This window comes from Oryza brachyantha, chromosome 6 (genome assembly GCF_000231095.2).
Source record: "Oryza brachyantha chromosome 6, ObraRS2, whole genome shotgun sequence".
NCBI classification, from domain to species: domain Eukaryota; kingdom Viridiplantae; phylum Streptophyta; class Magnoliopsida; order Poales; family Poaceae; genus Oryza; species Oryza brachyantha.
In genome coordinates, this window is record NC_023168.2 from 6,865,528 (window position 1) to 6,937,616 (window position 72,089).

Sequence of the window (72,089 nt, forward strand, 5' to 3'; positions counted from 1 at the left end):
TATTTATATTAAATTTTTAAATAAGACGAATGGTCAAACGTTGCAACCAAAAAAGTGAAACATCTTATGTTATGAAAAACATTGAACGTTCCATCTAGGGGTGGATAGAAAACTCGTGCCTCGTTAGCTCGCTCGACTCGTGATAAGCTTGGCTCGACTTATGTTACGAGGGAATCAGGATCTTATGCCTTTAAAATCACGTGACTTTATTATTGTCATGTAGATCCAATGAACTCTAGATACATGTGTTAGTGTAAATGCATGACACCACACTTTTAATAAAGACAGGTTCTCAATCCGTTGTTTAAACCATTTTGTATTCTAGTGACGGAGGGACCCAATAGTCTTTTCCTAATAATTCGTGAGTGAAGAAATTGAACAGTGTGAGCCCAATAAGTTTGATAGGCGGTTGCTTCTCCAATGAAGTTCATTGGAGAACTATTGAAGGTCTCTACGAGTGACTCCGCAACAAACACAATAGTAGTTAGCATGTTAAGAAAACCATGTTTCTCCTAATATGCAACACAATTAAATTGCACTGTCCAAGAGAACCGCTGGCTTCTAGACTGAACCATCAAGGAGTAGCTAAGCACACAATTACAGGTCAAGTTAGCCCAAGTTCTTTTTAATTAAGAGTGACATCACTAGGTCTGGACGGAAAACTCGAAGATCGGTAGCTCACTCGACTCGTGACCGACTCGGCTCGGCTCGACTCAGCTCGTTAGCATAATGAGCCGAGCCAGTATTTTAGCTCGTTAGCGTATCGAGCCAACTCGAGCCGGCTCGCAAGCCAAACGAGCTTGCAAAAATTAGCCCACATGAAACAGCCCACAGGCAATGTTCACGGCCCAAACAGCCCAAACAAAACCTAACTCCCGCACACACATTGCACACAGCAGCCACCGCACACGCGCACGCACGAACAAGCCCACTCCGCCGCCGTCCTCCTCGCCCCCCTCCTCGCCGCCGCTGCCCGATAGCTCGCCGTCGTCGTCGCCCTGGCAGGAGACCGCCGCCGTCGCCGCGGTGCCTCGACAGCAAGCTGTCTCCATCCTCGTTGCAGCACGTCGTCGCCGCCGCGGTAGGATGATGCTGCCTCAGCCTGGAAGGACGCTGCCACTATCGCCCCAGCAGCAATCTGTCTCCGTCGTCGTTGCAACACACCGCCGTCATCGCCCCATCAGCAGGCCACTTCCATCGTCGTGCCAACCTGCAGTACGTCACCACCGTTGCCCTAGCCTCACGCCGCCGTCGCAAGCTGCTGCACGCCACCACGTCGCACGCTGCTGCACGCCGCCGTCTTCTTTCTCCTGTTGTTTCCTCTACACGCTGCACGACACAGTCATAGCTCACGAGCCAAACGAGCTAGCTCGAGCTTTTAACGAGCCGAGCCGAGCCAACGCTTTAGCTTATTACTCATAACGAGCCGTTACTCATAACAAGCCAGCTCGAGTCAGCTCGTTATCCTACCGAGCTATAACGAGCCGAGTCGAGCCGAGCCAGCTCGTTATCCAGGCCTAGACATCACTCATAATTTTTTGGCTCCTTTTTCTATTGTTACTCTGGTGCATGCGTTCTATAGAAACCTGAAGGGTACATAAATTCTATCTTTACCCATTGAACTTATATCGAAGTCTATTTCATTATCTTGAATTTGAAAAAACGATTGTTTTGCACCCCATCTTGCATAATTACACTTGAGTCACGTTTTGGATAGTTTTATGTAAGTATCACCACGAAAAATGTAGTAATATGTTAGTATATGATTAATTAATTATTAATTATTAAATTTTAAAAAATAGACTAATATGATATTTTAAAACAACTTTTCTATACAAAATTTTCGTAAAAAAACACATTTTAGCAGTTTGGAAGGTGCGTACATCGAAAAAAGAAAAAAAAGAACCTAGGTTAGTAGCGTTACCGCTGAACGCGGCCTAGTATAAATGATTGCAAGTTAAGCTCATGGTTGTGATGTTTTGGAGACTTTTGATGAAAGATTATTTGATTTTTATGATATTTATTTAATGCTGTAAATAATGGAATTAACTAATGTAAAGTTTAAAATCTATTTTAGAAAGGTAATATGATAAAATTTTATATAGAAACATTTATAAAAGAAATATACAATTAAATAGTTCGGAAAACTTATGTCCAAAAGCCAAAAAGAATCCGAACAAAAATCAAGTACAAGTACCACTTAATCAGAACGGTTCAGATGCCCTCACGCAGAAAATTCTGTAGCAAAACACTGTAGCGAAAGATCGTGTAGCGGTAGACTTGTAGGGACCATTCGTTGCTGTTGCACTAAAAAATATTAAATGCTAAGATTGTGTGTAGTTGTAATAGATTGGATCTCAATTCTTGCACACCATATGCCATTTTTCATCATTCAATTTTTTATATGCTTTCAAAAGAGAGTGCACGCCTTCAGAAAATTAAGATAAAAATCTGTAATAATTTTGAACCTGCAGTCAAATGCATATATGAAAAAAAAACACTATTTGCACTCATTTAGAAGATACGGAGTATGATTCTAGAAACATACGGACATGCAAAGCATATGAATAGGGTGTCATGCCCGATATAGGCACCTTTCGATGGATTACAGGAAAAAAAACACATGAAATTTGAAGGAAGTTTTACAATTAAACTGAGCATTTTAAAGTTCATATAAAGTTCTACCTCAACAGTTTTGATACTTTAAGTGAAATTTGCTATATCTCTTCTCTACTACCGAATTCTATGCATTTTCTCAGCTAGCTAGGGTGTCCACGTGGCATAGTTTGGATGGAGCCGAGCTCCTTCGCCGGCCACAGCCCGAGCACTACTGCTGCCCCGACCTGAGCTCCACCGGCGTCGCTGACCCGAGCTCCTCCTTCGGCGCTGCCGCCCGATCTTTGCCGCAGTCCCGACCTCGATCTCCGCCACCGGTGCTCGATCTGCCGCCGCCGCCACCCCGGCCAGCGCACGAGCCGCCGCCCCGGTCCGATTTGCGCCACCACGGCCCGACATCCGTCGCCCCGGCCCGATCTACGGTGTCCCGGGCCGAGCTAGGCAGCCGTCGCTCAATCTACCGCCGCCGCCCGTTCTGTTCCTTCGCCGACCAAGATCCGCCGCTACGGCCCGAGCTCCGCTGCCGCGACGTGTGATTCCTCACGTCGACCTCGCCGGCGGAGGAGGACGAGGACAGGGGCACCGACGAAGGGAGGCACATCGCCGCTTTTATCTGAGCCGCCCCGACCACCGCCGAGCCGCCGGTGGAAGGGATGGGAGAGGGAGGGGGGCACTGTCGACGGGGTGAGAGAGGATGAGAGATAGAAAGGAATGGGGTGAGACCCTGAGAGAGAGATTACACTGATGAGAGAGGATGGGCGAGAGAGAGGTTGTACTATGTTTAGTGACTTTAAAACTAAATTTGAAATATAGACTATGCTTATTCCTTATTTCTGACTTTAAAACTAAATTTGAAATATAAACTATGTTTATTCCTTATTTCATAATTAACTTGAAAAATAACACTTTGTGAATAGTGGTCGTTTTATATGTCAATATGTCCGTATGCATTCTACTCTTTTAAATATATAATCAATTGTTTTTATCCTAATTATCATATATAATGTGTACTAAAAAAATTACATAGAAAGTACTGAAATAAACATATGTAATAGTTATATCCTAAATATAAGTAACATGGTGGGTAAGATTTGACTATTTTTATAGTATGGCACTGTTTAAAAAAATCCTACGGTAAAAAATCTTTAATATAAGAGATTTTATAGTAAACATGGATAAATATGTACAATCTTTTATGTTTAAGGATTGAGATAGTAATAAGTCCTAAGTCTTTTTATTGTCTAATTAGCTCAGCTAAATAATATAATTCAAATATGAATTTTAAACAATTAGCCCTTTCAATAGGGGCATTTGCATACGTCTCATTGTATTCAACTTTATTTGTGCTTCCATCCATACTTATTTTTAACTTTATGATTTTGTCTTTATTTAGAAAAAAACAAAAATTTTACTTTGCACGTATTCCTTTAAGCGGACCTATGGTAACCACTATGTCTAATAAACAATTAGCACGAAGTCTTATTATATGTTTTATCATTATAGAGGGAAGCAATAAGGTAAGTACTAAAGAAGTAGATAAAGCTTTGGTTCCATCATAATTATTGCCACGAAAGGAAAATACATTTAAAGATATTTAGCTCTCTTAGCCCTAGAAATTAAATGCTATAGGTGAATTTTATATCCCGGGAAGACTTTACAAATCAGATAGACTTTTATCTAATTTTTTAGAATATATTTATAGTGAACAATTTAAAAAATATATAATACACTTAATTAAGTTAGCTTATTTGCACGCGGCAAAGCCACGCTTGCTTTCTAGTAAATGCCTAATTTGCAGGCCCACTTGTGAAGACCGGAGGCCATATAGTATCGTCGAAGGCGTGGAATGTGATCTGCCATTCGCAAGCCCATGCAATCAATGCATCAAGCCCTTTCTCTGAAACCGTTCGTGCCTAAACATGTTCCTCAATTAGGGTGTTCCTATTGCAAGACACTAGTCATAACTTCTATACATCATTAATGTCATCAAGAAACTATATTGCAAATACTACCAATTCAAATAGAATGTAGCGTCACTTATCTCTCATTATATTTTGTGTGTTGTATAAAACCATGTCTCATGACTTAGTTTCCTTCTCCTCCTTTATTTACTCACTTGTCATATTATCTTCTATCCTATGTGATAATTTATTTAATAATATAGAAATTAATCATCCTAATTATTACACTATGAATGTCATTAGCTAATCGGATGCCTTAACTTAATTATGTTTTGGATGGGCCAAATATGCATGTGAGTTAACCTTCAAGCAAAACGGTGAATCACGACAGTTGAGTGGTCTGAAGTGTACGTAGCTCAGTGAAACCTGTCCACCTAGGTTCAAATCCAAATTTGAAAAGTGTGCTTGTATCTATGAATAATTATTCTTTTAGCAGTAAGCGACGTACCTATCAATAGTGAGATGCTTGTGTGACTTAATGATTGGCTTGGTCTTTGGAGATGTTCATATAGGTAGGGTGTGCGTTATAAGCGCATGCGTATGTATTGTGTTTCGAAAAAAAATGTTCTGTGGCCCTAGCTCCACATGCCCAATAAGACATACGTTGTTCCAAAATTTTTGTTTGGGCTTATTTTAAACTGGGATTGGTGTTACAGACTATGGGAAAATTCCAGTTCACATCCCTCAATCATAGCCCAAGCTTCACTTACACCCCTCAACTGCAAAAGCTATTATAGTGTCCCCTAATTAACTTCTAATACCAATGCAAATCAAATCTCTTGGTAGTATTGACCATGTTTTAGGCTGACGAGGCGTACACGGAGTGTTGATCTAGTCTTAATTTGACGCGATATCTATATAAAATTATATTCGAATAAAATGGCTCTTAATTGTGAGCCATTTCTCTTCTTCCTCTCTTTGTTTATTTCACATCCCTCTCTCTGCCCAGCGGCCAACTCCACTCCACGACAATCTCAAGCTTTACCTAAAGGCGGCCATTGTGGCAAGGGGTTGCCACCCTTGTTGTGGAGGGAGGCAATTGTGGTGGAGGTGGTTTTCCCACTCTCTCTTTGCCCTAGCCCCACACCCGATGAGCTTGAACATTTTAGGCTAGCGGCTGGGTGGGTGTCATGAGGAGCGTCACTAAGGCATGACATGGCGATGCACCTATGAGGTAAGGTTTCGATAGACGCCAAGGCAGCAGGCATGGCATGGAGAGATTGAGCGCTACATTCACCAATATTGCCATCATTGTTTGCCACCTTGATGTCGTAGTTCGCGCGTAGAGAGGATGCTAAACTGCCTCTGCCAAACTTCTTGAGGACCACTATCTCCGCTTCATCTTCTCTCGGGACGATAGTAGAAACCAAGCAACATCGACACCACCAACAATGCTTGGTCCCATCTCGTCTCAATCTATGTAGAAGGAGCTTGTCAATGGGGAAGCGTCAGTGCACCTCACCTATCCTGTCTCAACTATCTCACTGGCCACCTCCCTCATCTACCCAACGAGTTGCACGTAGAGTTGGTGGGCGGAGGCAAGGAGATGGTCGCGTATATGGTGGCGAGCACTGAGGGTGGAGTTCAAACGGGCTGGCTCTGGAAGTTTGGTGCTGAGATGGGATCAAGATCACAATGGGGGTTAGCCTCATGGTACTATGGTAGTGCTTAGTTGTAGCGGTAGGGTGAGAGGGCAGTTAGATGAGATTCGAGAGAAGTGTGCGGGAGCAACTACTTGACCTTCCTTGATCTAGAGCGAGCTGCCGACCACCCTATGTCACAAATCAGCTAGATGACTCCTGACAAGCTTCACATTCCTTCCTTGCAACCGACTAGAATGCCTCGAGCCTAGCCCCTAGCAAGCTTCGCCTCTCCCATCACCAGCAACCTGGATGAGGCACAATGGAATGTGAGAGTGGCCTCAGCCCTCAAGAACCTCTGAGATGCGAAGAGATGGGATTGAGGATAGAGCAATAGAAGAGGAAAAGGATGAGATGGAGAGAGGTGAAAGGGATGAGGTGGAGGGAGTAGAACCCACTGACATGTATGTTCAATGAAAGTTTTATCGTTTGTGTCATATAAGCACCACATCAACGCCATATAGCACATAAACTATGTCAAACAAGCCATGTAGGCGTCATGTCAATTAAAATCGTTTTTAATAATATCTCTCATGAGTTGTATTGGTTTTAGAAGGTAAAGGGTGTTCTGTATCTGGTTTGGCGGTCGAGTGTTGCAGATAAAATTTACTTGTAGTCTAGAGGTGTATAGTGAACTTTTCCCATAAAAAGCTACTTAGTTTAGAAGCTTGACCCATATTATTTGGCCTTTCTTTGCAACAAAATTCAGCCTCAAAACCATATTTTTTTTTATTCCTATAGGTGATGCCGGGTGACCATGAATCTGACATCCACTCTACTAACTCCTTGATTTTTAAAAGAAAAAATAACTATAGCCTTACATATCAATAACCTCTACAGACTTTTTATTTTTAGAATAAAAAAACTATATACTGAATAGACCCATATGTCAAAAATAAACATACACATTAAGTAAGAGATAATACATGTACAAGATATTATCAATAACATACTAACGAGTTTATAATAAAATTCCGTTGCCACCTCTAGGAAATAACTATAGCCTTACTTATCAATAACCTCTAATGACTTTTTATTTTTGAAATAAAAAAACTATAGAATGAATAGACCCACGCGTAAAAATAAATATACACAGTAAGTAACAGACAATACATATAAAAGATAATTAATGTTGATAACATAGTAACGAGTTTCTAAGTACAATCTCATTGCAATCTCTAGGCAATAATATGGTAATCAACGGAAAACCAAGAGAATCGCACGTTGCGAGGCGCGAAGCGCGGCGAGAGAATCGCGTGCCTACCTCCTCCTCCCGAGCCCCTGCAGCTCGCGCGCCAGCTCGTCCACCTCCCGCCACGAGCTCCCCCCTTCCCCCGTCGCCGCCGCGGCCTCCTCGGCCAGCGCCCTCACCCGCGCGGCCACCTTGCTGGCCTCCGTACCGCCGGCCGCGACGGCGCTCTCCTCGAGCACGCGCGCCACCTCGTCGGCGCTCGGCGGCGCCCCGAGGCCGCCCCACGAGAGCGGCACGGCGGCGCCGTGCTCCTCCGCGAGCAGCCGCGCGCTCAGGAACTGGTCGGCCGTCATCGGCCACGTCAGCATGGTCACCCCGGCCGCCACGGCCTCCAGCACGGAGTTCCACCCGCAGTGGGTCACGAACCGCCCCACCGCCCGGTGCCGCAGCACGGCCAGCTGCGGCGTCCACCCGCGGATCACCCTGCCCCTGCCGCCGGCGGCCGCCGCGCGCTCCTCGAACCCCTCCGGGAGCGCCGCATGCGACGGCCCGGCGGCCCAAACGAACGCCGTGCCGGTCCGCTCCAGTGCGGCAGCCAGCGCCGCCGCGTGGGGCGGCTGCAGCACCGCCATGCTCCCGAAGCTGACGTACACGACGGAGCGGTCGGCGAACTGGTCGAGCCAGGCGCAGAGATCCGAGGCGGCCACGGCCGGCTCGCCGCCGCGGTTCCCGGACGCGTCGTGCTCCGGCGCCAGCGGCCCGACGGTGCGCACGCGCCTGAAGCCCAGGTCGGCGAGAGGTTTCTCGAGGTACCGCCCCTCGAGCTGTCGGAACGTGTTCGACACAAACAGCGAGCCCTCCATGTTCCACAGGAAGTTGTTCTTGACCGCCTCGGCGACCTCGTCGCCGGCCTTGTACATCCGGTATAGCATGGACAGCTGCCGCCATGGATACGCCGGAGAGCCCGGGATATCGGGGAGCTTGATCTTGCACTCGTCGTCGTTCTCGTCCTCGCGCTTGGGCATCAGACGGAAAAGAGAGTGGAGCACGGCGGTGGCGTACACAGCGGACGGCGAGAACACGACACGCGGGACGCCGAGCTCGTCCGCGAGCGGCTGCGTCCACCCGCAGAAGATGTCGGAGAGCACGGCGACGACGCGGCGGTCGGGCGCGTCCGCCCGGGCGCGCGCCCACGACCCGAGCGGGCCGCGCAGCCCCGCGAACGCGGCGATGAGCGCGGCGAAGAGCGCCGGCCCGGACCCCTTGGCGTTCTCGACGCCGGCGGGGAACGCGGGGTGCGAAGGGAACGGTAACGTCAGCGCGGACACAGCGCCGCCCGGGCGCGCGGCCGCGGCGGCGAGGAGAGGCTCCAGGAGCGGCGCCGTGGCCGGGGTGCAGACGACGGTGAGGCGGAGCCCCCGGGAGGCGAGGAGGCCCGCGAGGTCGAGGAGCGGGATCATGTGGCCCTGCGCCGGGAACGGCACGACCAGGACGTGCGCCGCGGCGCAGCCCCCGTTGGCCGCCGGCTCCATGGCGGCCGGCCGGTTGGTGGTGGGCTGTTATCTCGCTGGAGTGCGTGCAGCACGAGCTGCTCACTCACACTCACAGTGCTGCGGTGGTTGGTGGCTGCGATCTGAAGCGTTCTTTAAATGGTGGTGTTTAGTTTCCAAAAAATTTCTCTTACAGCATCACATTAAATCTTTGGACATCTAAATAAAGCATTAAACATAGATGAATTAAAAAACTAATTATATAGTTATGTAAGAAATTGCGAGACGAATTTTTAAGACTAATTAATACATGATTAGCCATAAGTGCTACAATAACCAACATGTGCTAATGACGGATTAAGTAGACTTAAAAGATTCGTCTCACAGTTTCCAGGCGAAATCTGAAATTTATTTTATAATTAGACTACGTTTAATACTTCAAATGTTAAAAACTTGATGTTATGTTTTTTAAAAAAATTTTGCAAACTAAACAACCCCTTAGATTGAGAAAATTTTTAGGAGAAGTGTCACGTCAAATGTTTAACCGGATGTCGGAAGAGGTTTTTGGATAAGAATAAAAAAACGAATTTTATGGCTAGCCTAGAAACCGCGAGACGAATCGTTTGAGCCAAATTAATCCATCATTAGCACATGTTAGTTATTGTAGCACTTATGGCTAATCATAGGTTAATTAGGCTTAAAAGATTCGTGTCAAGAGTTTATTCATAACTGTGCAATTAGTTTTTTAATTCATCTATGTTTAATGCTTTATTTAGGTGTTTAAAAATTTGATGTGATGTTTTTGAAAAAAAAATTTGAAAACGGCTACTCGCGAGCAACCGCGTGGACCAATGGACGGGGACGCGGCCAGCGATTGTTGCCGGTAGCGTATCTGGGGCCATTTAGTTAAAAAAAATTTTCCCCCAAAAACATCACGTCAAATCTTTGAACATCTAAATAGAATATTAAATATAGATAAATTAAAAAACTAATTGCACAGTTATGTGAGAAATCGTGAGACAAATCTTTTGAACCTAATTAGTATATGATTAGCCATAAGTGCTACAGTAACCCACATACGCTAATGACGGATTAATTAGGCTCAAAAGATTTGTCTCGCGGTTTCCATGCTAGCCGTGAAATTCGTTTTTTCATTCTTATCCGAAAACCCATTCCGACATCCAGTCAAACGTTTGATGTGACACACAAAATTTTTTATTTCACCAACTAAACACCCACGAGTGGTGCACATGACAACTCTAGCAAGAATTCCACCCCGATCTTTTCACTTTTAACCTTTTAACTTTAAATTTAGTGTTGACTTTAGATTGTTTCATCGTATTTTTTTAAGCCTTACCTAAGATCGTCAACAATAAATATATAAAAGTTTTATTTATAATTTTTCTTAAATATGTTGTTTGATTTTTTCTTAAGAAACGAAAAATATGACCGTGAGCTCTAGCCGCCAAAAAATTGACCTGACCATGCTGGTTAGTTGTGTTCTGTGGCTAAGAATGATCCAGAGAGCTAGTGTGATAAGTTCTTGACAAATTATCACCGACAATCATGTTACGAAATGACAAGCAAATAAATGATGGACACAGTAGATCAATTACAGAAAACACGAAATTTAACTTGAAAAACCCTTCTAAAGCATGAGAGTAAACCACGGACGCCCGCCAACAAAAACATTTTCACTATTTCGAGACGAGGTTACGACGCCGTACGGCGGCTTATATATGGTGAAATCCTAAAATCCATAGAATCCGTATCTCGGACATCACCCGAGCACACAACCCAATACGCCGACATTCGTCTCCGCTTCGCTCCGGTCCAAGTCTTCAGACGATAGGCCTCCGCTTCGCTCCGTCGAAGTCGGCTCTTCTATCTGCTTCGCTCCGTTAAAATCTGCTCTTCTAACTCAACAAAACGGAAGGTAGATTCGTCTGTGCAATTACCGGAACTGTGACTACCATGGCAACCTACGAGAGCCGCATTGTTGCACCATCGGAAACAAACGAAGAAAATGTAAATTTTACGGCCACTGAATCCGTTGGATTCTTGGTGTTGGTACACCGGTGATGGGGGAAAAAAATCTGAATGGCTTACAAGGATGTGGCATCCACCGGTAAAGAAGTGTGATAATGCCATATCAACGTACATGATGATTTGTGTGTCGGTGAGGATTTTGCATCCTAAATGGCACTCTTCCTTTCAAAATATAAGGATCATTAGATGTGAATACGAGTATCACAAAAGTTGATGAAATTAAATATAGGGATGTTGTGATTGGTTCCAAGGCGAGAAACTTATACTAGATTGTTATATTTTGAGAAAAAATTTCAATGTTAAAAGTTATTATATTTTGATATGAGAGAGTACATCGAACAAATTGATGAGCCCAAAAATGTATTCTTTGAATGGTTTAAGGACGCGTCCGATGATATTGTTTGCACCTGAAGCCAATGGTGTCTGAGTCCAAGCTGATGCCAGTATTGTACCCAAAGAAAAAAAGCTGATGCCAGTAGTAACATAATACGTCTGTTTCACTTTGTATGACATTATGATCTTCTCTTCTCTTAATTCACTTTGTAAGACGCGGTCAGCCATTGTTTCCGGTAGCAGATTTGGCTGGTGCACGTGACAACTTGAGCGAAAATTTAACCCGATCTTTTCACTTTTGGCTGTGCTTATAAATCGAAGTTTAAAATTTTAAAATTAAATTTGGAGTTTGACTTTTAGTTTTTTATCGTACTTTATTTTTTAGCCTTGCTTTTTATTGCCAAGAATACATAATAAAAGTTTTAAATATGTTGTTTGTTATTTAAGAAAAGCAAAAATATAACCCTCTTTGGCTCTGGCCGCCAAAAATTGACCTGACCGTCCTGATTTGTTGAGTTTTGTGGCTAAGAATGATCTAGAGAGCTAGTGTAATAAAATTGGGGCTTTTAATTTTTTGCCACTTTTTACCACAACCACTTAAATCCCTCTCACAGCTACAGTAAAACTACAGTAAAGCTACAGTAAGAGAGAAGTGGCAAATCTTTTGTCACTTACGGTGTAAAAGTGACAAATAGTTAAATTTCCCATTGACAAAATTATGACCGACGAGAGGCTAGATTAATAGTCTGTGTAATTACCGGATCTGTGGCTGCCATGGGCCCATGGCAACCTGCGATAGCAGCATGGTTGCACCATCGGAAATAAACGAAGAACATGTATATTTTAATGCCACTGAATCCGTTGGATTCTTGATGTCGGTAATAGCATCCCAACAACTCTTCTTTCTAATCATTTTTCCTAAAAATAGAGCTTTAACAAAATATTTATCACATCCTTTATTTTTATTTTTAGATATCATCTATTATATCATAAGAGTTAAATTCTATATTTAAATGTTCTCTCTTCTCCAAAGATATATGGAGAATGTTTTATATATATATGATCTGCTGGAGTACAAAGAAGAGATATGAAGGATGAAACTATTTTAGATGATCATCCAAATGAAGATATGGATGATCAAATTTAGATGAGAGTGATAATGTCATATCAACGTACATGATGATTAGTGTGTCACAGGATTTTGCATGCAATCTCCATTTCAAAATATAAGTATCGTTAGATATGAATATGGGTATTAAAAAGTTGGTGAAATTAAATATAGGAAGGCTGTGATTGGTTCTGATGTAAGAAACTTATAAATTGTTATATTTTGAGAGAAATTTTAAACGTTAAAAGTTATTATATTTTGATGCGAGGGAGTACATCTAACAAATATATGAATCCAAAAATGTATTTTTTAAGGGTTGAAGGACGCATCCGATGACATTGTTGGCACCCGAAGCCTGGTGTCTGAGTCCGAAGTTGATGCCAATAGTAACATAATACCTCTGTTTCACTTGGTAAGATATTATGATTCTCTCTTAATTTATATATATGTTAATAAATTTACACACATGTGTAAAATATATTCATTAATCTATTGATAAATCTTGATATAGTTGAAACATCTTATAATTATAATATGAAAGGGGAGTAGGAAGTTTCTCAAGCAAGCGTTCTTCACCTGATCAAAACAATTTGAATGGCTCTAACTAATTGTAAACATGTAAGTAGGAGCAAACTATGAGTCCATTTGGCTCGTTTTGGTTTGTTATCTTAACGAGCTGGCTTAGTATGCAAGCTAGCTCTTTAATCCCATTAACAAGTTATCTCATCCATAATCGAACAAGATCAAACAAACATACCAGAGTGGTGAATGGTAGAGAAAATCAAAACCCAAAAATCTTTTGCGGAATAAAAGATTACCTTTATCGAAGAAATTAATAAAAGCTTGCTACCTTGATCGCGCTGCTCCTATGCCGCCGCTACCTTGATCGCCCTACTCCTATGCCGCCGATCAGATCATCGGATCGCGCCACTCCTATGCCACCGATCAGATCGTTGGAATTCAGAAAATCACCAGTAGATGAAAGCCAAAAACGTAGATTGAATGATGTTGATTTTATTGCATCAACTAGAATTTACAAAACACACCAACAACGCTCCTCTCACAATTATCGATCTAGAATCAACAACTATTCTAATTCTAATTTTATATCTCATAAAGCATACCAGGGACATACCCCTCGGTATCTATTTATATCATAAAAATATATATCCAACGAATAGAACTCTTCTCCTAATAGAACTCAGGCCGTGTTCGCCCCTAGCCCTTAGTTAACTTAACCCCTCTTTTTTCGCGCGCACTCTTTCCGAACTGCTAAACGGTGTATTTTTTGCAAAAAAATTCTATAGAAAAGTTATTTTAAAAATCATATTAATCGTTTTTATACTTTTAATAATTATTAATTAATTAATCATGTACTAATTTATTATTACGTTTTTCGTGCCAGATAACTTACCCTCCTTTTACTCAAGCTGAACGCGGTCTAAGTTATTTTTTATTTGTTCTAAATCTAATTTGTTTATGTTTGATCAAATTTATAGATACCTATTTTAACGTACACAACACCAAAATTAGTTTCATAAAATCAACCATGGAATATAATTTATTAGTTATTTATTTTGTATTAGAACTGTTCCTATTTTTCGTATGAACATGGTGAAAACATGAAAATATTTGACTTAATGCAAACCTAAAATGCCTTATAATATAAAATAGAGAGAGTAATAACTGATAGTCAAAGAACATTTATGTTTACTGTTATAAATGGATTTGTCATTTAAAACTTTTTATATCTTGTTAATTTTTTTCATTTGTTAGGGACATACTCTCTTTGTTTTTTACTATACATTTTTGATTTTTGATGACCATGTTTGATATTTATCTTGTTCAAAAAGTATTGTGCAAATATGTCAAATTATAAGCATGCTTAAAGTATTTTTAGTAATAGAATAAATCATAACAAAAATGGTCAAACGTGGATGTCAAGAGTCAAAAGTGTTAAGTGAAAAAAAACAGAGATTACGACGAGGGAAGTAAATGGCTCAAAGGATTAACGGAGGGAGTGACCAGTTAACCGAAAATCCAGAGAGACTTTCGAAACTTTAACCATATTCATATTCAAACAGAGGAGGTGAACATTAATCTTATTTGCTTGCCATTTCTTGGTTGGCCTTTGACAAAGCCCGTTTCAAAAACAACACTCTTGAAATTTGAATGCAAATAATATATACCCCGGCCAACAATGATAAATTTGATGATTTAACACTTTCTTGGCCACTTGGCCAATTATTTATATTAACACTCGTGAATATGACATGTGAGACCGTATGAGCCAATAACAATACACTATTATGTCAAATAATAATTCAAATCCCTCTCCAACAAGTGTGCTACCATCATGCCTCGCTCCCGAGCCCGCGAAGCTCCCGAGCCAGCTCTTCCACCTCCGCCCACGAGCTGCCACCTTCCACCGTCACCGCCGCGGCCTCCTCTGCGAGCACCTTCACCCACGCGGCCACCTCGCTCGGTCCGCCGGTCTGCCTACCACCTGCCGCATGGACCGTCTCCTCCAGCACGCGGGCCACCTTGTCGGCGCTCGGCGGCGTCGGGACGCCGCCCCAGCAGAACGGCACAGCCACGCAGAGCTCGTCGACGAGCAGCCGCGCGTTCACGAACTACTCGCCGACCATCGGCCATGTCAGCATGGTCACCCCGGCGGCCACGGCCTCCAGCTCGGAGTTCTGCCCGCAGTGCTTGATGAACCATCCCACCGCCCGGTGCCACAGCGCCGCCACCTGCGGCGCCCACCTGCGGATCACCGTGCCCCTGCCGCCGCCCGCCGAGGCGCGCTCCTCGAACCCCTCGGGGAGCGCCGTGTGTAGCCCGGCGGCCCAGACGAACAGCGCGCGGGTCCGCTGCAGCGCGGTTGACAGCGCCTCCACGTGAGGCGGATGCAGCTGCGCCATGCTTCCGAAGCTGACTTACACGACGGATCCGTCGGTGAACTGGTCAAGCCAGGCGCAGAGGTCTGTCGCTGCCATGGCGGCCTCGCTGCCGCGGTTGACGGACGCGTCGGGCTCCGGTGCCAGCGGCCCGATAGCTCGGACGCGCCTGGAGCCCATGTGAGTGAGCGGCCTCTCGAGGTACCGCCGCTCGAGATGCCGGAAGGTGTTCGACACGAACAACGAGCTCTCGAGGTTCAAGAGGAAGTTGCTCATGACATCGTCGGAGATCTCGTCGCCTTTCTTGTACGATCAGTACATCCGAAACATCTGCCACCACGGATACGCCAGAGATCCCGGGATATCGGGGAAGTTGATTGGGCTCTCGTCGTCGTTCTCGTCCTCGCGCTTAGGCATCACGCGGAACAGAGAGTGCATCAGGGCGGCGCCGTACACGCCCGACGGCGAGAACACGACGCGGGGGACGCCGAGGTCTGCCGCGAGCAGCTGCGTCCACCCGCAAAAGAAGTCGGAAAGCACGACGACGACGCGGTCGGGGCCGTCTGCCCGGGTGCGCGCCCACGACGCGAGCGGGCCACGTAGACCGTGGAACGCGCGACGAGCTTGGCGCAGAGCGCCGGAGGGAACCCCCTGGCGCTCTCGACGCCGGCGGGGACCGCAGGGTGGGCAGGGAACAGCAGGGTGAGCGCGGAAACGGCGGCGCCGAGGAGGGGCGCGAGGAGCGGGGCCGTGGGCGGCGTCGTGACGACGGTGAGGCGGAGGCCGCCACGGGAGGTGAGGAGGCGCACCAGGTCGAGGATCGAGATCAGGTGGCCCTGCGCCGGGAACGGGACGACGAGGACGTGGCCCGTAGTCGTCGTCGTCGCCGTGTCTCGTCATTAGCGGTTTAGGCCCAACGATTAGCTCAAAATATGCTCAATCAGCGCAATGTGGCAGCTTGTTTAGTGCTTAATGTTGGAAATATGGTCATATTTCGGCATATTTTAATCCAAAATAGAATAACAAGCATGACATTCATAGAGAATAATCTAAATATATGAACAGAACGTCTAACAACATGCTTAATTTGTAATAAGCATAAATATCCAGATTATGAACATTTAGCAATGAACTCATTGCTAACAGGTATTCAAAAACAATAAACAGAAATGAGAGGAATGCGGTATAGCCTGAAAATGGCCCTCCGCTGGTGTTTGAGGCAGTATTGCCTTCGTTGGTGTTGTTGTTCCCGTTGATGTTGACGTTGCCGTCGTCGTGCGCGTCACCGCCGCCGCTCCCACTCCCGTTGCCGTTTCCGTCAATCGACATGATGCAATGAGCAGTCGTGCGAACACACTCCCCAAAAAACTTAGCACCCGCCTACCCGAGCAGGTACTCTGGTGAGAGTGGTTCCGGAGGCCTGCTCGTTCCGAACTCTTGTGCGCGCAAGAGAACAGAACCGGGGAGACAGAGAAGCAGCGCAAGAACTCGAGGAAACCGGAAGAGGAGAAAAGCTATGAAAAAGAACGCGTCTGGCATCGGGAAGAAGAAGGAGGAATATGGAAAACCCGAATCCACGTCCCCCGATCCCGCTACGTGATTACCGTGCAATTATCGCTGCGGACGTTACGCGCAATCAAATCCCATGATTACCGCGCAATTATCACTGCGGACGTTATGCAATCACGGGGATACGAAATTCTTTCCTTTAATTCCCAACCGTTGCAAAAAGGAAGGGGCGGGCGCAGCGAACGGACGAGCCGCCGACGCCACGCCACGTCCTGGACTAGATCGGCCGTCCGGCCGGCTGACGCGCGCGCGTGTGCCGGTCTTGCTATCGTCTCAACCAGTCAACGGAGAGTCTCACTAACCTCTCTATTTAAGTAGAGCTTCTCCACTTTAAATCTCCAAGGTGGTATTATTGTCTCTACCATTCATTGTGGGCTAGTGGAATTTTAATCAACTTTAATTGGGCCTAGCCCATTTTGATTAACAATCCCCACCAACTTTCATAGCCCACAAAAAAAGTTCTCAAGATTTATCTTGTTTATTATACCAGTGTTTCGGTGAAGACTGTTAAGTTAAACTTTCACCTAGGTAAGGAGCTACATCAGACCACAACTGAACAATGGACTATGCCTTAAATTGTCAGTCTTGTTCGGTTAGGTTTCACTCAGAACCTTTACTGATACTAGGCTGCTGTCTGCATCCCCTCTTGTTTGGAGCATATGAGTCAAACTCCAGGCCCTTTCATGAGTATCTAGAGATTACCCAAATCTCATAGACTGTGACTAGCAGTCGAACTCATATAGGTGTGTTCCATCTAAGATGTTTTGTAGCTCAACATGTCTGCTTTGAGAAAAGCCTCTCGGATCACATTAAGGCATAAGCCATCCCACCATACAGAGTAGAAGAGAAATACACTATAGAAATGAGTCCTTTTAAGGGTCTCTTCTCTCAGTTATACAACAGCTTGTCTCACCATCCAAATTCACGGGATCTCCGATCACAATGGATAGGTTTTCACTATTGTGCAACTTTAAGTGGGTCTCAAACTCATTTCCTTCGATGCATTGTCTATCACATTACGTGATAGTCCCTTGCTAAACTGATCTGCCAGATTTTTAGCTGTCTGGACGTAGTCTAGTGCTATCACTCTGGAGTTTTTCTGTTTCCTAACAGACTTCAGTCTTCTTTTTACATGCCTAGATGACTTCATATTGTCCTTTAAACTGTTCACCTTAATAACCACTGTTTGATTATTATAGTTCATTAGAATTGTTAGTACTGGTTTTTCAACCACCGGCAAATCCATCAGGAGCTCACGATGTCATTCGGCCTCAACTATGGCAATATCTAGTGCTGTGAGTTCTACTTCCATTGTCGACCTCGTTAAGATGGTCTGCTTGCAAGACTTCTAGAAAACTGCGCCACCTCCAAGTGTGAACATATATCCACTTGTGGCCTTTATCTCATCAGCATCAGATATCCAGTTAGAGTTATTATACCCTTCTAGTACTTTTGGATACCCAGTATAATGAATTCTAAAACTCATTGTCCCCTTTAGATAGCGCATGACTCTTTCTAGAGCCCGCCAGTGATCATCTCCCGAATTTAAAACAAACCGTCTCAGTTTGCCAACAGCAAATGAGATGTCAGGTCTTGTTGCACTAGCTAAGTATATCAATGAGCCAATGATTTGAGAGTATCTCAACTGATCCCTTGATATCCTTCGATTTTTCCTTAATAGCACGCTGGGATCATAAGGAGTAGGAGCTGGCTTGCAGTCACTATACCCGAAGCGACTCAAGACCTTGTCCACATAGTGAAATTGCACAAGTGTAATCCCATCCTCATCTCTTCTCAGTAGCTTAATGTTAAGAATAACATCAGCTACTCCCAAGTTCTTTATTTCAAAGCTTTTGGACAGAAAGTCCTTGACCTCCTCAATCACATTGAGGCTGGTTCCAAAGATCAATACATCGACATATAGACACAAGATTACTCCCCCTCCTCCACCATAACGACAGTACACACATTTGTCAGCTTCATTCACAACAAAGCCAGCAGATGTGCGTGTTGTGTCAAGCTTCTCATGCCATTTCTTAGGTGCTTGCTTGAGGCCATACAAGAATTTTAACAATCTACACACCATTCCCTCCTGACCTTCAAGTACATAGCCATCTGGTTGATCCATATAGATTTCCTCCTCTAACTCTCCATTTAGGAAAGCTGTCTTAACATCCATCTGATGGACTAGAAGACCATGAGAGGCTGCCAAAGCTAACAGTACCTTAATAGTGGTCAAGCAAGAAACTGGTGAGTAAGTATCAAAGAAGTCATCGCCTTCCTTCTGGGTATAACCCTTGGCCACAAGTCTTGCCTTGTACTTTTCAATTGTACCATTAGACCTAAGCTTTTTCTTGAAAACCCATTTGCATCCAACAGGGTTGCACCCATATGGACGCTCAACGATTTCCCAAGTACCATTAGACATAATAGAATTCATCTCACTGCGTACCGCTTCCTTCCAATAGTCAGCGTTTGGAGATGAATATGCCTCTTCTATGGTTCTTGGAGTATCATCTATGAGATATACAATGTAGTCATCTCCAAAGGACTTTGCAATCCTTTGTCTCTTACTCTTTCGAGCATCTACAATGTTATTCTCCTCAGGATTTTCCTCAACAGTTTGATCATCGTGTTCTATCGTTTCAAAGTGCTCATGGGATGCAATAGGTTCTTGACTAGAAGTGCTAGGTGTACTCTTCATGGGAAATTCATTCTCAAAAAATGTAGCGTCTCTAGACTAAAAAATTGTACCTACACGCATGTCTGGTACACCAGAGTTTACTATTAAGAATCTATAGCTCACGCTGTGGATAGCATAAAAGGAACACACAGTCAACGGTTTTTTGTCTAAGTTTTCGTTTTTTGACTATAGGTACATTCACCTTTACCAAACAGCCCCATGTGCGTAGGTAGGAGATATTTAACCTCTTCTTTTCCCATTCCTCGAATGATGTTACTTCCTTGTGCTTCATTGAAATTTTATTCAGGACATGACAAGCAGTCAAAATTGCCTCGCCCCACCATTCCTTAGATAGTCCCGCCGTATCTAACATGGCATTCACCATCTCAGTTATAGTGCGGTTCTTTCTTTTGGCTACCCCGTTTGACTAGGGTGAATAGGGAGGCGCCCTCTCATGAATAATTCCTAGCTCTTCGCAAAAGGATGTAAACTCATTGAAAAAATATTCTCCACCTCTATCAGACCTTAACCGTTTGATTTTCCTCTCTAGCTGGTTTTCTACCTCAGCCTTATAAATCTTAAAGTAATGCGGTGCTTCATCTTTTGATTTTAACAAATAGACATAGCAAAATCTAGTGCAATCATCTATCAGTGTCATTAAGTATTTCTTTCTGTCTTTAGTCAACACACCGTTCATTTCACATAAATCTGAATGAACAAGTTCTAGAGGTGCCAAATTCCTCGCCTCTGCTGCCTTGTGAGGCTTGCGAGGTTGTTTCGACTGAACACAAGTATGGCACTTAGAACCTTTGGCTAAAGTGAATTTTAGAATTAAACTCATGTTGGCTAAGCGCATCATACAACCGAAATTCACATGACAGAGTCACGAATGTCACACATTGGACTCATCATTCTCACAAATATGGTTCACAACCTTATTATTACACATGTCATCCAAAGAAAAACGGAACAAGACTCCGTTGTCATAGCCTTTACCAATAAAAGTTCCCTATTTTGAAACAACACATTTATTGGACTCAAACACATGTCTAAAACCATCTCTACACAATAGAGATCCACTAACTAGATTCTTCTTTATTGAAGGGGCATGCTGCTCGTTCTTGAGTTGCACAGTCTTTTCCGAAGTAAACTTCAGATCGATCGTACCAACATCATGAACAGCCGCAAGTGACCCGTTTCCCATCAACAAGGAGGAACCTCTCTCGACCTGGTAAGAAGAAAATAGGGAAATGTCAGCACACACATGAATATTAGCACTAGTATCAATCCACCAATCAGGTGAATGAAAAACAGAGAGAACAGTAGATAAAAGATTATCATACCCCGATGTTCCTCCGCCTTCTTGTCCTTACGTTTAGGACAGTTATTGGCCCAATGCCCAGATTTACCGCACACAAAGCAGTCACCCTTGGTCTTTCCCTTGCCTTTCTTCTTAAAGGCAGTAGTGGCGTTTGGTTTGACGTCAGGCTTGACTTTCTTCTTGTTGTTGTGGGATGCATGAGGGTTCTTCTTCTGCACCAAATTGGCGCTAGAACCTCCCTCTACCTTTTTGCCTCTGCTGTCCTTTACCCTTGCCTTCTTCTCAGCACCCAAAGAGCCAATGAGATCAGTAACACTGAACTCCTGTCTCTTGTGTTTTGGAGAAGTAGCAAAATCTGACCAAGAGGGTGGCAGTTTGGCAATAATGCCACCAGCCACAAACTTGTCAGGCAATTCACAGCGGTTGTTCTCAAGTTCCTTTGCCAGCATCTGAATCTCATGAGCCTTTCCACTACAGAACGGTCATCGACCATTTTGTAGTCATAGAACTGCTCCATGACATACACCTCGCTGTCAGCATCGGAAACTCTGAACTTGGCCTCAAGTGCATCCCACATCTCCTTCCCCGAAGACATGCGCATATACATGTCCACTATGTTGTCGGCCAATACACTGATCAATGCCCCACGAAACAGGCAATCCGCCGACTCAAATTTGGCCTCCTCCTCAGGTGAGAGAGGCCTTTCGATCGGTTTACCGCATGAGACAAAGAAGCATTGCATGGATGTCAACCACAGCAGTGCACGTGCTTTCCATCTCTTATAGTTTGAACCACCAAATGCATGCGGTTTTAAAGTAGCAGCAAAACCAACTACCGAAAAGGACCTATAAGGTTTTTGGATTGTTGGAAATATGGTCATATTTCGGTATATTTTAATCCAAAATAGAATAACAAGCATGACATTCATAGAGAATAATCTAGAATATATGAACAGAACGTCTAGCAACATGCTTAATTTGTAATAAGCATAAACATCCAGATTGTAAACATTTAGCAATGAACTCATTGCTAACAGGTATTCAAAAACAATGAACAAAAATGAGAGGAATACGGTATACCCTGAAAATGGCCCTCCGCTAGTGTTTGAGGCAGTATTGCCTCCGTTGGTGTTGTTTTTCCCGTTAACGTTGACGTTGCCGTTGCTGTGCGCGCCACTGCCGCTGCTCCCACTCCCGTTGCCGTTTCCATCAGTTGACATGATGCAATGAGCAGTCGTGCGAACGCACTCCCCAAAAACCTTAGCACCCGCCTACCCGAGCAGGTACTCTGGTGAGAGTGGTTCCGGAAGCCTGCTCGTTCCGAACTCTCGTGCACGCAAGAAAACAGAACCGGGGAGACAGAGAAGCAGCGCAAGAACTCGAGGAAACCGGAAGAAGAGAAAAGCTATGGAAAAGAACGTGTCTGGCCTTGGGAAGAACAAGGAGGATTATGGAAAACCCGAATCCGCGTCCCCCGATCCTGCTACGTGATTACCGCGCAATCAAATTGCATGATTACCGCGCAATTATCACTGCGGACGTTATTTCCTTCAATTCCCAGCCGTTGCAAAAAGGAAGGGGCAGGCGCTGCGGCTGGACGAGCCGACGCCGCGCCACGCCACGTCCCGGACCGGACCGACTGACCGGCGCGCGCGCGTGTGGCAGTCTTTCTACCGTTTCAACCAGTCAATGGAGAGTTTCACGCCCTGAGTTTTACCCTAGCTAAAAATTAATTAAATATTACATTAAAAATAATTTGTTTAATTAAAGTTCGGGAGAAACCTAGTGTATAAGTTAATTTAATTTAATTGGAAGCTTTTCGGATATTCTAAAATATCCCGAAAGCATTTGAAATTATTAACAGGATTTAAATTTAAATTACAGTCAATAAATTTGCTTAAACTTAATAAAAATCGGCAAAATTGGAGACAATTTTTTCCCTCCTTCCTTTTTCTTTTCTTTTTCCCTTCTCCCTTTTCCCTTTTCTTTTTCTCTTTTCCTTTTTTCCTCCGTGGCCGAACTCCTCCCTGCCCTCTCTTCCCTGTGCGATCTCCACCCCCAACTTCCCTGGATCGCACATCTCCTCCACCTCTCCCCCTCCTCAGCCGTGCAACCCTCCTCCCCCCACAGCAAAAAAAATTCAAATAAATTAAGACTCCAATTCTTATCTCTTTTGAAACCTTATCTATTCCTTTTCAATAGGGATGGATAACTAGATTTATCTCTAGCTCCCCTAATAAATACCACCATAGCCTGGCCTCTTTCCCCCGTCTCCCTCTCCCGTGCACCTCCAGACGCCTCTTGCGCCTCCGGTATAGCTGTGCCGCCCCCTATCTAGCAGCTGCGCAGCAAGCCGCTAGCCGCCTTGCCGCATCCCTGTTCGCCGCAGCGGAAGCCGATCTAATCCATCCCCGATCTCCAGGTTCGCATATATTTTATTCTTGCGAATCAATCTAAATTTATCTACCGTTTAATTGTTTAGGTTTTCTAGTCGAACAGCGAGGAACAACAGCAATCCGTCGCTGATCTCTCCACCAAACCTCAGGTTCGCATACGTTTTGCTCATGTGAATCAATCTATCCTTGATCTACTGTTTAATTGCTTAGATTTTCTAATCTATTTAGCTAGCGTGAGATTGATCTACAGTTCGGACATTAATTTCGTACACGTAGATCGGTTTTACGTTAAAGTCGTTTAGTTTCCCTGTTTAGCGAGTCGCTAAATCTCGATTTAACGGGTTGTTAAAATCCTGTCGTTGTTCCGCTAACAGTTCACGGTTTCACGTATCGGATCTAATTTGTCATACATATCTCTAATTCGTGCACGATTTGGTTCTGTCGTGCGAATGCGTGTACTGTCTGCAATTTCCCGAGTCGTGTCCCAACCCACGCTCGAAGTCCTCTTTGCCTCCCTTTTCCTCTCCTCCAGCCCAACTCCCTTCGGCCTCCTCTCCTCCCCGCGACCCAGCAAGCCGGCCCAACTCTCCCCGTCGCCCTGTCTCTCGCGCGCAAGCACCGGCCTAGGCCACAGCCCGCTCGTCACGCCGATAGGTGGGGCCCGTCACTCAGCCTCTCCTCTCTCTCGGCCACCGATAGGTGGGGCCCACCTGTCGTGTCAACCCCAACCTCCAGCCGGCGCGTGCGCGTTGGTGCGTGCCCGCGTTCGTGCTCGCCGTGCCTCGCCCTCCCGCGGTCACCTCAGCTATCCTCCACGCACGCGTCGCCCACGCCTGCCCTAGCGTCGCGCGCTCCTCATCGCTGCCAAAGCCGTGCACTGCGTCGCGCCCGCGTTGCAGCCCCATCTTTGCCGCGTGCACGCCGGGTCGTCGTCGTGCCGCATGCATCCCGCAACCGCCGCTACTCTGCTCCACCTCGCCACCCTGCCCACGAGCGCCATGAACCCGAGCCGTCGTGCGCCGTGCGCTGCGCTGCCACGTCCGCACGCGCATCCCACTCGCGCCGGTGCAACCACCCCTCCTCTTTCTCCGGCACCGCTAACCGTCACCCGCACATCCCGGCGACGCATCCCGGCCACGCCGCTAACCACCTCCCCGCCGTAGCCGGCGCCGCACCCCTATAAACCCCCTCTCCTTGCGCACCGCCGCCGCCTCTTTCCGCAAGCATCGCCGCGCCATCGTCGCCCCGCCGCCGATCGATCTCGCCGCCGGTTGCCGTGCGCCGCCACCCACCTGCGTCACCATCTCCGCCTCGACGACGCCGACTTGTTGTCACCCTCCGCGTCGCCGGTGAGCACCCCCTTCACCTCTCCTCCTCACTTTTCCTTTAGCCGCCGCCGATCTTGGGTGCCGCCACCGCTTGGTTGCGCCGCTGGCATCCCGTCGAGCCATCACCGTCGCCTACCCGACCCGGTTGGCATTTTCGGACGTCGCCACCGCGCCCATCGCTCGTCGGCCGTGCCGCCTCACTGGTCTCCGTCGCGCCGTCGCTCGCCGGTCGTCACCGCCGCCAGTCGCGTGTCGCCGTGGTGTGCCGCCGTCCCTCGCACCGTCATCGTCGCCACGGCTTTCCCCTCCCTCCATCCTCCTCTATCTCCCCTCACCGCGCCGCTGCTTAGCCGCCGCGCACGCATGCGCGCCAAGCCGCCGCCGCTCGGCCTCGGTGTCTCCGCCACCCGCGCGCACGCCTGCCTTCACCTAGCGTCGCCGTCCCGCGCGGTGTTACTTTGTTGCGTCGCCGCTCGCCACTTGGCACCGTCGGCTGTCGCCACTAGTTGGCCGGTTGTCATCGTGCCACGCCGCTGCAACCTCTCTCGCGCCGGCCGGCACCAAATCCGCCGCCCGGCGTAACCACCGCCCGCTTCTCTCGACGCCGCCGCGTTCGCGTCACCCTTCTCCGGCCGCTGCCACTCCTCTCCCATCGAGCCGCCATGCTTCGCCGCATGGCCGTCGCCTTGCACCGCCACTAGCCGCTCACTGCCGTGCGCCGGCTTGTGCAGCCATCTCCCGTCGCACGCACCGCCACCGGTGAGTCCCGCCTCCTCGCTCTCCTCTGTTTCCCGCCACCGCCGCCTATTAGCACCGCCCATCGCTGTTTGGTGGTCATCGCCGGCTGTACGCTGTCGCTGGTCATCACCCTCGCCGCTCGCCACTAGTCATCACTGACGTCCGTCGCCCGGCCGCCCTCTCCCTCCTCCGCTCCGGTCGAAGCCGAGCGCACCGTCTCCCCTCCTCTCTCTGTTTTCTCTCTCTGCCATCCTAGGCCCGCACACCAGCATCCCCCCTCTCCCCGCGGGCCCCGCATGTTGGTCTACCCTCTCTCTCCCGTGCCGTGGGCCCGCCTTGTCAGCTCTCCCTCTCTCTCCCATTCTCTCTTCCCGCGGGCCCCACGTGTCAGCCGTTGTCCCCCCTCTCTCTCAGTTGTGCCACTGCCGAGTGGGTCCCGGCTGTCAGCTTTCCTCCCTCCTTGCTGACGTCATCGCCTCCAATAATTACGCAATAATTCATTAAGGTTTTTTGTTTAGTTTAAAAACATAGTTAATCTTCTAAAATTCATAGCTAATTCATCTAGTCTCCGTTTAGGTCCATTCAAATTTCATTAAATCCAGAAAAATACCAAGAATCCATTAAAAATAGTTTATTTCTCTGTTTCAGTAGTTTTATGGCCTGTTTTGCTTGTTTTGCCTTGTTTGTTGTAGGTTTTGACCCTGTTACAGCGCTGTTCGTTCCCGAAGTCGTCGCCAAAGTTCCTCGTGGGTCTGAGCAAGGAAAGTGACACCCTTCTTTGATCATATTGAACCTATGTTTATAAAATTCCCCGCTTTACAATGAAACATGCATTTGTTTATGCAAATTTACTTTATTTTATTTATCTATTGGGCAATTACCATTATACCCGTTGATTCTCACTGTTTATTATTGTCATCGCAGGGTTAATTTGACTAGCATTAGGGTTAGGCAATGCTTAGCCATGCTTAGTTTAACTAGCTCATCAATTATTATTTAATTATCTGTTACACTTTGATACACCTTTAATGGTTGTGCTCTTTATTCATTTCCCCGATGTGGATTAATATAACTAAAATATTGCTTATGGTGGGCTGTGGGTGCATGGTTTTGAGAGTCGCACCCATGGCAATTAAGGACCGGTTCTCGGGAAACCCTGGAAGTCTTACACGTACTAACCACAAGCCAGAATGGGCAACGGTGAGACTCGTAATCTAGCTTGTCCCTATTCGACGTACCAAGGCAAGGGTGAGCCTGATGGAGTATGGACGGGCAATCGTGGTGTAACGAAAGCCTCTGCTGCTTCCGGATTCACCAAGGCACACGAGGGGACTGCCCGACTTGGTGTAAAGGAGCGGGTGAAACCTGAAGTACGGTGCGATTGTCTAGGGAGGGTTAGGTGAAAGGTCTTATCATGGTTTCCGTACTGAGGTATCGTGGTGATACGTTGGGGCATGGTAACATGCTTGGTAGCCATGTCTTGTGGGTAAAGTTGTACACCTCTGTAGAGTAAAACTATTCGAATAGCTGTGCCCGTGGTTATTGGGTGAATTGACAGATTCCTGGGATTAGTTGAACCTTTAATAACTTGATTAATCTTGTAACTGGTTTATCGTGCTCAACGTGGTGTAACATTGGCAGTGGTTTGGGTCTGTCGCAACGTGGTGTAACGTTGGGCAGAGGGTTGACCCTATCGCTACGTGGTGTAACGTTCGACAGCGGTTTGGGTCTGTTGTAACGTGGTGTAATGTTGAACAGTGGATGATTATTTTAAATGTTTACTTTACTTTTATTTCAGTCTATTTTATTTATTGTTTTGCTAAATTACTGTCGCTTTTGTGCAATTTAACCTCAGCCTATCCTTGATACCCTATTGCATTCATTATTCTTCTCTCTTGGCTGTTACTTGTTGAGTACAGTGGTTTGTACTCAGCCTTGCTTAATTTTTCCTTTACCAGAGCAAGTGCCAGAGTTCCAGTCAGAAGGTTGTTCCCAAGGTTGAAGTGAGGTTCAGTCCGCCGTCGAGAATGCCTGTGGTGTGGAGCCATCATCGCTAGCTGAAGCTGAAAATTAGATGGTCTAGTCTTGTTTTTCTTTTCCGCTCCATTTCGTTAGATAACTGTTTTTATTTTTTTTTAAGTCATGGAACTGTATATTAATTTGTTATAGTGTGTACTCGGGCTGATTCCTGGACCTAGATTTAATACATGCTATTGTTCAGAAATTGGTGTAAATTTCTGGGCGTGACAGAGTCTCACTAACCTCTCTATTTAAGTTGAGCTTCTCCACTTTAAATCTCCAAGATAGTATTATTGTCTCTACCATTTATTGTTGGCTAGTGGAATTTTAATAAACTTTAATTGAGCCTAGCCCATTTTGATTAACACATAATGCGGTATTTTTTTTTAGCTAGCTGCACGAGGCTCGGCAGAAGAACCATGGCCACTGAGAGCAGGTACAATAGTAGACTATAAGCCAGCTATAAACATGTTTTAAAGAGATAAAAGGAAAGAGAGAAGAGAGTGGACTACTAATTTGTAGCTAGCTACATCACGGGCTCCAAAACGTCATGTGTGTATGACATGTGGGACAATGTATTAATATTTTATAAGCAACTATTGTATAAATTGACTATTAGATTAACTATAAATAAATTAGAGCTAGTAGTTGGCTATACTATTAAACTAGCTCTGAGCTGACTAGAACGTGCGACGACCTCAAAAACAGGTGTGGCTTGTCTGTTGTGAAGTGAAAAGGCAGAGGTAACTCAAGTCGCCAAATTGACCCCATACACTGCTCCACGTCAGCTGATTTCGCCCTGCCAATCATACTATGGCTGAGGTGAAAGTGAGAGGACACCTTCCTCTTCTTATCCTATTGGATTCTGAATTCTTGGACTCTAACTTTGTTTTTTTACAAATACACTCTTATATAAACACACCTATACTTAATCTTATGAACACACACGTACACTCTATCTATGTAAGAACATCCGCGAGAGATTGAGCCAGTGTATGTTAAGGTTGACGAAGTTACCATAGTTGCATTATTACCGACGGAGATGGGTACATCATCTGCTATAAAAATTTACCTATAAATAGAAGTACATATGCCAAGTTTAGGACTTAGGGCTTTTTGGCGGAGCTTCTCACAGTTGCATCTTACGCTAGAACTTTAGTCCTCCAAACCATCTAGATTCTCACCTAAGAATTTGTAGGTGTACAATTCAGAAGGAAAAATTATAGTTTTTATCCCTCAACTATTGACATGGTATACTTTATGTCCCTTAACTCCAATATCGGACAACATACTCACTCATCACTTAAAACTAAACACTTTTTGTCCCTTATATCAATTGAGATTGGCTTTTACTACGTGGAAAATATTGACCAATTGACTTTGCTAAGTCAGCATTGACCAGAAGTGCCTACCTATTAGACAAGAGCACTCTACCAGTTCCAGGTTCTCCCTCTTCCTCTCTAGTTTATTCCCTCACGTTCTTACTCCTCTCTAACCCTAACCTAGTAGCCACCACATAGATTCCCAAATCGTAGTACTTAGATCTAGCTGAAATGATGTGTGGTTGAGGTGAGTGGCCTCAGCAGGAAGAGGTGGTAGAGAAAAGATTAGTGTTTTACCCCTTTGTTTTGCTCGGGAGGAACATAGTTTTGTGTTTTTTATGTCATTCTACTTGATCTTAGAATATATGAGTGATATGTTAGTGCCTTGATTAGTACATAGGCTGATTTGTTTAAGGTGCATTGGAGTAGTGGTTCATATTAATAGTTTAATGACTTTGTTTGCTATGTTGTTTTTGACTTTTGTAGCAATTAGGATTCTGGGATGTTGTAAAATCACTCTTCCACATATTGCAAAAATAATTATGTGTTTTAATTCATATTTAGGTCGTATGACTAGCAAATGGATTTGTTTGATAAGCTCAGAGCTTGATTTCATTACAATATTCTCTAATGATGGTAGAAGTTTTTTGTACTTATGGTGAGAGTGAGGGAATTTTATATATTGACAGAGACTATGGGTCACCTTAAATGATCACTACAAGGATCCATGAATGGTGGTGATGCATTGTTTATTCCATGGCAAGAAGTTGTCAAATGGATTGAGATTGCTAACAGATGACAATGGTTGTCAAGTATGTTTGGTTGTATTGTGGTTGTATAGTACAGATATATGTTGAGCCTACATTTGTTGATGTGAAATCAAATGAGGATAGTGATGAAAAAATAGAGTGTAGTGATTATGAGGATGAGGTCGAAAAGTTAGAGAACCAAGTGATGATGACAATGCTAAAGATGACATGAATATATTAGTAATTAGATCATCACCATCTAGAAATCAAGAACATACTGCACCAATAAAGGATTCGTACAACTCGTTGTTAGATGCAAAATACAAGCAACTTAGATATAGTTGTTAAAAGTATTGGTGCATATGCAAAAGGTTCAGATGTTGATCACTCAAGTTTTGAAAGTGAGTACATAACTAGAGATGATGAGTGCTTCGATGATTATGAGGAAGTTGCTGAAAGCAAGGCTAAATTTAAGAAATTCAAGAAAAGTTCAAGGCATGAAATTACTTTCCTCATGTAACATAAGCAAAAGAGAAAGATTATTGTGCAGAGAGATTTGATGAATTAGTGATAGGAGATGGTGTTGAGTGAAATTTCATATTTCACTCAGAGTGAGCAAGAAGACAACTATGATGGAGGCAATGATAATAAGTTGTAGAGGAAGAAGCCAAGGTTTCCTAGTACGATAAGAAGACAACCATACCTATATTTCATACTGGAATGACATTTACAAGGAGGAAATAGTTCATAAAGGTCGTAAGAAAGTATGGTACAACCAGGAAGAAGTGGATAAATTTTATTAAAAATGACCTAAAAGAGTAAGGGCAACATTTAATTGGAAAAATTGTCATGGGTGATAGCGTTGAACAGTGGATAATTATTTTAAATATTTACTTTATGTTTTATTCAATCTATTTTATTTACTATTTTGCTAAATGCCACTTTATGCAAATTAACCTTAGCCATTCCTTGATATCCAATTGCATTTATTATTCTTCCTCTTTTGGATATTACTTGTTGAGTACGGTGGTTTTGTACTTAACCTTGCTTAATTTTTCTCTACCAGAGCAAGTACCATAGCCTGAGTCAGAAGGTGCTAGTTCACAACAGTGAAGTGAAGTTCAGTCCACCGTCGAGAATCCTGTAGTGTGGAGCCATCATCGCCAAGCTCAAGATTAGATGGTTTTAGTTTGTTTCTTTTTCCGCTGCATTTCACTAGACAATTGTTTTTATTTATTTTTAAGTTGTGGAACTGTGTATTGATTTATCATAGTGTGTACTCGGGCTAATTCCTGGACCAAGATTTAGGCCGCGTTCAGCCGGGGGCTAAACAAATCTTAGCTCCCTCGTTTTTCGCATGCACACTTCCCAAACTTTTAAATGGTGTATTTTTTGTAAAAATTTTCTATAGAAAAGTTGTTTTAAAAAATCATATTAATCTATTTTACATTTTTCTTAATAATTAATAACTAATTAATCATGTAATAATCTATTACTATATTTTCCGCGCCGGATAACTAACCCACCCTCTCACCCCAAATGAACACAACCTTAATACATGCCATTGTTCAGAAATTGATGTAAATTTCTAGACGTGAAAAGAACACAAGCTCGTCGTTTCTCATTGGTTTAGTATTGTATCACTCACAATTATAAAAAATAGGTTGATCAAAAATGTGAAGTAAAATATTCATGGATGCTAGCGAAATTCAGCCATGTCAAGTGTCATCACATCAATATTTGTGTAATTTGAAAATGAATAGATGATTACATTATATTATATGTTACATACAATGCTAAATATATGGATCAATTGACAATGAATAAGATTTCTTGTATAATTTCAGTTAAGAAAGTTTATGTAAACAAGATAAACTATTTATATATAATATTAGGGGTTTTCTATATACACTTTTCATCTATTGATAAATTTGTTGGCGTACTAAGAGAATAGATGTGAAAGCAATATTCCTTATGCCACACGAGATCTTCTTAAGTGTATTGCTAATGCTAAAAGTTAAAATAATTTAGTTAGCTGCAGTGTATTGGCTATTGCTCTAATCAATGTTTATGTTTAGATCTTGTTTGTGCCTGAAATAAATAATGTTAAAATATTATATTATTTTTTTCTGTGTTGATATATATTGTTCTCATATATAGCGACGACATATATTTATTGATAATATTGATTTTAAATCATTATTTATAGGTAATATTGTACTATTTTATCTTGCATCATTATATTCGATATGTGACGTGGTTTGATTTAAAGATTGATAGGAATGATTATAATTTTATATTATATAATCAAGTATTTAATAATACATTATTAAATATATATTCTGAAACCGTGGGACAAGGACAGTATATAACTCATACTGGTTAGGCCATGCTCAACGCGGTGAGGTGGTGAGGGGATTCATCAGAAAAGGTGAGAGATTCGCTCCACCTCGGGTGGACTCGTGCCCCTGTAGAGCTTCTTGTCGCCTCTGCATGGCACAATTACCTTGTCAGTAATCACACCAGGCTTTGTTAGAGAAGAGCGAACTCGTCGGGGGCGGCAAGGGGAGAGCGCCGCCGGACGAGGCCGAAGCCCGCCGTCGCCGGCCAAGGCCCGCCGCCGCTGAGGGGAGACCGCCGCCGAGGGGAGAGCGCCGCCGAACGAGGCTGAAGCCCGCAGTCGCCCGCTAAGGCCCGCCGCCGGGACACACCGCCGCCGAGGGGAGAGCACTACCGCCGAGTCCGAAGCCCGCCGTCACTCGCCAAGGCCCGCCGCCGCTGAGGGGATAGCACTGCGGGGAAGCGGCTGCCGCCGGGACGCCCAGCTATCTCCGCCAGGACTTTGCCGCCGGCGAGATCTGCCGCCATCAGAGAGGAAGATAGAGAAACAAGAGAGGGAGAGAGAGGTAGATAGAAGAGAGAGAAAGAGATAAGAAAGAGAGGGAGCCAAGATAAATAAAATAAGTTTAGGTGGGTCCCATCTGAGACACTTACACTGAGATTAATATCCTAGGTGATTTTTTTTTTTTCCTAAGACCATTCGGTTGAGCACTTGAGCTACTTGCATTGAGCATGCCCGCACAGATCCACTTCAAGTCTTCAACTTCCAAGCATCCACAGCTCGCGGACCATCCCGTCGAGGTCCCGCCGCGAGCTGCCGTCCTCTCGCACAGCCTCCGCCATCCTCGCGGCCAGCTCCATGGTGCGCGCCCTCAGCTCGCTCCCCGCCTCGCCGTTGCCGACAACCTCACCCAGGACGGCCGCGAGTTCGTCCGCGTCCGGGACATGGACGAAGCCGCCCAGGCTCACCGGCACGCCCACGCGGGCCTCGTCCACCACCAGCCGCGCGTTGAAGAACTGGTCGGCGGCCATGGGCCACGCCAGCATGGGCACACCCGCCGCCGCGGCCTCCATCACCGAGTTCCACCCGCAGTGCGTCACGAAGCACCCCACCGCGCGGTGCCGCAGCACGGACGTCTGCGGCGCCCACCCGCGGATCACCAGACCATTTCCGGACGACGCAGCCCGCTCCTCGAACCCCTCCGGGAGCATCGTCGTGGAGGCGGCCCAGACGAACGGCGTGCTGCTCCTCTCCAGCGCGGCGGCGAAGGACGCCGCGTGCGGCGGCGGGAGCGTCATCATGGTCCCGAAGCTCACGTACGCCACGGCAGCGTCCGGGAACGTGTCGAGCCACCTGGTAACCTCGCCGGCGGATTCGTCGTCGGCTGACTCTGGCGCCACCGGCCCGACCGCCCAGACGCGTTTCCCCGCCAAGTCCTCGAGCGGCTGCGCTTCGAGGTAGCTCCCCTCGAGCGCGCGGCTCGTGTTGCACACGAACGCCGAGCTCTCGAGGTTCCAGAGGAAGTTGCTATTGATCGCCTCCGCGTGCTCGCCGCCGTGCCCCTCGACGTAGCTCCGGTACATCCGCGAGAGCTGCCGCCACGGGAACGCCGGCGCGCCCGGCAGCCCCGGGAACTCGACGGCGTACTCGCTCCCCGCCGCGGCGTCCGCTGGCGGCGGCCTCGGCATGCGGCGGAAGAGCGAGTGCGTGGCGGCCGTGGCGAGCACGCCGGACGGCGCGAACACCAGCCGCGGGACGCCCGCCCCGGCGGCGAGCGGCTGCGTCCACCCGCAGAAGAAGTCGGACAGGACGGCCACAACCCTGCCCTCGCCGCCGGAGCGGGCGCGCACCCACTCGGCGAGCGGCTCGCGTAGCTTGGCCAGGCCGTGGATGTCGGCGCCGACGGAGGTCGGTCCAGAAGTGTCGTGCTCGAAGGACGGGAAGGACAGGGGGCTCACGGAGGACGGGTGCTCGGCGAGGAGCGGCGAGAGGAGGTGGAGAGTGGCGGTCGTGGCGACGACGGTGAGCCGGAGGCCGGCGGCGGCGAGGCGGGAGGCGAGGTGGAGCAGGGGCTGCATGTGGCCTCGCGCTGGGTACGGGACGAGCAGGACGTGTGGCGCCGGCGCCGGCGCGGCGGCTGAACCCGAGGTTACGGTGGTGGCCATGGCGATCAATCGAAGCGAAGCACCGTCGTCTTTCCTGTACTATTGGGTCAGCTTGCTCTTTGTTAGCTAGGAGGGATGATTAAATAGATGAAGCTTGGCCACGTTACCCTTTGTCCTCACTCATGCGCACCCGAGACCCGAGAAATGACTTTCCGGTCGGTCACCCATCCCAAGATTGCTCCAGGCCAAGCACACTTAACCTTAGAGTTCTCTTAAGATAAGGTTCCAGAAAAGAAGTTGCAACTTGTTGGTATGAGTATCAGTATCTATCAAATCCTATTAAGCCTTGGGCTGGGATGTTACATAATTTTTAAAGTTTTTTTACAATTTTTTCAAATAAAACGAATGATTAAACTTTAGACACAAAAATTGAAAATTGAAGTTATTATAAAACGGAGGTAGTAGTTTTTTATGATCAACTTTTTAAAAAAAATTCTAAGTAGATCCACCGCTGTTTGCAAGAGTTAGGGTGTGTTTGGTTGGTGGGATATGTCTGGATGGGAGATGACCGTTTAGGTTTTTGATGTGTTTGGTTCGTGGGCAAAACTGGATATAGTGGCCTAGAAAGGAAATATTCCGCAAAGATGTTGGATGGGTGTATTCGGTCAAATTGGCCGGACGAGCTCATCCACCTTCACGAACGGTGATCATGAGCGATTGTTTAGTGATAATTAGTTTGTTTTGTCATTAATTAGTAATTACCAAGTTTAATTAGTGTTAATTAATGATGATAGTTATATTTTATTGATAATTTATACTAATTACAATAAATCTATGATGATTATTTATATTATTATTTATTAGTAATTCAGTATGTCCATCCCATTCATCCAACCAAACAAAAAATTAGATTATCACATCCATCTAACTAAACATAAAACTAAATCACCGTATCCTAAAAATATACTATCCCACCTTAACCACCTTAACCGCCACGTTGAAACATGAATGGATAAACAAATGGATAACAAAGACGTACAATCTTAATGAAAATACTAAGCATAAAATAGACGATGAAAAACATATTACAATATATAAAATTATAAAAATGATGGTTTTGAACAGCGCGACAAGCATAGGAACTCGAGTAGAATGATAGACTAACAAATATTTTCATCATGCTAACTTTTCTCCAAAATCTCATTGTCTTTGGATGCTCCATAGGATTCATAGAATTGTTGAAGTTAAAATCATTTGTTTTAAAGGACCAAATAAGAAAACTTTTGTAGTTAGTGTCTCTAAGCATTTGTTCAATCCAATATTTGCATTTGAATTTACCTTATTGTGCCTATGAGTTTTTATCTTGATCATCTTTATGTCCATTCTATGAGTGAGGCTGCGTTCGGCTGATATACTGTAAACCTCATATTCTCTTGTCTTCCGCATACACGCATCCTGAATTGCTAAACGCATACACGCATCCTGAACTGCTAAACGATATATTTTTTTACGAAAATTTCTATAGAAAATTTGCTTTAAAAATCATATTGACCTATTTTATATTTTTTACAATTAATAATTAATTAATCAAGTATTAATCTATTAAGCCGAACGCGCGTGAATCATCATTTCTTTTCTACAATTAAAATTCTAGATGGCATGTTCTCGTCTTAGATACTGATGATGCATAACTAATGTTTAGGCATTTGCTTATTGCTAATTAAACCAGCTGCAAGCAGGTACATCTGCTGCTACTCTGCAGTGTAGCAACAAAAACAATGTAACTGCTCAGAAGGAGCGATCCTGCATTCCTGCATCATGATGACCTTGGTGGTATGACTGTCATGCACGATGTTAAAGGTGTCAGACGGACCAGTCTTTGTTGATTTAGGTTGGGTTTAGATCGAGAAAATTTTTAGGAGAAGTGTCACGTCAAATGTTTGATCGGATGTCGGAAGGGATTTTCGGACTCGAATGAAAAAACGAATTTCACGGCTAGCTTAGAAGCCGCGAGACGAATCTTTTGAACCTAATTAATCCGTCATTAGCACATGTGGTTACTGTAGCACTTATGGCTAATCATATGCTAATTAGGCTCAAAAGATTCGTCTCAAGATTTCTTGCATAACTATGCAATTAGTTTTTTTGGTTCATCTATGTTTAATGCTTTATTTAGGTGTCAAAAATTCGATGTGATATTTTTGAAAAAAATTTTAGGAAATAAACAAGCCCTTATTTAACCTAAGACCGATGGATAGATTGTTTTCAATATATAGGTTGTCTCTCCTGACACGTTATTCTTCTAAAATGTAAGCATCATCGCCCAAGAAATGAATACTCTTGCGACTGATGGCAACTACTCCAACCTACTCCAATGCACAGACACACACACGATACATGTCACATACTTGACATTTTCCACCAAGTGTGCTGTGTGCTTTTCAAGATTAGCGTGGAAGAACATAAACATAGTCAGTGAAAATGGGAAGACTCGGTAGTGAATGATCCATAATGTATTATCTAACAAGCTAGTATTTCACACATGTTGGGTACTGGGCTTAGTGCTGTTGATATGAACCCACACAAAAAAAAAACTACTAAGAGGTTTGGAGAAATTTTGGCCCAAAGGAATATGAAAAGTAGAGGAATGGGGACTTATGGCAACACCAATCCATAAGAATTTTTCCATGAGGTTTGAGTGGATAAAAATTTTCCTATATTTTCTCTCTATATCTCGTAGGAAGGGAAAATTTCTTTGGATTTCCTTATGTTTTATTCATACCAACCGAATGGTTTTCAAAAGAATTCAATCCTTGAATTTGATCCTTTGTTTTTCCTTCAAAACGAGTAGGCCCTAATGCTAGGAGGAGCATTCGCATTATGTTAGTATTTTTGGCTTACTAGGATTAATATGGTTTTAACAATGTTTCAACTAAATCATATATGCAGGTAATATCTAGAGCAACCCACTGATTTAGTTTTGGGGGTAAGTTAAAAATGTGTGATGATGGTAAGGAGCTCATTCTTGTTGAATGCATAAGCTTACAAGTTATGGTCATGCACTTTTTTTTGTTAATTTGGGATGGAAATTCAGTAATAGGTAATCCTACAAATAATGTATCTCTGATTTCACTAGTGTTTAATAGTTTATCTTTTGTCATCATTCTAGCTTTGAAATAGGGGTATGAGTTGGATGCAAACTTTATAATAATTGGTTGTAGCTTTGTTTGAAGTAAAGGCCCAATGATCTCATCCATTATCTAAAACAATTGTGTAATATATATATTATAAACTTGGAAAATTAGATTAATATGAATTTTAAAGCAACTTTTAGATATAAAATTAGAAGCATATTGTGTAGCAGTTTGTGAAACATGTTTAGTATTAGCTTAACCAATTGTGTTGAATGGAGCCTTAACCTTATGAAAATTTGACCATCTTATCATATCTCTTTCCCATATTACCGATGTATCGATGATCCGTTGGTACATCTATCAATTTTATCTCTGGCTTCTCCCCCATATATAGTGATGTCATTTTTCCCTCTCAAGTTTTTTATGCACGCAGCCATCTTCCTCGTCTCCGGCATGTATAACATGTGAATGTGGTGGACCCACCTATTGGGCAAGATGGGTTGGTCGGCCCAACAACAACCCATGTTACCCTATCCCTTTATAACTCACTTCTTTGCGCACGCAACATTGAGCAACTACTTAGTATTAGTATATGATTAATTAAATATTAGCTAAATAATATAAAATATATTTTTTCCACAAGCATCTCTCCTATAGAATTTATTCTGAAAAAATATCTTTTAGCAATAGGGAAATCATACACACGAAAAGAAAGTAAATAGAACTTGTGATGTGCCTAACACACCCTAATACTAGACCACCCACATTAGCCATCAAAACACCGGCCCGGCCATATGCAGAAAATCAAATCAATGAAGTATTCAATCCATTGCTGTTTATTCATCAATTACCAATTTCGTGACTACACATGTCCCTCTGTCCCAAGCCCTCAACTGTTCGCTTTCATTGCTCGATGCTTGATGCTTGAAATCTCCACTGCGATGGTGGTGGCTATGCCACGTGGCAGTGACGCGACGACAAGCCTTGTCAGGTCGCTCGCCGATGCCGTCGTCCAGCCGCTCGAACCGCCACGCACTGTGGAAACATAAACTTACGCCGCGTTTGGCGAAGAGGAGAGGTCACTTAACTTACCCGGCACACAATTATAGTTATAATAGATTAGTACATGATTAATTAATTATTAATTATTAAAAAATATAAAATAAATTAATATGATTTTTTAAAATAACTTTTCTATAGAAATATTTTACAAAAAATACACTGTTTAACCGTTCGGGAAGCGTACGCGTGAAAAACGAGAGGGGCTTAGTTAACTTATCCCTATACTGAACGCGACCTTAAACCTAGTCCAACCTGCAACAATAGTAAGATTGATGGTGTTAAGTGAAAACATAAACTGAACCCTAGCTAGCCCATTACGCTACATTGGTCAATGGTTGATGGCCCAATATGAAATTAAAACTACATTAAGGGCTTATTTAAGAGAAGTATAAATTAATTTTGTGATCACAAAAACTATAATTCATATGTTTCATATTATAAGATGCTTTAGATTATCTCAACTCAAACTTATTTAGAGTTAACAAAATTTGTAGAAAAAATATAGCCAAATTTCCGGCACAAAACAAGTATACTTTAAAAATATATTTGATGGTGAATTTAATGAAACTAATTTAGTGCTACAGATGTTGACGTGTTGTTTAACAAACTTGGTTAAATTGAAAAAGTTTGACTTGAGGTAAATTCAAATGTGTTATAACATAGAATAGGGGAGCAAGTTTTGGACTTCACGATTAAAATGCACGTTTACTAAGAATTGTGTTCCCACTGCATCCACTTTCGACCCTACAAACTACACACCGTTACCATTACAACTCTACCAAAATTTGATAATTTCAAAAGTTTCCTCTCACACAAACATTATTTCTCCGCGCCATATTATAAAATGTTTTTGTCCTTTCTAGATTTATATGGATGGTAATAAATTTACACACAGATAAAATATATTAATTAGTCAATGGATAAATCTAAGTTAAATAATGTCAAAGCATTCTATAATATGAAATGAAGTGCATGGGTACCAAAATTTTGGTAAGGGTAGGAACCAAACACAACAGGTAAATTTCGGCCATACAAAATTTTGATAAGGTTAATTTTGGCAACCAACTTAACAAAACAAACACGTAGTTGTACTTGTACCACGGCTGGAGCACAAAATTTACAGTTCTCCGATACATACAAAATCTTAGTCGTACATTCGTGTCCGATACAATCTCGAAGTGTCTAATCCATGGATGGGCCGCAGTGTTTGGGCTTTGATCGAGTCGGCCCTCCTGAGTCCGAGCCCAACAGGCCCATCTCGGTCCGAGTGCGACCCGGACTCGAACCCTTCCATCCCAAATACGAGAAGGGTCGGGCTCGTCCGTCGGCCCGTCACCCAACCGGAACGACGGCGACGGCGACCATGGAGGCGCCCGCCGGCGGCGAAGGGGTGTCGTCGAGGGGAAAGGAGGCCATGGAGGGCGACGCTGCTCCTGCTCCTGCAGCTGCAGCTGCTGGTTCGGCGGCGGCCCGCGAGGGGGAGGGGGAGGAGGAGGAGGGCGTGCTGTGCGGCGTCTGCCTGACGGACGCGCGGCGGGCGGTGCGCGGGGAGCTCGACTGCTGCGACCACCACTTCTGCTTCGTCTGCATCATGGCGTGGGCGCGGGTCGAGTCGCGCTGCCCCTTCTGCAAGGCCCGCTTCCGCGCCATCCGCCGCCCACCCGTCCCCGGCCGCTTCCCCTCCGAGCGCCTCGTCGCCGTCGCCGAGCGCAACCAGGTAAATTGGAAGTGCCCTAAATCCAAGCGCGCCCCCCGCAAGTTCCTGGCTCAGAATTTCGCAATTATCATCGGAAACCTAGACTTCACATTGGTTAGATTTACTTGTCTAGCACGTACGTTGCAATTTTCGCCCATTTCACCGCCACTTGTATTATAGTAATACTATTATAGTATATTTTTCTTCTTTACCGTTGTTGTTTGTTGGGCATAACAGTTACAGTTGTATGAAATTTTTGTAAAGCCATAGGAATGAAAATGCTTACTTGAATTGAACTTTGCGACGATATACCATCAAAGCCCAAACATTTATCACGATTCGCTGCCTGTTAGATTGTAATTTTAGCACTTTGGGAAGCTGGTACTGTGGTTCATACATCTTTGTACTTTGCCCTTTTTGGACATAGTAGTTAATTGGGACATTCTTGCAGCAAGAATCCACTGTAATTGATGCATATGCTATGTTCATGTAATCCTCTTGATTTCTCATTGTAGCATGTCATGGTAATTGCAATCCAGTCCTGGAAGGCTTGAATTATTGTACTGTGCCGCTAATAAGTCATTGCTTGCTCTACTGTTATGTTATACTAGTTTTGCTCTGTTTGTTAGGGCGCCAAGAATTCTTGCAAGGCTGACATGTTGTTTCTTTCACCAGGTGTGCAATTCTTCGGGCAACACTGTAGATGCTGATCTTTATGCAAACACCAGCTGCACCATGTGTAACCTCTCCAATGATGATGACCTGATGCTGTTATGTGAGCTCTGTGACTCTGCCGTGCACACTTACTGTGTTGGCCTAGGCACTGACATTCCTGATGGTGACTGGTTCTGTAAGGACTGCACAACAGCCAAGGAGGAGCATTTGAGGTGTCAGATTGACGATGACAATTCTAGTGATCAGGGTGAATTTAAAATCACCATTGAAGCTCCAATAGCTGATCCAGTTGCTGCTCCTTCCATTTCGGATATCGTGGATGAGGGTTACCCTCCGAGTTTAGTTCAAAGGACAAGTGTGCAGAATACTACGCCTTCTATTTCTTACCCAATTCCCTCTATTTATGATATTGTGGATGATGATTACTCCACAATTCTAATAGGCAGGATCAATGCAAGGAGCAGTAGGCTGGACAGAAGGGCTGAGGATATGCCATCACAGAGTATTCCAGTTGAATCTCAATGTCCTGAATCCTGTAAGGACCGAGATAATGGTCGAGTATCGTCACATGATCATTCTCGCTTGGAACCTGAGGGAGCTAGAACACTGCGTAATTCCCGCAAGCTTAGTAGCCGTATAATGGAATTGCGTGAGAACTGGTCTGCTCTCCGTGCAGGTTCCATTGGGTTTACCACACATATACACAATAGAAGGGGAAACGTTACTCGAACCATTTCTAATACAGAGCATCGGCGATGTGCAACGACAATCAACAATAGCCAAAATAGTGTTGGTACTTCTGATATGGAGGAACGTCATCTGTCCTCAACAGCCTTCACAGAGGTGGCCACTTCCTCATCTCGCTGTGCTAACAAAATTCCACATAAGGATGGTTCTGATGTCCGTAAGGCATGGAAAATGCTAGAAATAGCAAGATTGCCGGGTGGGAAGAAGAAACCTAACAAACCTTCCTCCCTTAACTGCAGTGTTCCATTCTCCATGGGTAATAAGTCAACTTCATACAGCCCAATCGATACAATTTTAGGACATAAGAACAACAAACTGTATGATGACATAACTCAGAAGAACAATGCAGAATATAATCGTAGTACAAACATGGAAAATAGACTGCCAACAGTGAATTTTGGAAAAGGCCATAAAATGCAAAAGGAATTCCATGCATCGGCTCATGGAAGAATACCTTCTACAAGTATGAATGATAAAGTTGCCTCATCAAGTAATAGCGATAATGCAGATCAAATGCTTGAATCTTCATGTGACATAAGCAGACCGGAGAAATCCAAATCAGGTATATCCTGTCCGTTTACGTTTAGTTCATTGTCTGACCAGTCCATGGTGACCTCATCACTACAACTAAGACCTGGACCAAGAAGCCAATCTACAGAGATGATAAGCCCTCAGGAACCATCAGGCACGGTGACATCCATTAATATTGGTACCGCTGGAGCAAAGGGCGAAGTTAGAAATTCTGGACCAGATCGTCATAAGCTTAAGAGAAAACTTGGTTCCGAAACACATGATGATCAGGGATCAAAGAGATCTAGATCAAGTTGGAAAATAAGAAAATGTGATATTTCATTTTTGGCTATTCGCGAGTTGAAGCTGCTCAATATAGACAAAACTTATGGTTCGTATTCTCCTTCCAATTCTTTGTTCACTAACAAGACTTTTGAATTATTTCCTATTTGTTCTATAACAAAACATTCTGGTGATGCAGGTTCTGACACTTTCAAGGAAGTTGCTCGAGCAGCAACACATACTGTGTTGGCCTCCTGTGGATTGGAACATTCATCATCGGTAGCTCTCGCAGTCCCAAGACCGGTTTGCAAGCACACCTGCAGAACTGAACCTCACCAATCTCCAGCGCTGACCAGTTTTTGCAGAGAATGCTTGTGTAATTTTGTAAAAGAAGTCATTGGTTTATTGCTGTCTGTCAGGAAGATGGACCAAACTGCTTCCTCGTGTTAGGTTCAGAATTTAGGCACAGCTGTTGTTTTCTTTACTGTAATTACTTAATGTGAATATCCTGCAGCAGAAAGTGTAGATAGTGTAGACATGTTGTACATTCTATACCATGTTAAGGTTACCTTGCAATGCAGTTTTTTTTTTTTTGGGGGGGGGGGGGGGGGGGGGGGCGGGGGGTGTAAATTACAGTGTAGTGCAGTTGCTAGACCTGATCCATACTGACATTCTCTTTAATTTGCCATACTTTGGGTACTGGCAGTCTGGCGCCAAACACTTGCTGGTTCATTTCAGCCTTTCAGGTATGGTTGGTGCACGGTGCACCTGAGAGCACAGAATAAGTCTCACATGGTTGGATTTGTAAAGGTCAGCTGTAATGGCTGGACTAAAGTCTCGCAAGGAAGGGATAAAACAGCTTAAACTCGATGTGATTTCTGATGTCGAATGGCTGGATTTGAGCATGAATTGCTTTTATTCATTGGTTGAAAAAAAATGTCTTGAAAGGAGGAAACATGTCCTTGAGACATTGCGTGTGTACATCACACACATACTTTATCCCAATTTGTTATAAAAGATTTAATGCAACTTGCGAATTTGATATATCCATGAACTCATTAGAACGTGAGCTAAGCTGCTCTAATTTGGTTTGTTTTCTATTGAAAAAAAATATAGTTGTCGTCAGCATTAACCAGCTCGATCAAGATCTTCTTAAAGATGAATTGGTCTCAACAAAGCTGTACACATTTTTTTTCAATGATTCCTGTGATTGAATCGTCCAATCTAGCCGAATTAGTAATCGTTCATATGTATCTTCCTCAGGCAATCATTCTTTGCGAATTGTTCAACAACGTGCTTGCATGTAGCACCATGAAATTGATCGATAAAATTTAAACGTGTAAATCGATCGCCTGTTCCAAGTAAAATTTAATCCCTTATCAGGTAACATGTCAAATAACTGCAGCTAATCCACGGAACTCAAAACCAGAATTCTCATTACTTAAGCCTATTTTTTAAATATTAATGACTAGTCAAAACTTGTTAACTACTGAAGTTTACTTTAAAATTATCATAATTTGACATAAGAGGTTGGACTTAAATAGGACATATTAGCTCTCTAGTGCTCAGTTCACATTCATTTTTCTGAAACAAAAATAGGTGCTTATACTTCAAAGCATTGGTGTAGAAAACAGAATGCAGTAATCAGATGGAGAGGCATTGTTCGACAATTAATCGGAATTATACGAAACTACACATTCTCAAATATATTTATATATCTTAGAATATTTTTCTCTGGTGGATTTAATTGCATAAAACTATATAAATCAAATATATTAATGTTATTTTTATAATTTGAAATAAAAGGCTAAACCTAAATTGGATATGCCAGCGCTCCGGTCTCAACTCGACAGTACAGAACAACGAAAATTAAAACTTAGGTTTTTAGACTTTCAACTCACGAATTAAAATTATTTTCCCTAAAAAGAATTAAAATTATTTTTAAAAAGGGCTTTTATATTAGAGAGAGAAGTGTACACTACTAGCTCTTTAAACTAGTGAGCAGCACTCATCATCAGCTCACTGTTTGGAATCAAACAATATTTCTTCATCCATCAGCAGTCCTAATTACTACCACGAAGTAAACTACAACATGCGGCAGATTGCTAAACTAAGATCAACGAGGGAATTAAGAATAACACATAGCCATATAAACTACAAAAGCAGACAGATGAAGGCGTTAAGCTCAAGAGAAAGATTTTTAAGCAGAAGAAGCAACTGGATTTGGACGACTCTGCATGAACAATTTTGTTTATGTTTTCAATTTTTTAAAGAAGGATAGTTTTTGTTTACTCCTCCTTTATATTAACCAGTTATATGCAGCATTTTTAAATTGCAAACTTAGTCCGAGTAGAAAACTTAGTCTATCAGACAACTCAATCTAAAAATTGCTACAGATTTAAACAATTTTGTTTATACAAGAGCTCCCCTAATGAGATCCGTCCATATTAACTTCTTGGCGGTAGCAGCCAGCGAGAGCAAGCAGGGCACGCGTGCAGGACGTTACTCTCTGCCTCTTCTGCAATTGCTGCAGCTGTGAGATCTTTGGCTCCGATGACCAAACCACATTTTCTGAATTCATGTGCTCTCTCTCCCTCTCTCTCTCTCTGGTGTGTCTGAATCTGGTAGACCTGAATTGTTTGGAGAAACAAATTTGTCTTTTTTGTAAAGTCAAGAAAATCATCGTTCACAGGAAGATCTTCTAAATGAGTTAGTCGACATGTGGACCCTGTGAAAAGGGTTGTAGGTGTAGGACAGGGTTGATATGGTCTCATTTGCACATGTCAGGTCAATGCAAAAAAGAAAAAAAAAGTAGCCATCAGCAACTGCTTCCATCCTAGACAAACATGCAGTTCCTTCAGAAACTACCAAAAGAACAGAAAAAACAGACGGAGGAAGAGAGATATATAGAAAAAGAGAGAGGTTAAGGCAGTTAGAGTGGCAGTTAGTTATTTCCTCCTGTTCCATAGTATATATATATATATATATATATATATATATATATATATATATATATATATATATATATATATATATATATATATATATATATATATATATATATATATATGGTTTTAGCGATTTAAAAATAAAGACTAAACAATAAACTAGATGAAAAACTATAAATTAACTCTAAATTTTAGATTAATAATATAAATTTTTTTCTTATAAGTATAAGAAAAAAAAGGAAAGATGTGTGTGATTATTTTGGATAAAAAATGCAATCTATAAGACATACCACTATTATATATATATATATATATATATATATATATATATATATATATATATATGAACAAATATTATTTTACTCAGGTACATTTTAAGTTGAAGTTATAAAAATTTAAATTGAGAGGCCCATCATTTCGCTAAAAAGCCACACAATATATTTATAAATAAGACTTCTATATATACATTCTTATTGATAAAAAACAAAGGCTGAAAAATATAATGAAGAAACAAATCAAATTTAAATTTAATATTAAAAATTAAAATTTTAGATTAAGAGTAAGCAAAAGTGAAAAGATAATTACATTACTCTAGCCAAATCGACAGTAGAGCATTAATTACTCGTGGCTTGATATCCTAGAAAACAATATTTTTATCATCAACATGGGGGTGTGGGGGTTGGAGTTGGACCGCGTCTACTCCATACAGGGGCCTTCTTTTCCACGCGCCAGTCTCCTCCAAACTCCTCGACGTCTCCCTCCTCCTCCTCCTCCCCCTACTCCCCCACAGGGAAGGAAGGATCGACGCAGCCAAGCAAGAAAAGTTGACAATTTGTGTTGTTCTATCCCATTCTGCTTCCGCTGCATGCGCTTTGAAAGTAATCGTTGTGGGTGGGGATCAAAATCGTCGCGAAGAACTCCTGTGCGCAGCGGTGATCTCAAGTGCATAGGTATGTGTGTGTGTTCTTGCTGGTTTTTTTAGGTCCAATTCCGCGGTTTTGCCGCCGAGTTCCGACGGAAGGGTGGTTCTTGCCGCGGAATTCTAGTTGCGGGGCTGCGTTTTTGGCGCGAAAAAGGATCGCTTTCTTGGTGGTGCGTTTCGCTTTCGCCGGCGAGGAGATCGGTTTCTTGACGCGTGTTGCTGCTGCTGCTGTTGCTCCATGGCAGGAGGAAGAAGAGGTGGAGAGAAGCCGGGACGCCGCTGACCCTTGCTGACCTCGCACCGGCATGGTCTTTGCCTCGCCGGGGAAGGAGCGAGGCGGCGGCGGGAATGGTCGATAGGACGGCGGCCGTGGTCATCTGGGTCACCGCCGCCGCGGCCGCGGCGGTGGTCTCGGCGGCGCTCGTCATCCTGGCCATCTGCCTCCACCGGAGGCGGGCCAGCGCCAGCGTCGCCGCCCCGACGCGGCGGTCGCTGGAGTCGACCACCGCGACGCTGCGGGGCAACGCCAGCCTCGACTCCAGCGTGTCCCTCTCCATCGCCTCCGAGAGCGTCGCCGACTGGGACCACCACCCCCACCCGCCGCCGCCGCCGGCGAAGCGCGCCGCCGCCTTCTGGGCCTGGACGGGCGGCGCCCACAACGGCAGGGACCCACCCGTCTCCGTCTCCGGGATCCCCAAATACCACTACAAGTAAACATGACACCTACTTACTCTCACATTCATTAACACAAATCTTGTCACTGTTGCATCTGCAATTAAAGTGGCCACATACCGATGATAATAATATCCTCATCTGAATTTCTGGTCCGATGTGATGATCATCAATTCATCATCATACCATTTGCCTGAATGTTCCATGTCAGTCATGTGCTGTTGCTGATTGGCTGTTTGTTTGTTTGTTTAGAGATCTGCAGAAGGCGACCAACAACTTCACCACAATTCTGGGGCAAGGTTCGTTTGGTCCTGTGTACAAGGCCGTCATGGCCACCGGCGAAGTGGTTGCTGTAAAGGTGCTCGCGAGCGATTCAAGTCAAGGGGAAAGGGAGTTCCAGACCGAGGTATGAATGAATGCAGGGTGATATTTTTCTGATTCCAAAGTTGTCATCTTCTCTTTCATTCTCTTTGAAGCAACATTTTTGTATGGACATTTGTTGAGGTGATGAATTTTACTGGGAAGGGTGTAATTAAACATTGTCTTATTTATATATATTACACAAGTATTCCCATACAAACCTTAGGAGGAGAAAACTCTAGTATAGAAATATCTAAATGTATTTTTTTTATTTTTTTTGTTGATCCCTAAAAATTAGGTAATTTCCATGTTACCTTCTGTAGCAGGAAGAATGCTTGTTTTTTTTTTAGGCTTGTAGCTAGTCATAAAGTAATAGTGTACTACATCGTGATGAAACATGCTGTGGATTGCAACTTACAATATCTTTATTATTTGGAAAGTAGTTGGTTCTGAGGAATTAGACTTGGATAAACTAGGCTAATTGACTATTTCTTGTTTGCAGGTGGCATTGCTCAGTAGGCTGCATCATAGAAACCTTGTTAATTTGGTTGGATATTGCGTGGAAAAAGGCCAGCGCATCTTGATTTACGAGTACATGAGCAATGGGAATTTAGCAAGCCTTCTGTATGGTAAGTTTACTTTTGGGAAGCAGAACATAAACGAGAGAAGCCAAACAAAATGGTTTCTGTAGTATTTGTACACAAAAACACTTATAGTATGCAGCACATTGCCAAGAGAATAAATGATTGGTCGTTGAATCACAAATTTTCTTCCCATCTAATTATTCATACCATGTCCTGTCAGATGATAATAAGCGAAGTTTGAGCTGGCAAGAAAGGCTACAAATTGCTCACGATGTAGCTCATGGCATTGAGTATCTACATGAAGGGGTACGGTTGATGGCTATTAAAACTGTACTTTTCTTGTTAATGACCTGATCATGCAAATTGATGGAAAAAATGACTATTGTGCAGGCTGTTCCACCTGTTATTCACAGAGATCTGAAGTCTGCTAATATACTCTTGGACCATTCAATGAGGGCCAAGGTTAGAAAATTTATTATGTACTTCACAATAATCATTGCAAAAGCATTTCTACTTCATGGGCTCTTTTAAGTATGATTGTACAGTTGTTTAACTAAACCAATACTGCCCCATGATGAGCATATATATAGTTCAGTGATCAACTGCACCAACTAAAAGTGTTTCCAGTGAAGATGCACGCAAAAGAAAATCGTTAGTCTGAAATAAATATGTTAATGTGCACATTTCGTGGATGCAGGTTGCAGACTTCGGTCTATCAAAGGAGGAAGTATATGATGGAAGGAAGTCAGGCCTCAAGGGTACCTATGGATATATGGATCCTGACTACATGTCCACTAGCAAGTTCACAAAGAAAAGCGATGTTTATAGTTTCGGCATAATACTTTTCGAACTCATTACCGCCATAAATCCGCAACAAGGTCTAATGGAGTACATTGATCTAGTAAGTGATTTTACCATGTTGTCACTAACTCCAGACAAGACTATAGATTCATTCCATGCGAAAAAATATTTCAATATAAATTACGAAACATTAAACAGATCACTCATTTCTTATGTATCCTCTTTTTTGTGTGGTATGCTTCCAGCATTCCCGACTACCAGTCATGTACAGCATATAGAGCATACTAGTGTACAAAGAAAAACCCAATAATATTAAGAATACACTAGCTGAGTTACCAGTTTAGGACAAATCTTTAACTTTGATCTATACAACCACCACAAAGGAAGCCCCACACTTCCACTATTTCTGTTTTAAGCAGATACTAGATTATCATGTAAATAACATGGTTTGTTTTTTCAGACAAAGAAATAACATAATTATGTACAAACTATTATTCTTCTGTAAGATTAATTAAACTTTGTAGCAACTGTCTACAAGCACAAATTTCATTCGTATGTACTTATGATGTATTTCTCTTTCCAGGCAGCTATTGGAGAGGAAGGAAAGGCTGATTGGGATGAGATACTGGACAAGAACCTCATAGCAGGTAACATTGCTGAGGAAGTAAGGATCCTTGCTGATGTCGCCTACCGATGTATTAACAAGAACCCAAGGAAGAGGCCCTGGATCTCAGAGGTTACTCAGGCCATATCAAGGATAAGGCAGCTCCAGCTGATGAAACTTGACACACTAAATCTGCCGAGGAGCGAAACCAGGACAGTTCTAAGGAGAATCGAGCACCAGCATGTGGAACTGAGTGATCTTACCAGCATGAAAGAACTGACACCTATAACAGCTTGAAACTCCCCATCCCTCTCTAGGCTCTACAACATGACCCGGTGAGCAAAATGTAAACAGAAATGAACTTTCACTTAGGTTTGAGGAGCACTTCCTGTGTGATGAAGCATCAATGAATTTTTTTTCCCCTTTTGAAGGTCAATTAGATGCCAATATTGTAGGTCTTGCTAATTTGGATGACTGCTAACTTGGGCGTAAATAGTTGTAAATAGTCAAAAAGTTCTGGTGGCATCAATTTGGTAATATGGACCCTATTGCAGCAAATGTAAAGCTAGTCATAGATGAAGGGCATCTATGATCAATTCAGTTTGCTGTATTTTTCTCATAATGTTCTGCATTTCAGATGCATTTATGCTGGCTCCAGTAGTTCTGACAGAATTGAACTCATATCTAAAGACTGCACAGTAAGCATGCTGACAGGAGACATTAGGCTGCAGTTATTCTGTCAAATTTTCAGATGCAATTCAGCCCAGCTCGTGAGAGCTTCAAACTAGTGTGCCATATGAAAAGGAGAGTGGATTCCCAGAATCCCTGCAGCATGAGCAGTAAACTGGAAGTTTAACTGCATCGGTAAAGAGTGGTAAACCACTGGTACATATGTGACCACAGGGGGTTGAGAATTCAGAACACACAACATGACAATGGAGAACCCAACAAAAACCCTGCAAGTGAGAGCTTTAACAGTACTCTGAAACTGAACAAATGTTAAATGATCACATCAGAAACCTTTTCAAATGTTTATTTGAATGACATCTTTGAATGCATATCATGAGTGGAGGAACTGGGCGGCCAATAACTGGGCAGGCATCACATCCCAGCTTCCTTCAAGCAAACTCATGTCTAACTAGAAAAGAAAGATGAAAAAAACACTATGTACAGAAAAAGGCCATCATCACACAATGGACCTCTGGCACAGGCGATATCAGTTGCTCAAACCCTATTGCAAGCCTGTAAAAGGATGGCTTTATTCTACAGCTGCATAGCTTAACACCTACAAGAAAGCCACAGCAAACAGCAGCAGCCAAACAAGGCATTCACCTCCCTAATCCTGCACTACCTCAAAACTGGCAAGAAGTGCCAAGCCTCTGCCTTGCCCTTTGCCCTGTGGTGCCGCACTTGCGAGAGCGGAATGCCCCAGGAAGCAGCTCCTGGAACTTCTCGAGGAACAGCACCCATGTCTCTGCTCCCATGTCAGCTAGCTTGACGAAGCTCGCACTTGTTGGAAGCTGCTCGTTTGCACTCCTCCAGTTACCAACTTGGGAGCCACTGTGACTGTTGTTGCCATCAGAAGTTTTCATGGAATCAGCAACCATCGGAGCAGCGGGCAGCTGACGCTGGATTTTGTCACTGAGACGGACACCATTCAGTGAGGTTGATAGCTTCGAAATGTTAGGAAGCCATTTATTGACAGCTTGTGGGTAACCTAACTTTTCTGCATTGCTTTCTTCCTCCTCAATGTCATATTCCTCTTCTTCAGTGGCTTCATCCAGTTTAGACAGTGGGTTTCTTGAGCTCCCTCCCTTAAGTTCAAAATGATAAGCTGGTTGTGCCTTTGGAATTTCATGATCATCTTCACAATCAAGTTCAAATTGAGTTGCATCCTCATCACCGGGCTCATTTTCAGTGGAGCTCTCTTCACGTTCCATTGTTAGTCTCCTTGCTTCCATACAGACAACCTCTAACTCACTTGGCTGATCTTCCATCCCAGTAAATTCCCTGCTCATCATCTCACCAATCTCTGCAAGGCAAAGACCAAAAGATGTGGCTTCTTTCAGAAATATGGTTGAGAGTATTAGTACTCTAAGGCATGCCTCACGGATCATAGGCAGCTCCATACGAAGCATGTCAGCATCTCTCATTGGGTCAAGATTAGCTATGTACTCAAGTTCATCATCAGAGAACGGGATTGATGCCTGTGGCCAATGGATCCATTCAAAATAAGGATCCTCCAAGCACTCGGGAAGGCAGAGACCATGATCAATAGGAATCAGCTGAGTCTGATTCCCAAACTTTCCTGCTCCAGTCAGCTTCCTGACCAGAAGATTTCCAGCATGCCTGTCAGTGTTGAAGATTCTGATGTCAAGAATACCAATCCTATGAACAGCAGAGACAGGAAAGCTTGAAGTCCCATGGTCACTGGCGTCAAAATCATGAGGAATGAACTGCTGAAATGATGCGATCTTGCTTACAGCCCCTGGATAGTCCTGAGAAGCCATCTTGTTGGCTGAGTTGACACATTCATTCACATTAAATACAGGATGAGAGATCTTAACAAGAACCGTAGGTGGGACATTAGCAGAGTTATCATGATCCAGAAGGTAGGCAGCAACCTCTCTAAAACCAGTCTCACCAACTCGAACTGATCTTTTAAGGCCTGGCTGTCCAAGGGCTTTCCCTGTAAAACCTTTTGGATTATTGGGTGCAAATGGCTCCTCGTCATTTGGCTTCACAATGGCAGTATTATCACCTTTGCTGTTTTTGAAATAGTAGGCGCCACCAAGCCCACTATTGACAGGTATTGGATCCACCCCATTTCTTATAGCCCTAGCAACATCCTTCACAAGCTGCTTTGTCCGAGAACAACGGCTTGGGCAAACTAACAGTTCAATAGGACCACCCCTATCCCGTTGCTGCTGAACATCCTTGCCAGTAGGAGACAAGCATGGTGTCGAGGAACTTCGATGCATGAAAGTCTTGGTTAGAAGCAATGGAGAATCATTCCGGATAGTGCTGAGATCATTCTTAAGAACACGGTCACCAAATGTCAGAGAACTCTCTTCCGTGGGAACATTCAGGGCAAGCTGCAGCTTTCTTTTGACCGTGTGTGCATTGTCACCTCGATCTAATTGAACAGCCAGGACACAGCCAGTGTCAGTTTGGACAAAAATACGCTTCCAACCGCTAGCTCTGCCTTCACTTCTACTTTTCGAAGGGTACTCACTGCTGAGAGCACGGTTCAAGGCTGAAACTGCCATCTGGGTCTGAACTGGGCTCTCCAAATTGCGAGACATGGCTAACGATGACAAAGGAATGGAGGCAAATGCACCAGAGGCAGCTGCAACAATGAGGCCCTTCTTACGCCTCTCCTCGCTCCTGCGCCCGTCAAATTCCGCAGATGACGTGGTGCTAGGGTGCGAGAGAGATGTCACAGCAGCAATCATCAGGCGACAACAGACATCTTGAACAATAGCTTAAGGGTACCAGAAAGCAACAATAAATCAGGAAGCTGAAGACTGCAGTAGCTTCCCCTACAAAGGGGAGCAGCTATGAAACCCAAGCTCACTTTTGGAGGATAACCAGAACCTGCAAAAACAGACAGAACAAATGGAGGTTACCATATAGTTTTTCTCAAGTCAGAAACCAGCAGCTATTTATAATCATCAAAACATAGAAGTGCTTCTCCACATGACTTCCAAACGATTCTGCTTCAGTCTCCTACTCTTCTGTATAAAAACATGAAATGCAAGATAAGGAAGTTTCCTCATGATGCACCCAGCCACTTAAAATTAAATAAATCCAACTCTCCACATGACTAAGTGAGCATTTATATTTCTTAAGAGAAAGTTACCATACGTAAGGAGTGGACTACCCCTTTCCATATCATTGTTCACTGTTAGGTGGTGGTAGTAGTATACTACCAGTAGCTTTAAGGTGCACGATGAAGCCATTATATGTTCGTTGAACACAAGATGCATTTCTTTCACAGCTTCATCATTCGGATTCATGCTGTCCCCCATCCACTCTACCATGAATATCAGCTGTCCTTTGCTTACCCTGAATCTCGGCCAACTGATGAGATGAGATCTAGACATATCTCCAAACATTCATTGTAGCAAGCACCGATTCAGCCTGGTAACTCTACTGCAGCAGCTTAAATTGGCCCCCATGAATCCAACCACCTCGGAATCTCTCGTGCGTAGCTGACGGCCATCTCACTCTCATCTCCTCACCACGGTTATTCTTCTCAAAGGTGTATCTTTTACTACAGGAATCAAGTACACCTTGAAACGAAAACGAAACTACACCATGGTGCCTAACTGGCTATGCAAGTACAGATTTTTGCCCCCCACGGCTCAAACAGATCAGCTGTGGGGAGAAAAGAAAAACCAAATTTTAATCGTATCCACCGACATTAATTTTACCAGGCCGAGGAACACCATGAATCCGGCTAATCCCAGAGAATCCCAGCAAAGGGAGATTAGTGCATCAGAAACCACGGCTAAGCTGCTTTTCATTAGCAAGAAAGCACGGGTTTTTTTCTGACTAAAAATGCAGCCTTTTGCTCTCCTAACTAAAGAAACTTGGATTTGGGGAGGCAACAGAGAAAGAATCAGAAAACTCATAAACCAAAGCTTCATCAACCGAGATGCTGAAGCTAAAACCAACGAACACCCACGAGAAATCCGGAAGAAACGAGCTCCTGCTCACACCTGATCCAATGCGGAGCGACGGGAAATGGCGGCCCGCCGCCGGCGGGGCCGCAGATCTGGCAAGCGCGCCGCCCTCCCTCCCCCCCCCCCCCCCTTCCGCCGCCGCAGCACCACACCACCGCCCTCCACCCTTCCCCCCCACGACAAGCGGCGCTTGCCGACGGCACACACACCGCCGGCGCCGCTCTGCCCTCCTCAAGCGGCGAGCGAGCACCACTCCTCCTCGTCCTCCTCTCGCGGTCCGGCTGGGTGCGTGGGCGTGCGGTGAGTGGTGGACTGGTGGCTGCCCTCCTCAAGTAGACCGAGGTAGAAGAAGAGAGGAGGGTGGGTTATGGCGGGGTTAAGCTAAGGTGGGGACTTTAACCATGGTTGGCTCGGGGCTGCGCGGGGCATGCTCCCTCCCTCTAGTTTGCTGTAATTATTATTTCTAAAAAAAAGTTTGCTGTAATCAATATTTCTAAAAAAAGTTTGCTGCAATTATCTTCTTTACTGTAATTATGTTCTTTATCATTTTTCTATTAAGTGCATTATAGTTTTTTAAAGAGTGAAAAAGTTCTGTAGCCCCTTATCGGCATAAACCATGTTTCCTATCTCTATATTTCCACGCCATGTTTATAATAACTGTGTAACCATGCAGAAAATTTATTGATTAGGTTGTTTGAGACATCTTTGTAATATGTTTAGCATAGACTAACAAGATGTCAAAATATTCTTTTTAAAGTTATTTCGGAGATTAATTTTTGAATTTTGAATAGATTATATTTTCTTTCTAAGCATCTTATTGATTTTGGATTCATTGGGTGATTAAAATCATAAAGAATTGGTGTAGAAATATTTATATTGCGATATAAAATTTGAATTATTGAAATACTTACCTAAAATTATGGAACAAATAGAATATTATTTATTGTGTGGTTGTCCCTCTGTCTCAAAACATAGTTACCATTAAATGTGAGCATGGAATAAAAACTACGTTTAGCTATGGACCTTGACAATTGTCTAGATTGATACCTGAAGTTTTAGGACAGAGAATATGTTTTAGATCTTTTATAAATAAGGAGGGTGCGATTTAGTTAAGGAAGAGCTGGTAACAAATTATCTATCCATTTGTGTGAGGTTATAGACTATCTATGTTTGCAATGGCCAGTTTCATGTCTTGAAATTTGTGACAAAAAAGATATAAATTTTAAGTTGAGACTACTTATAATATACTCATTTTTTCATTTTTTTTCATATAGTAAGACCTTTTTTTAGATTAATCTAATTGATAAATGCATGTAACTTGTACATATGTCTAGATACATTAATATTTATATGAATCTAGACAGATTTATAAAATTTTCTATTATGAAACGAAGAAATCAGTAATATAAGATATCCCTTTTATGTCTTACTTAGTGTCCAATAAAGATGAATAAATGAATGAACAGCATCAGTTACTATTACAACAAAGAGTCATAGGCTTAGCATATTTCTCCTGTGAATTTTCTTTTGCGTGTTAATGTTTCGATTCGTGAGTATATTAGTTCTCTTGTCATGATCTTTTTTACCTCCACGAGTCCACGTTGCTTCGGACCACATGTGGCGCGGACTAAGGCCGCGTTTGGCTGGTAGCCATAAGTTAACTTATGCCCTACACGAAAAACATAATAATAGATTAGTATATAATTAATTAATTATTAAAAATATAAAATAGATTAATATGATTTTTAAAACAACTTTCCTATAGAATTTTTTTAAAAAAAATACACCGTTTAATAGTTCGAGAAGCATACGCGCGAAAAACGAGAGAAGATAAGTTAACTAGTGGGGATGGCGAACGTGGCCTAAGATTGTGCCACAATGAACTTGACTAACATGGGAATGACTCTCAAGTAAAAATTGTCATTGTTGTCATATGGGCCGATTTCATATACGTACTGTTCATTCTTCTCCAAACAGAGTTGGCACCTTTTGATTTTTTTTTCATGGCAGTTTCACGTTAATAACATTGCACATGAGCAATTACTCTAACATTATTTATGAATTTGTCGATTCAAAGGCACTTGCTATATATTTTCAATTTTTTTTATTTGACACATTTACTTCTAGATATATGCTTGACCATTTGATTTATTAAAAAAAATTTGCATGCTGAAGAATTATTTTGTTGTGATCTCTTTTATTGTATGACTAATAATTTTACATATTCGTGCAAAATATTTGAATAAGTCGGAACATAAATCCCAAAAGTCAATGGTTTCAAAGTAAAAAAAAGAAGGAGCACGAGACACCCCCACACAAATACTTTTGGTTTACATTAGAATAAAACGAAGAATTACGTTTATAAAAATGTATATAGTCTGTCTTACCTGTTTCAAAACAGACATTAATTTCAGGTAGAACTAAACCAAAAGGCTAGCCATACAATCTCACTTTCGCTTCTCTTTAACAAAGCTCAATGTCTCTGTAGTTCCTTTTCCTTTTTGAGCTTAACCATCAATGCAGGAACAAACACACATTAACATTATTATGTATGAACACACACACACGCTAGTGGAAATGTGGCATACACCACCAATTTTAGTTTGTCTCTATTTTGTCATCACCATAATCTTTTTTTTTCAATGTGTGTGACATATACACTGCTTTTAACCGGCGCACTCCATGAACGGCTACAAACTCAAAGATGCATCATGTACCAAGTGATTTGGCGCAGGCAAGCAGAAGGGAATTTTTCAGAATATCTGATTTTGTGATAGCTATTCGAGAGCGGAAAGGACTAACTATAAACTTGAAAAGTTATCTTTAGGTCATACAATGAACTTCTATAACAAAATTTTTAACTTTTTTTTCTCATACAACATACCACTGAAAAGTTCGAGAGGCATGCTAGTGATAATCTAAACTCAATAACGAGAAAAAGGAAAACTATGCCGGGGATATGTGGGCTACGTGTGTGCTCATAGCGGCGATCAAGGTGGCAATAGGCTGGTCGCAGAAACCGCGATTATCGTAATAACCACAATTATCATAGCAAAAAATCGTCATAAACAAAAAAACCTTAATAATTGCACATAATCATGCGACCGCTATGTTAATTTAGAAGCCCTCCGAGATAGCACATACCGTAACGGGGACAGGCAGAGCATGCAGATGCAGACGACGGCGAGGTCCCTCTCTGGCTCAAGCTGCTTTGGAATTTGGCTCTTTGGGCCCCTGTAGCTGAATGCTTTTCCCCCAACCAAAAAAAAAAAAACAGGGTCCGGGCGGGCACACAGGAACGTGGCACCGGTGGCCGTCCGGCTGGACGTACGCAGCGTCGTTGATGGAAACATGCCACAGTCCAACCCATGCATGCCTCATGGCTCTTTGCCCCAAGAGATAACAAGCTAGGGATAAGCCTCGTTACTTATCTTTTTCGAGATTTGTTTCAATACAATAAAAAGTATCTTAATGTATCGTTACCTCGTGATACCAAATCATTTATAATCGTTGGATCTAACAGTACTCATCATACTCAGCTAGATTCAATGATAGGAAACGATTTAGTACCTCGAGATACTTTTTGTTGAATCGGAGCAAATTTCATCTTTTTCGGACTGGTAGTATAGACGTGCATGCAATGTTCCTGTCGTGATTTAAATTTGGGGGAAATTGTTCCTAATTATCACTTTCCTTTTCTTTTCTTTTTGCCCTTTATATATTGTTCTTCTGAGTAAATTATGCCGGTTGGTACATAGACTTATGAGGTAGTATGGTATATAAACTTATAAAACACTTGTTTTATGCCATAGTGGTGTCATCCTGCTTATGTTTATAAGATAATATTTGAATTTTAAAACGCAATTTAGTGTTGATTTGGGATTTTTTATCGTGGTTTATTTTGTGACATTTGCTTTTAGATCGTCGAGAACATGTGTATAAAAGTTTTGCTATAAATTAATTTTAATAATTAATAAACGGTTTCTCTTATATTCCTATAAAAAGAAAAAAGAATGAGATATGTTCGAAGTATGTGCGGTGGTTGAGAGCTTAAGATCAAATATGTTCGTTGCACGTCTCCGATGCTTATGGAGAAAACGTGTGCAGTTTCTCTCGCTCTTCTATTTATGTTGGTTATAATTGTAGGGAATACAATATTTCATACGTTGGTTTTTTTTTCTAGCTACTCTCGCATACATTACATGCGTACATCATACTATAATAGGTAATAGGCCTGTCTTAATGAGTTTAATGGCGATAACTGCTCTCTCTATTCTGTAAAGAGTAAATCTAATATGTGATTGAGATATTGTAGTATAACAAATCTGAACAAATGTATGTTCAGACTCACGGTATTAAATATGTCATATCGAGTATTAGATTCATTTTTCATAAGACGGAGAGAGTATCTATCTTACCACCACTATACACCCTATCTTTTCGCTTCTACTTATACTTATATACCAAATTTTAAATTTTTAATGTTAAATTTGGAGTTAATTATGAGATTTTTTTTACTGAAGTTTATTTTCCAGCATTGACTCCTAGATCGTTAAGAATACGTATATAAAATATTTTATTCATAAATTATTTTTTATTTGTAAATATGTCAATCACCACCTATAAGCTCCTAAGTTTCTCTATCATCCTTTATTTTTAAGATGCTAATGTTACTCTATTTAATTCTCCGTTACACCATCATAATTTGCTCTTTTAAAAATTGACAAATTAGGGTCAGTGGTGTTCTTCAAAGGTGGAATTTGCCACAATACCATCGTGGATTCAACCGGGCTTACTAAAACACTATTCTTAAAAAAGGTTATGCACATGCATTTTCTTTTTTACAATGTGAAATAACCAAAACTCCAAAATAGAGACCAATGTCAGGATCATCACAAATGCCACCGCACTTTCAGTCCCCAGTAGTGGTGATATCATTGTGGCCCCTTGCCCTTATTGAATTGTCATCCTCGTCGACACTAAAGACAGAAGCAGAGAAGCGAACGGATGATAGGGGGAGCAAACCCATAAGATGGACTCGTAAATATGGTGGCAACTATCTATGTTGTTAATCTGGCTAGCTACTACTTGATGCTAGGACAAGGGAGAGGAGTCCATTCCAAGGTGGGATGGAGCTAGAGTAGACTAGTGGCACAGTTTGGAGTTGGGAGAGTTGACAGTGGAGAAGAGGAGGAGCACTTATCGTCTAACTTAACATCCTCTAACTTTAAGTCATTAACATGTAGATCTCACACCTAGTGAACTCATATGCTTATGATCCACGTTTGAGGATTGTAAGTTAGAGGAGTCTCAAATCTTGTAGCGGCGTGGTGCGCGTCAAAATTCCAGCCACGTCCAGAGGACCAGGATGCCCATATCGACTATCATTGTGAGCATCCGCTCCACGGTGAACCTTAGCCTCGACGCACGATGCATGCGTGCAAAACTCATCGCCATCAGTGAACTCCAGCAGCACAGAATGTAGTCATGGGTGGGAGAGCCATACATCCATTCTTGTTGCAAAAGAAGGAGAATAACACAACATGCAAGAAAAATGTATTTTAGTGAGTAGCCACCATTTTATAATGACATTATAGTAAAGTCCACTTCTATGACAATGTCATAATCTCAAATTTCTCTTCTTTATAGCCACCCATCAAAGATTTTTTATGTTGTTTGCAATATTTTAAAGAAAATACTTTGTACATGTGTATACTTGTTTGGATAATTAATCTTATTAGTTTTTGCATCTTCTAGCTTCAAATTCTATGGTACAATCACTTAAGGTAAGTTATTTTTGAAGAGGAAGATGGAAGATTTTATATTTTATATTTTTTGAAAGCTATTTAATGGCATAAATGATGAAATTGACTAATATAAAGTTAAAAATCTATTCTAGAAATGTAAAATGACGAGATTCTATATAGAAACTTAAAAACATAGCATTTAGAAGTTTGAAAAGCGTTGGTGTAAAAGGGGAGGAAAAATCTAGGGAAGAATAGTCTTAGAGCAAGTTTAGCAGTAGAGGTAAATCCTAACTAGTACAATTTTGGGAAAATTATAACCATGTCATTATATTTTTATAAAGTTTAAAATATGTCATCCTGATCCACATGTTATTGACTTATGTGGACTCTACATGTCATTGAGATAACAATGACATATCTTAACTTTACATAATTGTAATGGTGCGGTTGTAAATTTCCATGTCTGTGTAAGTAACTCATGGCATAAAATATGTTACGTACAACATATCACTTCTACACTAGCTTTAATATACTAATTCTAATTATTGTTTGCCTAAACTACTATTTCTAACTCTTTTTTCTCTTCGAGGTTGGAAAGAGGTTGCCCGTTACATGTGAAGGTAGCTCCTCATCTCTCCTTCATTTTTTTCTCCACCTCACCATCCAATCATATATGAGGATTTGTGTGATAAGCTTATAGTGCTATTAGAGTGAATATAATAGGGTGATATAAGTGGGTTATAAAAACTGACAGTTCAAATTTATATTTATGTGAAGTAGAGAGAAAATAAGAGAGATGAAAAACAAGTTATATATCTAGAATGAGGTGTAGCACGGACTAAAGAAAACTAGGTGAGACACAAAGGTGGAGCACACACTAATATTAAAGCAATTTTACTATCTTTGAGGATGTAACATAAAAAACAGTGGTACCTATTGGTACTCTTCAAAAATGGAAAAAATGCTCATAATATTAACATTAGTTAAATCTAATCCCTTCATCCCATAAAACCAAACATAGAAGGGAATGTAATGAATTTGGACATCCCCTATAATATTATGAATCTGGACATATCTATTAAATTTATTATAGTAAGAAGGGTCACCTTGCCGGATAGGTTCGGTTTTTATGGGAGACAGTGAGTATTACCGATGATAGGTTAATTCTTAGGGTCAGCAGTAGTTAACTATAGCAGTGACCTTTGTTGATGTATCTCGGGTGACTATCGCCAAGATCTAAAACACCTGGTTCAGAATAGAAAAGATTATCGGGCTTGTATCATGTCAGCGATGGGTAGGGCAAGTAGGCCCCAAAATCCAAGAGAGCATCTCGATGGGAATCCCAACACAGAAGCGTGGAATGGACCCCCAGCATTCCTGCCCAGGCATCACACTTTTTTGCACTTTTTTTCTTCCCTTTTCCATTTCAGCAAAAGGAGCTCACCAAAAAAAACCACTAATCTTAATTAGTTTTCACAATACTAGCATATCGTTTGTGTATTGCAACGAAATTTTATTAAAAAATATTATTAATATTTTATTAAACTAGAGGTAATGAAAATGATTTGATACATAGGTCTTGATTATTTTTCCCTTTTAAAAATATGAGGGAGTTGTCGATAGCAAATTCATCGTCATCCATCGCTATCACCGCTACTCTTCGGTATAGAAAATGGCAATAATCACAAATGGCAGTATGGCATAAGCACAAAGAGAGAATTAATCCTGTCACTGCACTGATAATACTGATGCAAAGAGTAGTTGCATTTGTTTTATGTCCCATTTGCTAGCTATTTATTGCAAAAAGCTCAGTGCTGCCAGCTCGCCTCGGCTGAGAATGAGGTGCCTGCACAAAACCTGGAGGCGGCTGCACCTGGTTTTTGGGCAGCAGCACGCGTCACGCGAATCCGGGACCTGATCGCCTTCGTCTTCGCCGTCGCCGTCGTCGTCGCCGTCGCAGTCGAGCCGACTCGGCCAACGGTTGGTCGACGGATGCTTCGACGGGGCATCCCAAAGGTGGCCGGCCGCCCGAGTGGTTTCGGCGGTCTGAAGATCGACGGTGACGTCTGTTACATCTGGTTTAGATTACAATATAAGATATTGTAAGTTTCCGACAAAAAAATTTGTGTTACATCTGCTTCATATTATAAAATATTTTGAGTTTGTATTTAAATATTAATGAATCTAAATTATATATAAATAATAGTATTACTATGTCACGTGTAGGATGCGTTGCAGCTAAACACATGCACCTCACATATCTCCACCACGCACCCGTTGTAACCGGTGTTCTCGTTTTTTTGTCATCATAATATGTTTACCTTCAATTATTTGTATTCGATTATCCCACCATAACTGTTATGTCTGGTTTAATCCATCCTAATGATCAAAAATAGACAGTAAATAAATTACATGTAGAAACATATAGTAAATAATTAAATTGCTTTGTGGAAACTTTATATTGTAACTAAATTACTCATATCTCACATAACTAAATTACGCATAGAGAAATCAATGACACGGACTTTCACATGCATGTCCATGTTCTTACATATTGTAAAAAAATACTTTGGGGATTAGTGGATCACCGCTTAATCTCAATAACAAAATTACTCTAAGTACTGCTACCAAAGAGTATTTCGTTTATTCTAAATGAGAGTTGTGTTGGCAATTTAGTCGTGTATGATTTTATTTGTTGAAGAGTAATTTGATTACTCTGGATACGATGAAAGAGTCAGATGAGTGATTTTCTTTTACTTATCAAATGGAACAATATTACTTTGTCAATACACCATGAGAGATCGAGTTTTTGATGGTGCAAAAAGAACAAGAAAACCAAAGCAGAACATCCGGAGACGCGCTATATAGCTATTTATGAATCTAGAAAAGATCGAGACATCTTGCAACTTGAAATAGAGAGAGCAGTCGAATTAACCTTCGGCGTGTGATTTTCCAATGTACTCATTGTTCTATGTTTTTTGTTTTCCAGCTCGGATTGAGGACGATCGATGGCGATGGAATTTAATTAAACACTTCGTTGTCGTGATGATGAAATGAATATACAGCAGGGCAATTACTTCGAATGACACCGTCGATCGCGGTGGTTTAGCATGCGTTCCTCATCCTCTCTCGCGGTTGTTTATCATGTCACTACGATCGGGAAGGAGCCCGTGGTGAACAAATCAAGCTCCTGTCCGTCGTACTTCCTCCGTCCCTGACGACATTAACTTTTTTATATATTTAAACATTTATCCTATTTAATTCTTTTAAAAAAATATATAAAGCTACATATATACATAAAAGTATACTTAACAATAAATGAAATGATATAAAAATAATTAATAATTATATAATTTTTTTAAATAAGACGAATGGTCAAACGTGTATAAAAAAGTCAACGGCGTTAAACATTTAAGGATGAATATAGTAGTTAGTTTGCACTACAGATGAGCTCTACGCAGATGATCAAAATGGACATATGCAGGTGCATGTTACCCCGTCTTACTCTTTCTGGCTAGGATAATAGGTCTTTTTATAGGCGAGCCAAACCAACCGTCTGCAAAGTGTCGTAGGCGGCTGCTAACATGAAGCACGTGCGACAATCACTTTTTGTAGGCGGCCTTTAGAGGGTACTCACTTGAAAAATAGGTTATTGCATGCGGTTAGCTAGGTCGACTGCATGCGATTAGCTAATATTTTTTCATGTGTTATATTATTTTGTCGGTGATAAATAATACACATATTATTAAAAGAAATTCCAATGTATAATTAAACTTAACAACATATATAAATAAAACTTAGCACTGTAACCATAGGAAAGCTTATCATTTATTTTCCTGCTCCCACCGCGTCATTGACTTGTATTTGTCCTCTGTAAAACATGCCTTCGTCATCGAAAAATACACTAAGATCGTTGCAACAGTCCTAATGGAGAGGAAGCGGCATATGTCGGTATATTGTTTAATGCTCTCTTGTCAAAGTATTGTTCAACAGTAGCAATTTTAACGATCTACAAAAGAAACACATAATATTATCGAATAGCGACGTGCATAATATGATGGTTTTATTTGAACCTATATGCTCGGGGTCTCTAAGATATCTCTTATTTACTCTGAGTGTTTCATACACGTAGTATCACATAGTTTAACGAATCTGGTGGTGGCTTAAAGCACTTTAAGAAATATAGTTTAAATTAGACACAGATTATTATAAAGATAAAATAAGACATTTAAGTGATTTGTCAGTACCGGTTATTTGGTTTTAACTAGAGATTATCTGTCTAGGTTTACAATTGTACTTCTCCTTTGTTTGCGATAAACCATTTTTTAGGCGGGCTAATCCTTACGGCCAGCACATCTAAGGAGGTTCCTGGTATGATCCATCAGGGATGTTTATGGGGTTGTCTGATATAATCGTTTCTGTAGTAGTGTCGTGTGCTTGATTAATTCTCCTTCTTATTGTAAAAATATTCTTCTTCATGCAGTTTTATTGGCTATATTATATCATACAAATATTCATGATCTAACTCAGAACACTGACTGCTCCTAAAAGTATATTGGTAATATTCGTAAAACAAACACTTTTACACTGGAAAAAGATTTCAAAATGGAGAAAGCGCCAAAAGAGTGTTGATGAATTGGGTGGTGTTTGAGACAACATCTTGCATTGAGAAATTATTTAGTCCAATAATAGCTATTCAAGGGTATAGACGAGTGAATTAAATACTACTCCTTCCATCCTGGATAAAAACCAACTTTTAGGGTTTGAATATGGACATAAACTGTATCTAGATTCAAATATATATTTTATTTCTGGGACAAAGAAAGTATAAAGTAAGAGCTTTTTTACCATTCTTATAAAAATACCTCAAGATATCATCCTTTTTAGTATAAAGAGTGTGGTATCTTGAGGTACATTGTACTTTGAGATACCAAAAATTTATACTAAAATTCTTGAGTTTTACTCATATCCTTCCTTTTGTACCCCTTTCTTTTGTACCTCGAGATACTAGTACCTCGTAGTACTAAATTGTTTCTGATCGTTAGATCTAACAGTGTACATCCTACTTAGCTAGATCCAATAGTGAGAAACGATTTGGTACCTCGAGGTAGTGGTACCTCGAGGTATAAAAGGATGGATGGAAGTAAAACTCAAAATTTTTGGTACCTTAATATACTTTTCAAGTATGGTAAAAAACCCATAAAATAAACATGTTACTCTTTAGATAGGTAAGATATTCTTTTACATGAAACATACTATTAATGACCTGGAAAGCGTGCTCAGAAAAACAAAATCTAAAATCATAATCAAGTATTTGAACGCAGCCATCGTGTAAGTATGGTCACATGCATTTCAGACTGAACGGACCAGTAAGCAGCACCATACATTTCGAACCAAAGAAAGCACTAATTTAAAGGGGAACTTTTTAAGTAATATCTCAAAAGAATCTTGTTTCTCATTAAAATAGTTATAAAAATTATAAAAAGCTCACATAATAGATTAATACTCTCTCCATTTCGTAATTTCGTAATGTAAGATGTTTGATTTTTTTATGCAATGTTTAACAATTTGTGTTATTCAAAAAATTATGAAAATATTATTTATTTTGCTTGTGACTTACTTTATTATCAAATAAAAGCATGACTTATCATTTTTTATATTTGTACTAAATTTTTGAATAAGACAAATGGTCAAACGTTCCCAAAAAAAGTTAAACATCTTACGTTATAAAACAGAGGTAGTATATAATATATCACTTCACGAACCATCAAATTCTACTTATACACGTTGAAAAAAAACAAATAACCGTGAATATTTGTATATATTCTATTTAGAGTGTCTGAAGTTTGGGCTTGAACCTACGTGTTTGTAGCATAATATATGATAGGCTAGTCTGTCCTATATATCGAATTTTAAAATTTCCTTTTGACCATTCGAGATGCCATAAAAAATTGGTGAACAATCTTATCCTAAACCCCTTCGCCTAGCTCACAAGAGAATCATGAAATGCTCGTCAATCTCCGGCCGGCCATATCTATATTAATGTGACCTTCAAAAAAAAAAAATTTCTCCGAAACATCACATTGAATCTTTGGACACTTAAATATAGCATTAAAATAAAACAAAAAAACATAATTGTACGGTTATGGCAGAAATCGTGAGTTGAATATTTTAAGCCTAATTAGTACCTGACTAGCCATAAATGCTAGAGTAGCCCACATGCGCTAATGACAAATTAATTAATTAGACTAAAAAAATTCTATCTTGTGATTTACAGGCAAGCTGTAAAATTCGTTTTTTGTTTCATTCGTGTCTAAAGTGCAGTCATCCGATGTGACATAGAAAAAAAGTTAAATTTCTTTTCTCCAACTAAACACCCCTTATTTAATCTCCAAACTGAATGTTTTTCTTCGGTCCCCGCTCGGTCACACCCAAAGAAACACACTACTCCCATAAAACATAAACCCTGTGCGTGGTACTGTCCATTTTTCCAAGGCACTGAGCTGAGCTGATGGGCAGCCGGCGAGGTAGGTTAGGTGACGACCGATCCCCGTCCGTGGTGGCAAGGTGCCAAAAAAGGGCAAGCTGGTGTGGTATCCGTCCGCTGACATCGTAGTATTTCTGTGGGTGTATGTTGGGTTGCAATTTGCAAATCCTGGGGGCTGCACCCGCCGCCGACAAGGACACGTACAGGAATCATCGCCCGCCCTCACCTGCCACCCATGATAGCAGATGCAAACGCCGCATGATGACGATACGCGATATCTCCGTCTCAGAATAAAATAATTTTTATTTGTTTTCACTTATCCTAAAATAAATCTATTTTAAGTAATTATTGTATTATATAATTGGCAAAAGACAATAAATAAATAAATACATTGAAAATATGAAAAATAATAAAAAATAATTGTATTAGGTTTTAAGAAAAGAAAGCCTATTCCGATTCTTATATGCTTGTATTAATATGTGCGTCAGGAGTGAAAAGTAAAATTGTTGTATACTAGCTAACCCGAGCTTAGCTTAACTGAGGTTGCGACAGTGCTGTCGTGGAAGGTGAGCCCACGGCGACGCGACCAAGGGATGGATGGCGTGCGTCTGCGTCTGCGTTAGCTGGCGGGGTTATCCGCTCCACGTCAGAGGCGAAAAAGCGCACCGGAAAAGCGCAGGATGAACACGGCGGCGAGGGAGAAAAAGGAGCAGTGAAAAGTGCTCGGCGACCTGTCCTACCTGTCCTGCTTGTCCCAAACATCGCTCTCTGCACTGGCCCAGTTTAGACGATAAAAATTTTGGAAGAAATAATATTTGGCCGAACGTCCAAAAAAGTTTTTAGACACGAATAAAAAAAAGAATTTTACGGTTAGCCTAGAAACTATGAGACTAATCTTTTGAGCCTAACTAATCCATCATTAGTACATGTGGTTTACTGTAGCACTTATGACTACTCATGGACTAATTAGACTCAAAAGATTCGTCTCGAGATTTCTTCCATAACTATGTAATTAGTTTTTTATTTTATCTGTATTTAATGCTTTATTTAGATGTTTAAAGATTCAATGGAATGTTTTTAGTAAAACTTTTTGGGAACTAACCAGGGCCTTAAGCTTGGCAACAACAGACAAACAGAAAAAAGAGATGCTTCGTCCTACCTTACTGTGCAAAATTCGCCCTTGAAATAACGGTAAGAAACTTTTTCAAAACCAAGGAATCGTATCATGTTTCCGCCACTATTTCACAACACAAGAGCATAATCAATTTAGAGCAATTTTAATCCATAAAAATAGGAAAAACGAATAAAATAAGAATACATGTTTATGCTAAAAATATATAATGAAATACATCATTCCATATACCCACAAATATAGGCAGACCTATCAGCAATCTAATTAGTAGAAGCATGCACGTTATGCTAGGTTCTATGACTTTTAAATATGAATCTACACACAGCATATTTTATATTGTACAAACTAAGTAGTTTAAAAGCCATAGATAGTTAAAGTTTTGATAGATTTCAATTTTTGATCGATCTTATCTAAATTGTTAAACATTTATGGCTTTAAACCTTTGTTTCCCTTGTCAAAGGGAGTGATTGCTAAACGCCAAACTTGCAAAAGATACATAATTTATGACAAAAACTTTGGGGCGATGGTTTGACTTTTATATAAAAAACCAAAAGACATATTTATAAATAAAAAAATTTACAAATAAAAATTTACACATATTCTTAGCTATGTAATGTGGTAAAATAAACTTTAGCGAAAATCCAAAATTCACCTCCAAATTTAAGGTTAAAAATTCAAATTTCAGCTTATAAGTATAAACAAAAGTGAAAAGATAGGTTATATATATATATATAACAATTTAAAAACCAATATAAAAAATAAACTACACTATAATAAAAAAAATCCTAAATTAACTGTCAATTTAAAGTTGATTCAAATTTTGTCTTATAAGCATAATCAGAAACGAAAAAATATGGACGAAAAGAGTCTCATGCTAGCTTTGCGGGATGTGAACGGTAAGTAAACACTTGAAATCTTGAATTTGTTAAGCGAAGTCGTAGTAAGACACAAACAGAAGATTCTGATTCTGAAGCTAAGCACGCATAATTTAACACAATATTAAACTAACCTGTTCAAACCACTGGACAGTGTAACCGAAAGCGACACAAGATACTGAAACTAGGAGTTTGTCAACTACTGCTTAACAAGAATCTCCAAATTAAGTATGGATACAATTGGCGGAAGCTAGCTAGCACCTCGAAGCTAAGTGGTAGTAGCTGCTACGTGCAAGAATGAATAATCTAGTCTATGCTTAGTTTAATTTATATGCATCTGTGGTTTCAATAAATAATTAGACCCCGCAGTTTGGTCGTTACACGTAATGGGTAGTGGCACTAGTGGAGAGCTTGTCGTATCATAACATTTGAGTGCCATAATTTCACATGGCAGATGGCAATACAGGGCAAAGGCAATGGGAGCGATTGTTTTTGGCTTTTTCAGAAGGAAAAGCAAATGTCATATTTATAATTAATAATAATTTATAAATAAAATTTTTATATACGTGTTTTCAGTGATCTAAAGTCAATGCCAAAAAATAAACTACGATAAAAAATCTAAAATCTACCTCAAATATAATGCATAAAATTTAAATTTTAACTTATAAGCATAAGTAGCATAAGTAGAAACGAAAAGATGAGACTCAGTATAAGACCACCCCATAGCACAGATTGTGACGTGCAGATAAAGCTCATTGCCAAAAATATACTCCAATGTTAAGTGCATTGAAAGGTACTAATAAATGGTTTAGATCTTATATAGTTTTAGTCATGTTTTATTTTATCTTTATGAGAATAAATTAGAAGAATTGCGCATCATTGCACTCAGGGGAGTCATATGTTTTCATTACTCCTCGGTCAGATTCCGACATTCTAACCAACATACAACTTAGACAACATTTTCCAATACTTCAAGGATAGATTATACACATTTTTTGTTCAGGCAAATAATCATCTTTTTTACACGCTGGGCTGGACTACATGGAGCAGGCTCCGTTAGGATGCATGAATTTTAACAAGTTTTTCTTACAGGACTTAGCTCAATTCTTGAAACTTCCATTTGAAATCCCTTCGATTGAAATGACACCGAAATGTCAAAAAGACCAACTGTTTACACAAATTCCACTGACACCACAGATGCAAGATGAAATCAAGATGGACTCTAACTGCAAGCTCATTGTGCAAAAGCAAAACAGTAAATACCCCAAAACAACGTTTGGTTGGACAATACTATGTACTCCATCCGTTTCATATCTATAGATGTTTTGATCCTAACTATATTTATTCATGAATCAATTTTGAAAACACCAAAAACTCTTAAAATATAGAAAAAGGTAAAGGGAAAATTCTTGTATGCCCTCCAAATATTAGCCTATCCCGTATGTGTCTCTGAATTTTGCTAACTCTCTTGCATGCTATTGAATTTTGATTTTATTCCTTCCATGCCCTTTTGATCGATTGACCGTTAGTTGACTGTTTAATTTTTGTAAAAATATCAAATTTGCCCTTATACCTTAAATTCGCTACATGTTGTATAACTTAAAAAATGCTACACATAACTTAAATTTATTATGGTTAACATTTAAAAAGGTTGCACATATTTTTAAATATATATTTAAAATTTTAATGTGTAAATACTATCACTTAAATTTATTATGGTTACCATTTAAAAATCTATTATGCTATCCATATTACTTTCTCATACATCAAACTTATTGTCATACAACAAAGTGCTATATTCTCTAATAAATACTTTATTTCCTCATTCCTTAAATATCCAAGGATAAAATTGACACTTTCACAATTATTTAATGGTTAACTAATAGGAGATGCATAGAAGGGATCAAAACAAATATTCAGGGGTATAAAAAAGAGTGACCAAAACCTAGCCATATACAAGTGATTTGCTAAATTTTTAGGGACACAGAAGAATTTTTTTTTCTAAAAAAAGCTACATGTACCTTGACTAAATTATCCCAAAACGTAAATACATATTTAAGGATGTATATCAAAAAATAGACATTTAGCACTAAATTTTTCATAAAATTGCAGATTTACTGCAAAGCTATCAAAAAATACATGTTCTAGAGTTTCACCATTATCCTTTATTTAAGTTATAAAGCTATAGTTTTATAATAGAATAGATGTTAAATCTATATTTTTATGTGATATAATAATATGTTAAATCTGTAGTTCAATAAAAGAAATATGTAATAAAATCTGTATTTTTATGATACACCATTTAAATCCGTAGTTTTAGTTGGGGGAAATTTACTCAAACAAAGGACAAAACGCCGAGTGAGAGAGTACTACATGAACCGGGAAGAAGCGGACACAGCTCGGCCCGTCCCGTGACCGACCGACCGTCCGTGCATGACACATGAACCCAAACCGCGACCGGTCGCACGCTGACACGAACCCCAAACCAGCCGCAGAAGCAGAAAGCAAAGAGGAAAGCAGGCCGAAACAACGGCCAGATCCATCCATGTCCCACGCGGCCCGGAAGCCTCTCCTTTCGGTCCACGTACGATGTATCTATACTCGTACCCGGTACCACCGCCCCACGAATCCTGCGCCACGTGGCGCGTCACCGCAGGCGGTGGGCCCCGCCGGCTCCACGTGCTGTCGGCAATCATTGCGCGGTGCCACCCCTGACCGTCCAATCGAAACTCGACGCGTGTCCTGGCCGATCACCCCTGATTGTTTCCCTTGGACATGTAAGGGTTGACCTATTTTAAAGAGATAAGAGAATAAAAAAATAGATTAATTACTAATTTGTAGCCAGCACACTGACTCCAAAACATAGTCTGTATATGACATATGAGACCATGTACTAATATTTTGTACCTACTATTGTATGAATTGGTTATTAAATTGACTATAAATAAATTAGAACTAATAGTTGACTATACCATTGAACTTGCTCTAACTGAGACAAAGACAAGCAGTTTATATATATTGGCTATCGTACATGTCATCACTGAGTCGAGAAAAAACTTATCGTTGTCTCTTCGTTCGCGCGCTTTCACGTTACGTGTAACCTTTTTCTAAATAAGCTCTCATGTTATGTGTAACTTTTTTCTAAATAAATACTTCATACATGATACATTAGTTACATAAAAAGATAGAAAATATAAAAATAAAATATAAAATATGCTATAAACAGTCAAATAAATAATCTATCTATTATCCAAGTTATCCATTTAACTCGAACAACTGTTACATGCCCTTCTTTTTCTCCTCTTGGCTGGCGCTCATAACTGATTAGTGGGGCCACGTGGGGACACAGGGGCGATGTGATTATTACCGATCTTAATTTGTTTGTTTAATGGAACCAACCTGCACTCGTGTAAAGGTGACCGTGATGATCGTTGATGCTGATTAACTCGTTCGTTGCCTTAGCTTAATTAATATAGCAACTTTGTTATTCTTTTGATGATTTTGTCTGCTGTTTAGAGTGTTAATCTCCCGTCAAAGCTGCCTGATTTACGCGTGATATATATTCTGTCGTAAAGCGAGAACGATGCGAGGTATAAAAAACAAAAGCAAGTTTTCCTCTACTACTTTTATATCATTAGTTTTATTTAAAATTTATATATAAATATATAAAATTGTAAGTCAAGTTTAAAGTTCCTTTTAAACTTGAGTGTATCAGCTATGTCAAATAAAATACTAATATACTTATTTATTTGTAAGGCTCTTGAGTGTATCACGTGCAATCCAAAATCAACAAATCAAATGGTTATACTCCATTATTATTTTAACAGATAACATTATTAATTTTTAGCACATATTTTATCTTTTTTATTAGAAAAAATATGTAATTAATCCATCCATTTCATAATGTAAGACATTCTAGCTTTGCCTAGGTTCGTATGGATTTTAATAGGTCTAGACATACATGCCAACTATATACATCCATTAATAAATAAATCTAGACAAACCTACATAGTCTTACAATATAAAACAGATAAAGTATCATTTATTGTTGTTACGATTGAATTTATTGCTAAATGTATTTAATCAAAACCAACAATTTTTACACAAAATTTATAAATAAGGCATGGTTAAGTTTGCAAAAATCAACATCGTCATATCTTAAAATACATATGGAGTTTTAATCAGAAATTTCAGTTTACCAGCGTTTTTTTTTCTTGCAAACGGCTAGATGCCAATTTTCCTATTTCTATTATTGGAAGATAATACATCAGCCGGATGGGCCTCAACGATCCAAAAGTAAAGAC

The 72,089-nt window shown here is 41.7% G+C and overlaps 5 protein-coding genes across 5 annotated transcripts; 2 read left to right on the forward strand and 3 right to left on the reverse strand.

The window, feature by feature from the left end:
- Nucleotides 1-7,201: 7,201 nt before the first annotated feature.
- On the reverse strand, nt 7,202-9,016 carry LOC121054653 (UDP-glycosyltransferase 89B2-like). Its single transcript, XM_040524771.1, has one exon. It carries the CDS (start codon nt 8,939-8,941, stop codon nt 7,478-7,480), a length of 1,464 nt encoding a protein of 487 aa, XP_040380705.1. The 5' UTR covers nt 8,942-9,016; the 3' UTR covers nt 7,202-7,477.
- A 22,743-nt stretch (nt 9,017-31,759) lies between these two features.
- LOC102708905 (flavonol 3-O-glucosyltransferase UGT89B1-like) lies at nt 31,760-34,055 on the reverse strand. The gene is made up of 2 exons (XM_040525214.1): nt 32,408-34,055; nt 31,760-32,271 (listed from the first exon to the last, which is right to left on the reverse strand). The coding sequence occupies exon 1, from the start codon at nt 33,917-33,919 to the stop codon at nt 32,513-32,515; it is 1,407 nt and encodes a 468-aa protein (XP_040381148.1). The 5' UTR covers nt 33,920-34,055; the 3' UTR covers nt 31,760-32,271; nt 32,408-32,512.
- A 5,324-nt stretch (nt 34,056-39,379) lies between these two features.
- LOC102709185 lies at nt 39,380-42,553 on the forward strand. The gene is made up of 3 exons (XM_006656820.3): nt 39,380-39,772; nt 40,427-42,074; nt 42,165-42,553. Exons 1-3 carry the CDS (start codon nt 39,419-39,421, stop codon nt 42,413-42,415), a joined length of 2,253 nt encoding a protein of 750 aa, XP_006656883.3. The 5' UTR covers nt 39,380-39,418; the 3' UTR covers nt 42,416-42,553.
- A 3,034-nt stretch (nt 42,554-45,587) lies between these two features.
- LOC102706439 (calcium/calmodulin-regulated receptor-like kinase 2) lies at nt 45,588-49,307 on the forward strand. Its single transcript, XM_040525605.1, has 8 exons — nt 45,588-45,863; nt 46,081-46,545; nt 46,760-46,913; nt 47,370-47,496; nt 47,672-47,757; nt 47,842-47,913; nt 48,149-48,352; nt 48,836-49,307. Exons 2-8 carry the CDS (start codon nt 46,184-46,186, stop codon nt 49,151-49,153), a joined length of 1,323 nt encoding a protein of 440 aa, XP_040381539.1. The 5' UTR covers nt 45,588-45,863; nt 46,081-46,183; the 3' UTR covers nt 49,154-49,307.
- Nucleotides 49,308-49,822: 515 nt separating this feature from the next.
- LOC102706159 (phosphatidylinositol 4-kinase gamma 5-like) lies at nt 49,823-53,665 on the reverse strand. Its single transcript, XM_006665041.3, has 2 exons — nt 53,581-53,665; nt 49,823-52,453 (listed from the first exon to the last, which is right to left on the reverse strand). Exon 2 carries the CDS (start codon nt 52,309-52,311, stop codon nt 50,209-50,211), a length of 2,103 nt encoding a protein of 700 aa, XP_006665104.1. The 5' UTR covers nt 52,312-52,453; nt 53,581-53,665; the 3' UTR covers nt 49,823-50,208.
- Between the last annotated feature and the right edge of the window lie 18,424 nt (nt 53,666-72,089).

Coding starts and splice junctions, on each gene's coding strand:
- LOC102706159 (XM_006665041.3), bottom strand. CDS start 52,311: ATGATTGCTGCTGTGACATCTCTCTCGCACCCTAGCACCACGTCATCT.
- LOC121054653 (XM_040524771.1), bottom strand. CDS start 8,941: ATGGAGCCGGCGGCCAACGGGGGCTGCGCCGCGGCGCACGTCCTGGTC.
- LOC102709185 (XM_006656820.3), top strand. CDS start 39,419: ATGGAGGCGCCCGCCGGCGGCGAAGGGGTGTCGTCGAGGGGAAAGGAG. Junction 39,773..40,426: donor CCGTCGCCGAGCGCAACCAG/GTAAATTGGAAG, acceptor TTCTTTCACCAG/GTGTGCAATTCTTCGGGCAA. Junction 42,075..42,164: donor CAATATAGACAAAACTTATG/GTTCGTATTCTC, acceptor CTGGTGATGCAG/GTTCTGACACTTTCAAGGAA.
- LOC102708905 (XM_040525214.1), bottom strand. CDS start 33,919: ATGGCCACCACCGTAACCTCGGGTTCAGCCGCCGCGCCGGCGCCGGCG.
- LOC102706439 (XM_040525605.1), top strand. CDS start 46,184: ATGGTCGATAGGACGGCGGCCGTGGTCATCTGGGTCACCGCCGCCGCG. Junction 47,497..47,671: donor TTTAGCAAGCCTTCTGTATG/GTAAGTTTACTT, acceptor ATGTCCTGTCAG/ATGATAATAAGCGAAGTTTG. Junction 47,758..47,841: donor TTGAGTATCTACATGAAGGG/GTACGGTTGATG, acceptor ACTATTGTGCAG/GCTGTTCCACCTGTTATTCA.